The sequence below is a fragment of the Anabrus simplex genome, chromosome 8 (assembly GCF_040414725.1).
Source record: "Anabrus simplex isolate iqAnaSimp1 chromosome 8, ASM4041472v1, whole genome shotgun sequence".
Classification (NCBI taxonomy): Eukaryota; Metazoa; Arthropoda; class Insecta; order Orthoptera; family Tettigoniidae; genus Anabrus; species Anabrus simplex.
In genome coordinates, this window is record NC_090272.1 from 157869172 (window position 1) to 157941260 (window position 72089).

The following is a 72089-nucleotide window of genomic DNA, read 5'->3' on the forward strand; positions in this document are numbered from 1 at the left end:
CCTAAACAGGTGCGATGTGTACTGGATGTGGATTTTTGCCTCTCTTGTCTTTAAAAAAAACATTAGTCTCTTACTACTTGGCAGAGTCGCAGAGTCATCAAAAGTTAACGAGACTTTGAGAAGACTGCAAATTGAAAAGAGGCGGAAAAAGAAATGGTGTGTGAAGTTCTATAGTCTATTTCATTTTAAGGATAATGTGCTGTATAGTTTACAGTTTTCGTTTAAAATTAGCTCTATCGGTTTGAGGTGGGGGTGCCGGTGACGCCTTCACATCAGCCAAGTTGGAGGCAGACTGCTGCAGTGTACTCTCTCCAGCCCTTGAGTCCACCCAATAGTGCCATCAGTGACCACCGGACCTCCAACTCTAACACACAGTCATGGTAAGTACCATATAAACAAGAATATGCTTCCATTACAGGGATTAGCTGAATAGCCGCTCGAAATTATCTTGGATCATTTATAAGGCCTCTTTTCCAGTCTTGCTGGAGTCGTGTGTACAATGAATAATGACCTGTTATTAATTTGTATAATTACAGTATACTGATATATTTTTATATACAACTAAGCTATTAGTCTAATTGTATTATTATAATTTTACAACACATTTAACCGTTTCCTCTTCCCATTTTGTGTTGGTTAATAATAGTACTGGAATAGGAGGACTCCTAAGTCGAAGGTATAATACTAGAAATGAACAATATTTAATTGAAGGTTGGAATTATGTAAAGAAATAATTTATTTTGTTGAAACAGAGACATCTTCCCTTATAACATGGAGAAATTCAGTTTTAGGTACAATACTATATTTAGTTTCGGACAACAGCGGCAGATGTCCTTTCACTCTATGATATGATTCAGGGGATTAAAATCCACAACAACAACAACAACAACAACAACAATAATAATAATAAATGTTTAGTGTTTTGTTTTTGAAATGCTGTAGCTTTTAAGAGAAACGGGAGTCTCAGAAATTTTCTGCCAGGAGCTTTTTAACTTAACTGAAGTCAACACGCAATTGTCACACTTAAACAAGGTTAAATGTCACCAAACTCTGTCGGGGTCGAACCCCCGCTATCTTGGGAATGAATGGAAAACGACTAACCGACTATGCCACTGGAGTATGCTTAAATTTGCAAAGTCTGAAATGAATTCCAATCTGTGATAAGTATATTTTGAAATATAATTGAGTAAGGCGTTTACTCCACCTTGGCGAGACTTGAGTAAATGCACCAAGCGAGTTGGCTGTTGGCTTGCTACGGGAGATGGTAGGTTCGAACTCGACTATCGTCAGCCCTGAATACGGTTTTCCGTTGTTACCCATTTTCCCTCCAGGGAAATACTGGGGCTGTACCTCAATCGAGATTACGGTTCGCATCCCTTCCCGTCCCAGCCTTTATTCCTATCCCATCATCACCTACGCACCATTAAACCTTTAAGCCAAACAAAATAAAAAATGAAGTGAAAGTCTCCATCTTTGACCTCCGACATCAGCCTGAATGTTACGTGGATCTTCGTCTTCAACTTTCTAGGGCCGACAAATGTAGACAAAAATAGATTCTATGGGAGCGTCACAATCACTTACTAGACTACGGGATATAGTAGGGAGTTTCCCACCTATGTAAAAGTTTACGAGATCGAATATCGGGGCAGTCAGTGGTTCGTTAAGAGCGCGTCAATACATTTAAGGGTTTCTTTAAAGGGCAAAATTCCAACACTCTGGTGCCTCTTGAAGAAACTTATATATAGTGGTTGAGCGGATGTTGAAAACATATCACCCCTCTGGATAAAAATAGACTTCACCTGATTGTAGTCAAGTGGTATGGAGGTGACGCAATGGCAAGCAAATGGAACTGGGTATTTCGAGCTCTTTGCAGTACCCAATAAAATTTTACGTAAAGTCATGGAACTTCACACCGAGCGAGTTGGCCACATAGCTATGAGCTTGTATTCGGTAGATGGTGGATTCGAAACCCGCTATCGGTGGCTCTAAAGATGGGTATTTCGAAGTTTCCCATTTCCGCACCAGGCGAATGCTAGGGCTGTTTCTTAATTATGGCTTCCTAACCCATCCTTGCCTTAAATCTATCCGAGTTTGTGTGGCGTTAAAGTGCGCCTGCAAAATAAATAAATAAATAAATAAATAAATAAATAAATAAATAAATAAATAAATAAATAAATAAATAAATAAATAAATAAATAAATATTTTGAAAGTATCAAACTTTATGCCGCATGAATACTTCGACGTGTAACCTACAGTTGGAGGAGTTAAACTATGCGTTTCTTCTTCTTGTTGTTCTTCTACCGCTTTTCCCACATATGTGGAGTCGCGGGTGCGAACCGTGTCGCTCATGTGGCTTTGGCCCTGTTTTACGGCCGGATGACGGATACTTACTTGAAAACACCGATAAGAAAAAACATTTAAAAATGACAAAAATAATGACACAAACATCGAAAAATTAACCTAAAAATAAAATATTTACAAATGAAGGAAAAATTAATAAATATACATTTTTTTGTAATTTGGGGGTCATGAGCAGGATAAGGTAGCATTGTCTATGATGCACCACTTAAAAGCCGACATGTCATCAAATCATCTCGTGGAATATTTTTCAGAAAACCATCCGTTGTCGTTAAAAGGCACAGGAGAGAAGCACGTTGTGTAAATGTTATTTTGGTGGACTTTATATCCGACTGGAAGGTTCAGAAGCGGATATGTGAGTAGAGGCGCCTCAAGACATTGGTGTTGGCATGTCTAGTGAGTGGAAGTGGCATACGATGCTCTTATTTTACTTAACGTGCTCGTTTATTTACATCACCACGGACAACAGCAGGTTCTAAACTGACATTTCTGGAGGGGCAAAGAGAGACTATGAACCAGCACTGAAGGAACTTTCAATATTTTGAACTTATCTTGGAGACCTTGTGGAATGTGGACTTCGCTTTTAAATATACAGTCGAACTTCTATAACTGGAATTTATTATATCTCGAAGGGATACTCGTTTCCTGACGGAATTTTATATATTTTTTTTATATATTTTACTCTAATTTTTCGATTTCTGAAGCCCAGATGTAAAAGTATGTTTCTGTAACTCGAAATTATGTGGAATATTACAGGTTTGCGTATACATTTTCCTCACGAAAAAAATAGAGGTAACCTGTAGGCCACCTCAGTGGTGTTGTGATTAGTGTGATTAGTTGCCATCCCCGGAGGTCCGGGTTTGATTCCCGGCTCTGCCACGAAATTTAAAAAGTGGTACGAGGGCTGGAACGGAGTCCACTCAGCCTCTGGAGGTCAACTGAGTAGAGGTGGGTTCGATTCCCACCTCAGCCATCTTGGAAGTGGTTTTCCGTGGTTTCCCCCTTCTCCTCCAGGCAAATGCCGGGATGGTACCTAACTTCAGGCAACGGCCGCTTCCTTCCCTCTTCCTTGTCTCTCCTTTCCAATCTTCCCATCCCCCTTCAAGTCCCCTGTTCAGCATATCAGGTGAGGCCGCCTGGGCAAGGTACTGGTCATCCTCCCCAGTTGTATCCCGACGCAGAGTCTTAAGCTCCAGGACACTGCCCTTGAGGCGGTAGAGGTGGGATCACTCGCTGAGTCCGAGGGAAAAACCGTCCCTGGAGGGTAAACAGAAGAAGAAGAAGAAGAAACCTGTAGCCACCTCCTTGTATAACTGTAAGCAATTTCTAAATTTTAATCAGAGTATATTGTTCGACTAGCCGCATGCCATAACATCTTAACGGTACTGCACATCGCAACTTTGAGTAGCTGCCTACCAAAGCAGTTTAAAATCCTACTTTAGGCTACTTCGCAACACTCGGTAAGCAGCTGTTGGCAATACTTGGTAGTGTGTAAGTTGGGAGTTCCTGTTCTGCTGGGTTGGTCAAGCCGTGGCCAGATTTCGCAGCTTTATTCATGGGCATTGAGCCTACGTGGCTCAGGCGACAGCACGTCGGCCTCTTACCACTGGGTTCCGTGGTTCAAATTCCAGTCACTCCATGTGAGATTTGTGCTGGACAAAGCGGAGGCGGGACAAGTTTTCCTCCGGGTACTCCGGCTTTCCCTGTCATCTTTCATTCCAGCAACACTGCAATATCATTTCAATTCATTAATCATTCATTAATCCAGAGGAGTGCGGCAGGCTTCGGCAGCCGGCAGAATACCCATCCTCGCCGCTAGAAGGGGCCTTCATTCATTCAATTCGTGACCCGGTCAAGTGACTGGAAACAGGCTGTGAATTTTCATTCAAGGACAGTCATCAGCTGGTGAAGATGTGTTTGGTGCTGTCAATATGCTAGAGACATTTGTAGAGAGAAGTGTTACTAGGAAAACGGCAAAGGAAATTTGCGTGCTTCTCTTCAATACGAATTTGTAATTATCCAAAATGAGAATGTTCCCTATGAAGGTATAATAACGCTGGTTTTAAAATACCAACTTTTAGATGTAAACAAAATGTAATGGCATTTGTGGAGTCGAAGTAGTATGCACGTATTTCTATATTGAATATTCGATAAATCAAAGTGTTTTCAGCCTTCAAAACCACTTCAAGATATCGAAGTTCGACTGTATATGTACATAGACCTAATACACCTACTTACTTCTTCATTATAGGCTGTTAAACCTTTCAGCGTTCAGTTTACAAGCCTCTGTGACTTAACTAAATGCCTTCAGAGTCCTCTGTTTACAACTAGCTCCGTGGTTTTGTTAAGTTTCATATCTATTATCATTAAATCATTGCGTGCTTCTCTTCAATACGAATTTGTAATTATCCAAAATGAGAATGTTCCTATCATCATTTCGTGTGGCTATTTCTAGCCGAGTGCAGCCCTTGTAAGGCAGACCCTCCGATGAGGGTGGGCGGCATCTGCCATGTAGGTAACTGCGTGTTAGTGTGGTGGAGGACAGTGTTATGTGTGGTGTGTGAGTTGCAGGGATGTTGGGGACAGCACAAACACCCAGCCCCCAGGCCATTGGAATTAACCAATGAAGGTTAAAATCCCCGACCCGGCCGGGAATCGAACCCGGTACCCTCTGAACCGAAGGCCAGTACGCTGACCATTCAGCCAACGAGTCGGACAATGTTCCCATAAAGGTATAATAACGCTGGTTTTAAAATATCAACTTTTAGATGTAAAGAAAATGTAATGGCATTCTAATTTTGATCATCCTGTGCTTCCCTTACCCTCCATGGCCGAACTCTTTATGCTTCTTGATAATCCATCCTCCTCCATTTGCCTCACATGACCTCACTATCGAAATTGGTGTATACGCAGACCTACAGCTTCACCATGGGGTTCATTTCTAATTTTACCTTTATCTTCTCATTCCCAGTAGTTTTTACCAGCAATCATTCTTGCTACCCTCAAGCCGCATGCCATACCGTCTTATCGGTACTCGAATAAGATATCCTGAGTCCACTCAGATTTTACTCCCGCACAGAGAAGTCGGTGTAAAAACCGATATAAAGGCACTTTCGTCCGATAGCTGACTTCTTTCTTACGGAGTACTCTTGACTGCAACTATGAACTCACTGAATTAGCTTTGGCCATCTTGTATTTCTTATTTTATATATTATCAGTACCCGCTACTGATAACTAAATAGAAGATATAACTAAGATTTGGTGCCAATAGCGGTCATTCATTTTATTTATTTATTTATTTATTTATTTATTTATTTATTTATTTATTTATTTATTTATTTATTTATTTATTTATTTATTTATTTACCTTACCTTATATATATGGATTTGCCGACTGACACGGAATAGCACACTATCATTTTTTCTTAAAGAATATACAAAAAGTTAAAAGGAACAATTGCACTGAATAAGTCTACAAGCATATGCAGGCTGTAGAAGGAACAGGGCACCAATTTCGTGCTATGTACGCCAAACAGATGATGTCGCACTATGGAGACAGTATGTTTAATGATGCACGTCACGATTTCACCATGGAGTTTGTGTCCCATTATATTACATTATTACTGTGAACATTTACATGACTACATTATTATTATTATTATTATTATTATTATTATTATTATTATTATTATTATTATTATTATTATTATTATTATTATTATTATCATTAATATTATTGCTATTTGCTTTACGTCGCACCGACACAGACAGGTCTTATGGCCGTGGCCTTAAATAAGGTACACCCCAGCATTTGGCTGGTGTGAAAATGTGAAACTACGGAAAACCACCTTCAGGGCTACCGACAGTAGAATTCGAACCCGTCATCTCCCGGATGCGAGCTCACAGCTGCACGCCCCTAACCGCACGGCCAACTCGCCCGGTATTTATTATTATTTTTATAATTGGTTTTAGAACAAATGTATTGAAACCATCGGACAAAGCCCCGGCGTGATCATCTAGCCTCACGGAGACCTTCAATGTGGCATTGCTCAGGCAGATTAATTGAACGAATGATGTACCGGTACGGCAGCATCATTCTGGTTGCTCAGTGCAACTTCGGGTCGTAATATGGTGCTCCAAATGAAGCAATCAATCGAGAAGCTAATGATCATGGTCGAAATTGCCTTATGTTGAATCAATAAAATAACAACAAAAGCTCCGAAAAAGGATAGAAAGGAAAATAAGTAAGGAAACTATAAAAACCCTCAATCCTAAAAAAATAATAAAAAATTAAGTGATAAAGGTAAAGGGAGAATTTAAGGGATCCACATCTTAGTCCTTGGAAATAAAACGTGTGGACCAAGTACAGGGGTCCTCAGTTCCGTTAAGTTCCCAGATTGCACTATACGTAGGTGGGCAATAGAACCTTCCCATTTCAGTCTCATTTCATGACTGGTAGAATTTTTTGTTGTTGTTGGATTTGGTCATCGGTCAACTGACTGGTTAAACCAGAGCTCCCTGTCTCCCTATCCTAAGATAGCCTCATAATTTCTACCTCAGTATTGCGTCTCACATCTACTCTAGTCTTCCTCTTCTATTCTTACCCCACTACACTTCACTAGAAAACAGCTAAAATCTCCTGGGTATCTCAAGCTGTGTTTTATCAACCTTTCCCGTCTCCTCGACAAATTTCTCCGAATAGTTCTCACATCACCAAGTTGACTCAGTATCTCTTCAATTGTGATTAGATCTACCAATTTTATCTTCGAAATCCTTATGTAACGCCGTCCTTAAACGGTTTATATTAATTTTTTTCTGTAATATCTATTCTTCATATTCCACTTCCGTACATGCCACATCTCACAAAGACGTTTTCAGAAACGTCTTCCGGATATTGGTAAACCCATATCTTTTCTGAAAAGTCTTCCTTGTTTACAATATGTCTTCCTTACCTTTGTCGTCATGGATTATACTTTCTTCTAAATACGATTTCATATACTTGCTTTAAGATTTATTTTTTTAAAGCTAGTATTTCCTACGTCAACTGACTTCATTCTACTACCTTCAATTACTTTAATTTTAGCTTTATTTCATTTCATACTATTTCAATAAAACTGCGTTCATTCGATTCAGAAATTTCATAGCAACCTCTGAAGAGGCCGATAAAATTAGAATATAATCTCGGAGTCTTGATATCCTCTCCTCGAACTGTGATTTCATTTCCAAATTTCTCTTTGCTATATTTTATTGCCTGTTTTATGTTAGCAGTAAAGGAGGAGGAAAACAAACTCCTCTCGCGATTGTTAATTCTCTTTCAAAATGGTAATATTTCTATTCCACTTCCTCAAAGAGGCAAAACAATATAAGTCTGGACCTTCAAAAGAATAGCGAATGTCAGGTTAGAAAGAATGACTATAAGGGACAGAAACCTTTCTAAACCTTGGATACCATAGTCACGTCGGGATGGAAGGGCGAAAAGTAATATGCGAGGGTTTGGGGCAGAAAGGATAAAAGGGGAGGTGGTGGTGGTGATTATTTTTTAAAGAGGAAGTACGACTAGGCAATGATCCTCCATATAACACTATTCAGAGAGAAAAAGTGGAAAGGATCTGACACTTCGGAAAATGAAGGTATCGGCCAAATAAAGACAAGGGCGCGAAAATGAAAGACTCCCTAGGCCTCGGAAACCTAATATTGTCGTGGTCGGAAAATAACAAGAGTTGACCAAGCGAGGTCGGATAGGATAGATGAAAGTAAGGAGCATGCCACAAGTAAGTGTAAGCAATCCCAGGACTCAGCTAAGAGCCCCGTGGTCGCCAACCCACGCTCCCAAGTTGAGAGCCCCTAGGGCCGCTTTTAGTCGCCTCTTACAACAGGCAGAGGATACCGTGGATGTTATTCTACCGCCCCCACCCACAGGGGCTAAAAAGGGGAGGCTCGAAACTAGGTAGGGGAGTAGGAATTGTCTTCGCTTTAACACAAAGTATATAGAAAGTTGCAGATCCACATCAGATTCATTTTTGTTATTAAGTGTTCGTCATACCCTTTAGTTTCATTTAGCACAAATCTCCAGGTGAATTAGGCAGGTTCTGGCAAGTGGGGTTCGTATGCGCATCCTTAGGTCTCGTTAGAATTCGCGTGAACATTCACGCCCGTGTATGAACGTGACAGACTAAAATTGAGCTTTACATTTTATAAGTAATGTCTACCACATGGTTATAATTAAGAAATATACAACTCTTCACGGAGATATGAGGTCTTTGCTCCCAGAAGATTGGGATCTAATTTTGTCATGTCACTGCCATGACTCAGTTGGAAACGTCGCCGGCTTTATTGAGGCGCTGTCAGTAAGGACACACCCAGCTCGTAGTGCAAGCAGATGGGCTGTATAAATAGAAGACTCCCAAATAACACGTCGTAACTGTTCTCCTCCACAATATTAATTTCACGCTATATTTACTGGTTGTGATCGGCTATTTCTATCGCCTCAGTCTCTCCTTGGGAAATGACTTATTGCACCACTCTTTGAGAATTAGGAAGAAAAATGTCTAAAATATTGACACATCTACATTTTCTACATTTGTACAGAAAAAGCAATAATATACATTCATTTTCAACACTTTCCTTTTAGAATCGGGGACTTCAACCTCTAGAACAGGGTTTCCCAAACTTTTTGTATATGAGGGCCCCTTAGCATATCGCATCCATGTTCAAGGACCCCCTTAGCCACACAGCATAATACTGAATTCAGTGAACAAAAAACAGAATTTTTTAATGTTATTATATTTTCGAAACAGACTTTCAACGTATTAGGTCGTGTTACGTACATGTAGTACGTGTTGAAGAGATGTTAAGTACAGAACAAAAATGGCCAGGCGGACACCAGTGGGATCCGAACCCACAACCTCCCGATTTCGCGTCGGTTGCTCTACCAATTGAGCTACGGTGGCCTGCACTTAAAATACCTTCAACACGTACTACATGTACGTAACACGACCTAATACGTTGAAAGTCTGTTTCGATTACAATGCGGTCGTGAAAATTCAATATTCATTATTCTGTTTGTTTGTATTCGTATAATTTACAACTAATATTTATTTTCCTTTAAATTTAAATGCAACTTCATTTAAATAAATATACTTTATATATCTGACAGAAGAATATATACTTTACAGTGTTCAGTTTCAATAGATATTACGAGTCCCATAATTTAGCGTTTTAACTACCATTATAGGCAAGATGCATATAACTATATCTGTTGGACCATAATTAAATGACTAAGTTTTGAGTTTTTACAATCTTACCTTGTTACTTAGTTGATAATGAAACGGTGACCTTTCAACCTGTTCTCAACTACTGCGACAGGTGACAGGCATGACATATATTGATCTTGAGTGTTCCCGACTAGTTGAAAAGGCGGTATGCACGGAGCAGGGCTTTGGTTTAGAGATTTGACTCTCAAAGCGAGACACGTTAAAACACAGGAAGTGAATTCATCATTCTCCCAGTCCATGAACTGAGCATAGAATTTTTCACACATCTTCCTTGAGTTTTGCGACAATGAATTGTTAGTGACATTGAACGCTTCATCATCATCATCATCATCATCATCATCATCTGTTTACCCTCCAGGGTCGGATTTTCCCTCGGACACAGCGAGGGATCCCACCTCTACCGCCTCTAGGGCAGTGTCCTGGAGCTTCAGACTCTTGGGCGGGGATACAACTGGGGAGAATGACCAGTACCTCGCCCAGGCGGCCTCTCCTGCTATGCTGAACAGGGGCCTTGTGGAGGGATGGGAAGATTGGAAGGGATAGGCAAGGAAGACGGAAGGAAGCGGCCGTGGCCTTAAGTTAGGTACCATCCCGGCATTCGCCTGGAGGAGAAGTGGGAAATCACGGAAAACCACTTCCAGGATAGCTGAGGTGGGAATCGAACCCACCTCTACTCAGTTGACCTCCCGAGGCTGAGTGTACCCCGTTCCAGCCCTCATACCACTTTTCAAATTTCGTGGCAGAGCCGGGATTGAACGCTTCTGCCGCAATTTTCGGCGGAGTTAGTGATTCGAAAATAGTGTCATATTCAAAACTCGTGTTAGCCATTTTTGATTGCTTTGATTGTTGCTTTCAAGGCATGAGGATCTTTCCGTGAACGATATTAATCGATATCAAATATGGTTAGTTGGTAGTCAGTAGTTGAAATTACAACAGTACTTTAATCTATGTTATACCGTGACATCTCATTTAACTAGCTTATTAAAACAGAGTCGAGCAAAGCCCGCCTGGTGGCCATAGTCGTTAAGGCGTCCAGTCTATATGGTCTGAACATCGTGGTTTGCCAATTCGAGTCCCGCTGGTCGAAAACATTTTCACCATCCGAATGTTGGCCGGTAGGATTGGAGAGGTGGTGGTACACAATTTATAATCACTAGATTGCGCACCAAAAGACTGAATTGAATTCCAAACCTCTCCTCAGTGCTCATATGGAGTGAGGGCATATGCCGCTGCTGATGGTGATTCATTCATCGGTTGGAAACATTAAGCCTTGAGCAGACCCCTTGGTGCTATTCGAAAGGAGTAGGCTATGTGCCGGCACTGGATTTTACACTCTCCCTTCCTCCAATCATATATCACGTCATTCATTTAATCTCATTTACTCCTCTGATGAGGTTAACGTCGGGAAGGATATCCGGTTATAAGAACTCGCTCGCTACGAAGATTCATCTGACTTCATACATATTATTATTATTATTATTATTATTATTATTATTATTATTATTATTATTATTAAATTTGTCTTTGTTTGTAGTGGCGAAGTTAGGACTCGTGGTCCTCTCTTACACTTAATCACACTTAATTAACAGTGTACATCTGAGAATAATATTCATAATCTTATCTTAAAACTACCATTACAAACTAGAAACAAAATATGAAACAAAATAACATAAGCACTATAAATATTCTTACTCATATCCTAAAACAATCGTTACAAATTAAAAGTTGAATGACGCAAAATAAACACAGTAAACGTAGATTCACACACACGTTCACTCTACCAGATTCATTCAGCCTGGTGGCACACATCGAGGTGATGCTCACGGTAAGACGACTTAAAGGAATTTAAGGATTTTATGGCTCTAATGTTGTGGGGGACAGAATTCCATATCCTACCTCCATCTGCAACAAAGGAACGGCTACCTGCTGAGAGGGATAGTAAGTGTACTGCCGGAGCATGTGTTATGCTGGTGGAAAGAGGATAGGAAATTGAGTTGTGAAGATAAGTAGTATGGAATATTCTCGTTTAATACTCGAAAGGTTAATACCGCCACGATGAGGTTTCCACATTGTTCAAATTTTAGAAGGGAAAGTTGGCGATAATAAGGGGTAACATGAACACCATAGCGTAAGAAGAAGATAAATGCGATGAGTTCATGAGTTCATAGCACATAATCGGTGTAGTTGTTCTATCGTGGCATCAATTAGTACTACGTCACAGTAGGACAATATAGGGTGGATAAAAGTATTTATAAGCCTAATTCTCATGTTTAATGGCAGCATATTTTGATGATATTTTAGTGGGTGAAAGGAGGTGTATACTTTTCTACAGATATTTGTAATGTGCTCTCCCCAGTTAAAATTCTCGTTTATAATTACACCAAGATTTCTTACCGACTTTTCGTACGGAATAATTTTACCAGATAAAGTTAGTGGAGAAATGTTTTTGTTTCTTGCCGCACTGATTGTTTCATCTGCCCAACAATAATATTTTTAGATTTTGATGGATTGATTAAAATATAGTTTTCATGAGCGTATGCACCGATGTTATTTAAGTCGGAGTTCATGTAAGCTATTGCTTGATTGATGTCTGAAATTTTGGAATGATAATGGATTTTTAGATCGTCAGCATACAAGTGGTATTTACAGTGTCTTAGCCGTGTCGATATATCGTTAATATAAATAAAAAAGAGAAGTGGTCCAAGTACTGAGCCTTGCGGTACTCCTGAAAATTTCATTACCCATTCATATGACCCATTCTGAAGAATTACGCGTTGTTTCCATTCGGTAAGTTATGAGAGAAAGAATTATAGAGTTGTCTGTCCAAGGTGAAGTGATTTCAGTTTAGCAACCAGTACTTCTATATTTACTGTGTCAAAGGCGCTGCTAAAATCAGGAAGTGTAAGTAACGTCATCTGACTTTCGTCCATAGCACGTCTCATGTCATCTGTAATTTTCAGCAGGGTAGTGGCCGTACTGTGTCCCTTTTTGAAACCCGACTGTAAAGTGTCAAATAGTTTGTATTTATTTAAATAGTCGGTTGATAACATGTGTACTGTGCATTGAAGAGGCTTGGAGAGAGACGAAAGAATGCAAACAGGTCGATAATCTGTTATAAGTACAGGTGAGGAAGTTTTGGGAACAGGTTTTATAATGGCATTTTTCCACATTTTTGGAAAGAGGCCACTTGTGAGGCACGTGTTGTATATATGAGTAATAGCGTAAAGAATAATGTCAATGATGTGTTGTATTATGATTATGGGTATTTCATCAGGTCCTACAACAGATGATGTGATTGATAATACCTCGCGTTTCATGTCAGTTTCTGTGACTTCGCAAAATTCAAAGAATGGCCTATTTGGTGGTGGCTGGTTCAAAAGGGAATTTATAGTCTGGGATATTGTCTGCATTTCCGGTTTAATTTTTTATTTCAGAAAAATGAGCATTTAATCTCTCCAGAGAGATGTCTGGATTCCATGGCTGGGGCAAAGCTTTCCCAATTCCAATGGAACGAAGTTGTTTCCAAGTGTTTGACAAATTTAAATTTCCAGCCAGGCGATTGTAAAAAAAAAATCCTTATTTCGAATTATTACTTTTATTCTATTCCGAAGTGTCCGATACTGTTCAAGCACACTGGGAGAGTGTGTGCGTCTGTAGACCCGGTGTAACGCGTCACGGTAAGACATCATTTATTTAATGTCATCGGTCAGCTGTAGGGAAGGAGGTCGGAAGACTTTGGCCGTACGCTTAGGTGCATGTTTATCAAGGAGACGAAGTATAAGTGAACTAAAAGTTTCAACTTTCATATCGATATAGTTTATATTTTTTACACCATCCCATTGAATATTCAAGGCATCAACTCTCAGATGATCTATGTTTATATGTTTAATGTCCCTGAATGTGATGTATTTCGACTTGGGTACTTTGAGCTAGTCAGACAAATATATTAAGTCATGTGTCGATGTACTAGGGGTAGGGATCTGTCCATGTGATACAATTTTCTGTGGGTTGTTAGTGATCATTAAGTCAATTAGTGTATGTGAAGATGAGGTATGATTTGTCGGTTTTAGTGGAAGTACTGTCATGTCACATGTGTGGAAAATACTTAACAATTGTTTTGTATTTCCAGTCTGTTCCAGTAAATTAGTATTGAAGTCTCCTAGTATTAAAATATGTTCATAAGCAAGTGATCGTCTGTGTAGAATGTCTTCAATGTCTGAGAGGTGACCTACCTGTGGTGGTCAATAAACAACTCCTATTAGAACTTTAACTGTTGTCACAGTGATCTCAGCAAAAATGAGCTCAGTTCTCGGGTCAGCACAGAGGGCAGATATGCATACGATTTTACATTTAATATCATCTCTACAGCACAAGGCTACTCCTCCACCTCTTTTTATCTATTCGGTCATGCCTGTATATATTATAGCCCGTTATGCGCACCATACTACTAGGGATAACTGGGCGTAACCAGCTCTCACTAACACAAGCTGCGTGTACATAGCTGTTTTCAAGGAGGGCTGTTAGGTCCTCGTGGTGAGCAGGTAGGGACTGAGAATTTAAATGAATGCAGTTCAATGATCGTGAGTTGGCCGGAAATACTTTCAATAATGAGTTCTGGTAGCGGGTGTCTCCGTTCTCGGATAGGAGAGGTTAGGGGTAGGTCGATCAAAGAACATAATTCGGTAAGGCTAAGAACTGTTTTATTTTCGTTTTGTTTGCTTCATCAGTTAATCATTTTAATCATTATTTCAATTTTACAAGTAAAATATAAATAATTACCTCTTACAACAACAGTAAATGTCGACATTTTAATGCGCGTTGTCTAGTGATAAGTGTTGATAATTGTTGTTACCGTATTGTATTAGACGTTATGAGTGTGAAATACTGAAGTTTAGTATCATGTTCTCCAATTTTCTTTATGTCGCATCGACACAGATATGTGTTATGGTGACGATGGGACAGGAAAGGGCTAGAAGTGGGAAGGAAGCGACCTTGGTCTTAATTAAGGTGTGAAAACAGGAAACCACGGAATAGCTTCTTCAGGGCTGCCGATAGTGGTGTTCGAACCCACTGTCTCCCGAATGCAAGCTGATAACTAAGTGACTCAAACCGCGCATCCACTCGCTCGTTACTTCAATATCACTAATGCATTAATCATAAATAATTAAAATCAAGCATTATTTTCTTATTATCAGCAAAGTGCTCCACAAGTTCCAGTGTATATGTAAAAGGGGAGAAAGTGAATCCGTCTTCTACAAGCACAGGGTCTCTTTTATAAACGCAGACCGAGTGCACGGTGTTTTGTACTCTGCGCCACAGCAGCTGCCTCAGCCCAACTTACGTCGCGCGCGGCCGCCCTGCTTTAAGCGTGTATACAATCTTATATGAAATCCTACCATTATAAAAGATGCTGGAAGTTTCATCCTTCATAATGAAGGACTTCATAAACACCATTAGGATTTTCTGCACACCAATAGCAAGAGTTATGAGTGTTCAGACGACCATAAAGACGAACCCGGTCTCATCCGTAAAGAACACAAGCTGTGGGTCGAATAAACGATCAGTCAGCGATGCAAGATGCCACTCACAATATCTTACTCTTGTGGCTGGATCGGCAGGTTTTAAACAAGAGGCCCGTGTAATCCTGTACAGTTTGAAGTGTAACAGCTTTGTAGCTCTGTGTGCAGAAGAAACCGAAACCTCTACTTGTTGGGCTGAAGAAGGTATTCCGTGGTTTCCTGTTTTCTCACCAGGCACAAGCACAGATTCACGTAATTGTAAATACATTTGAATTGCTGGACAAATGCACCGCTTACCCGTCGAGTTCATCGTACTTAAGATAACAAATATGAAAATACGGTGTTGCAATTATAACTGTCTCACCATGTTAACAGCTGCGATTCACGACTGGCTGTACGATCCTTTCAAGGTCAACAAATATGCGCGCGTCTGCCGCACAGCTGCTTAGGTCTCCGAGAGTAGAAACGCCGCTGGACGGTCTGGGTATATAAGAGAGACTATGTGTAGCTGTGCAAGTGGTTCATTCTGTAAGTTGTAGGAATTTACCGAAGATCGTCTTGAAATCATATGAATGTCACTTGGTTCTCTGTGGCACAAGGCCATTCATATAATATGGACACATTGTGTAGGTTTAACATAGGTGCGGTAAAATGATAGTGACAAAATGAAAACTGTAACATTGTGTTGATAAGCAACTGTTACCGTTTGAAATTCCTGATATTCTTAAACCAGAATGTTCCCTGATTCATGAGATAAATAGTCAAGCCTAGGTGGCTATTGACATTGCGGAATGAATCTCTCTTGTACGTTTTAAGGAAAGAGATGTTAAGTTACGGCTTGAACGTGTTTAATTCTAGGTTGTTATTTGGATGGAAATCAAGCAGTGTGGCTGAGGATGTCATAACGATGACCACGTGGCATCCCAGTTTCTGTAGGCCAGGGAAGCAGTCGCCTTGGCAGGTCAAATTCCTTAATGGAATGTTGCTCCACGGAGTTTTAAATGATTCAGGTATCTGAGTAAATTCCCGTTAAAAATTCGACAACAGAAATTCTAAACTGGAAAGAGATTGTTGGACTTGGGAAATAAAGCAATTTTATATTTGTACTTGAGGGGGGGGGGGGGAAGGGCAGGTATTCAAATATCGAATATAATCAATGTCCTTTAAATATAAAGGGGTAAATATATTTTATCGCCCGACAATGTTTGCCTTACCGGTGAAACAAAATAATGTACTACGTCTTAAAATACAAACAGAAAGTGCCTTGCAGGTTGCAGTGCAATATGAGTTTTACGACTCTTGCATGCGCAGTCGTAATTTCGACCCCGGACCATCAAAGAGTCATGTCTCGTATATTTCACTGAGTAAGCTCTGAGCTGCCAGGAAACATGACAATGTTTACGCCCAGTTATTTTCAACCGTACAATCCAGGACTCGGTTGTGCAAGAAGCACATTTATTGTGTCATCTTTCAACATTACAGCACAATGGTAACAGCGTTTCGAACTCACATTCCTATTAGTTCAGATGCTGGAGTGCTTCCACTTAATGGACACTCGATATTGTTCTTGCTAATTTATATCAGAGATTTAACACATTCGGACAAGTGTTACGCCTCAATCCGTCCATGACTTCTACGAAGAATATTTCTACCATCTCTTCATGTACTGTAGAACCAAAACGATCTCTTCCTATTTGGTCTATATGATTCATCTGATGATTTTCGTTCACTTCATTTTTGATATGTTCATGGAATGAATCAAAATTGATCTTCTTGAGAGAGCAATTTTATTTCGTCTGCCTGAAATTGCGGGCGACTAAAAGGATCTAGAACACCAAATAACTGTTCATTTCTACTTTTTCTTTCTTAGTCAGTTTACCGTGCAGGGTTGGTTTTTCCTTCGGACTCAGCGACCGATCCCACCTCTACCGACTCAAGGGCGGTGTCCTGAAGCGTGGAGCATTTGGTAGGGGATACAACTGATGAGCAGAACCAGTACCTCGCCCAGGCGGCCTCACCTCCTATGGTGAACAGGGGCCTTGTGGAGGATGGGAGGATTGGAACGGATAGACAAGGAAAAGGGAAGGAAGCGGTCGTGGCTTTAAGTTAGGTACCATCCCGGCATTTGCCTGGAGACGAAGTGGGAAACCACGGAAAACCACTTCGAGGATGGTTGAGGTGGGAGTCGAACGGCACTCTACTCAGTTGACCTCCCGAGGGTGAGTGGACCCCCTTCCAGTCCTCAGTGGCAAGAGCCGGGAGTACAACCCGGGCCTCCGGGGGTGGCAGCTAATTACACCAACCACTGCACTACAGAGGCGGACGTTCGTTTCTTCTCCGATTCAAAATAGTGTAGCTTGTAGTTCGACACAAATATCTCATTTCCCGTCATATTAGTCTGACTTCTTCACTTCTTCTTAGATTCTATCCTTCGCTTTCAGATAATTCTTCTTCTTGTTCTTCTCCTTATTGTCTAAACATATGGACAAAAACATTACATCAGTATGAGAAGAATGTGCATACCGTATATACACAATAAACACTCACTACTTAGGAATAATGTGTGTGAGAGAGTGGTTGTTTGTGTGGGTGGGGTGGGGTACGAGATCTGGTTCGATTCAGAGGAAGTCCGAAATATAGAAATGATTCCTGAAATAGTTCTCTGAATCTCTAATAAGGATACAATTATTGTATTACACTATTGCACCCATAATGCGAGGGCACAGTATGTATGCAATGCTTGTGATGGTTAAATAAAAAAGTATATAATATTATTATCTGGCATAAATGTATACAGCCAGCCCCGTGGTGTAGGGGTAGCGTGCCTGCCTCTTACCCGGAGGCCCCGGGTTCGATTTCCGGCCAGGTCAAGGATTTTTACCTGGACCTGAGGGTTGTTTCGAGGTCAACTCAGCCTGCGTGATTAGAGTTGCGGAGCTATCTGACAGTGAGATGGCGGCCCCGGTCTAGAAAGCCAAGAATAACGGCCGAGAGGATTCGTCGTGCTGACCACACGACACCTCGTACTCTGCAGGTCTTCGGGCTGAGCAGCGGTCGCTTGGTAAGCCAAGGCCCTTCAAGGGCTGTAGTGCCATGGGGTTTGGTTTGGTTTATAAATGTATACAAACTTATATTTTCTATAGTAATATGAGGGCGTGGTACAACTTACAAGGACGTTTGATAAACGTTTGTGGTTCTATCATTGTGAAACACATGCGAAGTGTCAAGTGTAAAGCAAGAATACAGCAAAGAAGAAAAAGTAGTGAATAGGGGACCTATTGATGATTTTCTCTAGAAGACAATGGCAAAATAACATGGGCTGAATGGCCAGCGTTGAGGCCTTCGGTTCTGAGGGCACCGGCTTCGATTTCCGGCCGGGTCGGGGGATTTCAATCGCGTGTGATTAATTCTTCTGGCTCGGGGACTGGTTGTTTGTGTTTGTCCCAACTCTCTCCTCTTCATATTCAGACAAAACACTACACTACACACCACCACAGGAACACGAAATATTGATTATATCTCTCTACAAAGGGTTGGCCTCAGGAAGGGCAGCGCCCTGTGGGTAGGAGCGGTAGAATAACACCCACGGTATCCCCTGCCTGTCGTAAGAGGTGACTAAATGGGGCCCTAGGTGCTCTTAACTTTAGAGCGTAGGTTGGCGACCGCGGTGCCCTTAGGTGATTCCTGGCATTGCCACCACTTACTTGTGCTAGGCTCCTCACTTTCATCTATCCTATCCGACCTCCCTTGGTCAACTCTTGTTCCTTTCCGACTCTGACGCTATTAGGTTTGCGATGGCTAGGGAGTCTTTCATTTTCACGCACCTTCGTTGCTCTTGACTTTCTTTGGCAGATACCTTAATTTTTTGAAGTGTCGGATCCGTTCCATTTTATCTCTCTGATTAGTGTTATATAGAGAATGGTTGCCTAGTTGTACTTCCTCGTAAAACAATAATCACCACCACCACCTCAGGAAGGGCACCCGGCAGTAAACCATGACCAAATTGACATGCACCCGTGACCCCACAGCTCTGGGGAATGTGGAACAAGGAGAAGAATAAGATGAAGGAGAAGAAGAAGAAGACAATAGCAACATGTCATGATAACATACTGTCATAGTCACATGGCTTTGGTTGGGTACATGTTGCGTATCGTCTGCAGGCAATGTTAATAGAACCCCGGTGGTATCGAAACTGGTAACTATCCTATATCGCAAAGCAGACAGTAGACTTCGTCACCTATGTTCCACGTACTTCCACACCCAACTTATTCCTGTACAATATCACCTCACTGATATTCAAGTGCCCATTCCTCTTAGTTGAGCTACACTAACAGGTCCCCCGTAGTCTGATCCTTTACACAGACTACTATTCTGACTGCAATCGCTTTTCTTGTAACAAAGTCAAGAATATTCCATAGTGTTTTTAGATATGTATTTTTTTGTTCGACAGACAATTGCTCTCAGAGGGAACCGAACCGCAATCACTCGACTGATAAGCCGGTTACTGTGCCAGTTTGCGTTTTACGTATATACAACGTTTGTAACCGGCTATACGTGAGCTCAAAACTTATAGTACGGAGAGAGTTGGCTACGCAGCTGTGAAGTTTCATTCGGGAGACAGTGGGTTCGAATCCCACTTTCGGCAGCCCTGAAGATAGTTTTCCGTTGTTTTCCAGTCTCACACGAGGCAAATGATGGGGCTGTACATTAATAAATTAAGGCCACTGCCGCTTCCTTCCCATTCCTAGTCTTTTTCTATCCTATCGCTTCCATAAGACCTATCTGTGTCGGTGCGACGTAGAGTAGATGGTGAAGAAACACTTATAGCCGTTCACATTTACGTGTTCATCCAGGTACATGATTTTGAGCAACGGATACTCTCCGGATACAAGGATTACGCTAGTTGTTTTACGTCGCACCGACACAGATAGGTCTTGTGGCGACGATGGGACAGGAAAGGGCTAGGAGTGGGAAGGAAGCGGCCGTGGCCTTAATTAAGGTACAGCCCCAGCATTTGCCTGGTGTGAAAATGGGAAACCACGGAAAACCATTTTCAGGGCTGCCGACAGTGGGGTTCGAACCTACTATCTCCCGAACAAGGATTACGCGTGCTAGACCCTGAACTTTAGCACAGATACGTCTTGCGACCACCACCTCGTACCGTTCAATAGTCAGTCTATCGTCTTAAAGTTGATGATGGAAACAACGACGATTTTTCTTCTTCTTCTTTTTTCACAATTTGCTTTACGTCCCACCGGCATAGATAGATAGGGCTTATGGTGACGATGGGACAGGGAAGGGCTAGGAGTGGGAAATAATCGACCGTTGCCTTAATTAAGATACAGCCCCAGCATTTGTTTGGTGTGAAAATGGCAAACCACGGGAAAAACATTTTTAGGTCTGCTGACCGTAGGCATCGAATCCACTATCTCCGTAATGCATCCTAACAGCTACATGACTCAAACCGAGCAGCCACTCTCTCAGTGACAACGTGGGAAACTCAAGACGAGGGTAAACACCCTAAATAAATGACAAAGTAAAATGTATAAACCTGAATCCGCATGGTGCGAAAGAGTACACAAAGCAACTTACAATGTATCAGAATGTAGACAACGAGGGAGACATAAGTGAAGGTAGCTAGACTCGATAAAGGACGACCTGAAAATATTAAATCCTGAATCTATGTAGAAAACCTCAAAAATGAGCTTGCATAATTACTGAAAGAGTACTCTATCCCATCGGAAACCCACGAAGAGAAAGGTGGGTGGTACATGTTGTGTTGCTTCTGTCGCAAGATATAAGATATTGTTTCTGTAACAGGACACAGGTAATAAATACTTCAGTGAGAAGGACAGTTAATTTGGTTTGAGATTGATGTGTGGGGGTGTGAGTCCGTGGGAGTTTTGTTGACACTGAGGTATGCAGTGATTGTTTCTGTGTGTTAGCTAAGAATAAACAAGAGCGCCGCTATTTGGCACAGTGTGTCGCGTTAATAGTTAACTGGGGAACTACCAAATTAACTCTCGTTCAATTACTTGTTTGCGACTTGGCTGAATATTAAAGCACACTCGGTAAATTTTGGCAGATTTCAATCTCCTTTGTTTTGTTCTCCGAGTGTCCTTCGACATACTTTCCCACTTAATGCGCCTTGGTGTGCAAGGTAGGACGTGCGCACTGATGTGTTGGATGCAACGAAGAGGGCAAATTGAATTCGTCCTGCTTCACAATATCGGGTATAACATTAATATTGTATCTTGACCAGGGGAGAAATACGTCTGCCAATACATGGCGATATCGCTGATGTCCATCTGAATAGTCTAAGATCTCGAAATCCACTAATAAGTACCAAGAATACAAACTTCAGTATAACTAAGGAATGGCAGGGAAGACAGGATACTAGGCCTGAGTCAACTCTGCCACAAATTGGTTCGTCATTGCCACCTGGATTTGAGATTCCTCGTAAAACCTGGTCTTCTCTTAACAGGATACGATCAGGCCATGATAACTACGCAGATTTCCACTACAAATGGAAAAGAACTGGTAAACCTAACTGCGATTTTGGTGCCTCTAAGCAGACCATGAAACATATAACCAAGTGTCCAAAAAGAAAGTACAGTGACGACATCAGTGATTCTGCTTGTGCTGTGAGCTTGCATCCGGGAGATAGTAGGTTCGAATCCCACTACCGGCAGCCCTGAAGATGGTTTACCGTGGTTTCCCATTTTTACACCAGGCAAATGCTGGGGCTGTACCTTAATTAAGACCACGGCCACTTCCTTCCAACTCCTAGGCCTTTCCTATCCCATCGTCGCCATAAGACCTATCTGTGTCGGTGCGACGTAAAGCCCCTAGCCAAAAAAAAAAGATTCTGCTTGTACGTTTCCAGAGACAATTAGTTGCATAAATAACCTGGACATAAAGATATAGTTTGATTTTCAAATTTATGTAAGTATTGTATCTGTAAAGCCATACGCTAAATAAATCGCTTATAAAAATACAATACTCGAAGTTCTAGGGATGATAAAAGAGAGAAAAACAAATACGTTTATTCAGTAATAATAGGTCACGAGTGGGAAGAACAACTTCCCAAGAAAGGTTATTAAACCAAGTACACATGGAGGATCGAAGAGTGGTGTCAATTCAATTGCCTAGCATTTGCTGATGATCTAGCAATCTTGTCCAGAAACATAGACTCAGCTATAGAACGGATAAATCTACTCAAGGAACAGGCAATAAAGGCAGGGCTCCAGATTTCCTTTGAGAAAACAAAAGTTCATGACAAACACTAAAACTGCACCCTATCACATGGGATTGAGAGAGCTGAGAGCTTCAGATACCTCGGTGAAACTGTCCAAATGAAAACATGTGAAAGGAAAGCCAACACCAGCAGGCGAGGAAAGATGGTCATTGCTTTTCGTAGAACTCATAACCTTTATAAAAAGAAAGCAATCTCAGATCAGAAACTACAACACTGTGATCAAAACAGAATGTCTGTATGCCGGTGAGTGCCTCCGAATGATTGGGAAGGCTGGTCTAAGGTGGAGAGAAAAATTCTTCGCAAGATAATGGGTCCAAAAATTGTAAATGGACAATATAGGTTAAGGGGACATGAAGAACTGTATCGGGAAAAATGAACGACTGATGAAGACTCTTCAGAATGGATGGTAGACCTGAAGTTTCTGACAAGTGGTTCCAGGTGGTGAGGAAGGACTTCAGACTGGACTATGGCGAGGGGATATCTCAAATCAAACACAGTACCGGTTACAAATGAACAATTTCAAGGGCTTCCGTTAATAATAAAACAGAACAGTGGTTGGAGGATGGAAAGGGAGGAATGCATTGATTCTGAAAAAAAAATAACAGTTCTTTAACGTGGTCTTTATTGGCTCTAAACGGAAAATAATTGGTCGAAAATTGACAGTATATTAATAAATGTACGTCCAACCCTTGTCCCATTTCTTTACGGGGTCGGGTATGAAGTGAGATGAATTTCCGTAGCGAGATTTTGCGATCGGATACCCTTCTTGGAGTCACAGGAGTTAACGGGATGAGGTGAATGAATGATATGTTTATCAGATAATAAGAGAGATATCTGTCCGGAACTGAGGAAGAAAATCATGTTTCAGAAATACAGGATTAAATTGCATACATAAACCTGCCTTACTTTTAACTAGTTTTTGACTATAGTTTTCCGCGTGGCCGTAGTCATCCCAATCGATAACTTCGATATCGTGTTTAATAATAATAATAATAATAATAATAATAATAATAATAATAATAATAATAATAATAATAATAATAATACATCGTAAGACATGGAGTGCCATATGAACTTTATTCTAATCTTTAAGGATCTAACTACTGTACCTCCCCAGGTTCGAACTAGCAGTCTTGGGATACGGAGCTCGAGACTCTACATTACTTTTCAGACACGTGACAACTTCTAAAAGAATATTTGAATGATCATAGTTTGTGAATGCTCTAAGAAACTACACATTAATAGAAGTGAATGTTATTTTACTCTGGGTAAGAATTTCAAATTCCTAATATGCTGTTAGTCCGATAGTACTATGTTTTGACTATAGTCACACCAGTTGATATTATTATTATTATTAATATTATTCGTCCTTAGACTATATACACCATTACTATGCTGTCAATATAAACGAGGCGTTATAGGACGAAGTACCGTTTAAACAAATAATGTGTTTAACAGTCACTTTCGTTAGTTAACTATTTCTTAGGATAGACAATACAGTCGTCCGTCTCTGTGGTGTAGTGGTTAGTGTGATTAGCTGCCATCCCCGGAGACCCGGGTTCGATTCTCGGCTCTGCCACGAAATTTGAAAAGTGGTACGAGGGCTGGAACGGGGTCCACTCAGCCTCGGGAGGTCAGCTGAGTAGAGGTGGGTTCGAATCCCACCTCAGCCATCCTGGAAGTGGTTTTCCGTTGTGTCCCACTTCTCCTCCAGGCAAATGCCGGGATGGGACCTAATTTAAGGCCATGGCCGCTTCCTTCCCTCATCCATGTCTATCCCTTCCAGTCTCCCCATACTCCCCCCGCAAGGCCACTGTTCAGCATAGCAGGTGAGGCCATCTGGGCGAGGTACTGGTCATCCTCAGTTGTATCCCCCGGCCCAGAGTCTGAAGCTCCAGGACACTGCACTTGAGGCGGTAGAGATGGGATCCCTCGCTGAGTCCGAGGGAAAACCGACCCTGGAGTGTAAACAGATAAAGAAGAAGAAGACAAAACAGTCAGTTTTTAAACACTTTTCCATAATCTATAAAGAGTATTTATCGCTGACAATCGCACATTAATATTTAAATCGTAGTTTACAACATATATCTTTCAAATACTGAACATCATTTAGGTCTATAGCCTCCGTGGCTCAGGTGGCAGCGCGACGGCCTTTCACCGCTGGGTTCCTTGGTTCAAATCCCGGTCACTACATGTGAGATTTGTGCTAGACAAAGCGGAGGCAGGACAGGTTTTCCTCCGGGTACTCCGGTTTTCTCTGTCATCTTTCATTCCAGCAACACTCTCCATTATCGTTTCATTTCATTTGCCAGTCATTTATCATTGCCCCGAAGGAGTGCGACAAGCCTCGGCAGCCGGCACATTTCCTAACCTTGCTCCTCATTCATTCCATTTCTGACCCGGTCGAATGACTGGAAACAGGCTGTGGATTTTCATTTTTCATTTTGGGTGAAATGATGTGCTTCTTACGTTGTTAGAAATAATTACATCAAACTAATTTCATGTCGACTACTTTATTGTACATCACTTTTAATTTCAAGAATTCAAATATGTGAGCAGACTTCACTAAAATTATAGGCTAAAGACTATAGCAATGAGCAACGTAACTCTCGTGTTCCGATTCCTCATTGATATTTAAGGAAAATGTTATTGCAAAAACGTTATATTATTTGCAAAATGCCACTTCTGAACGACGAAAATTTTCTTGTACACCAGATTCAGCTGATCGAAGGTCCCTGCTATAACCTACCTTACCTGACTTCCTCGATGAATTATTCTTTTCTTTTTCGAATCACAAAAGTAGTAGGTTTGCATTGTCTCAAATTATATTTTATTTTTCTCCTTTAAGCTCCATATTTCGTTCCTTCACAGATCTAATTAATTTTCTTGCCTCCGTTATAAAGTTGATGACTTTGGAGTTCGTGTTCCTTCAAATGAATGAATGAATGAATGAATGAATGAATGAATGAATGAATGAATGAATCAATCAATCAATCAATCAATCAATCAATCAATCAATCAATCAATCAATCAATCAATCAATCAATCAATCAATCAATCAATCAATCAATCAATCAATCAATCAATCAATCAATCAATCAATCAATCAATCAATCAATCAATCAATCAATCAATCAATCAATCAATCAATCAATCAATCAATCAATCAATCAATCAATCAATCAATCAATCAATCAATCAATCAATCAATCAATCAATCAATCAATCAATCAATCAATCAATCAATCAATCTTCTAGCATTATACTTTTGGCTCCTTCAGCTGCTTATAATATCGTCTGGTATCATACCTGTTTTCATGACTGAAGGAGACGATATATTTCCAGAGCTTGTTTGAGAAAGAAATTGAGTGCTTCAGTAAATGTCCGTGACAAATGTGTGTGGGTACGGTTTACTCCAGAAAATAGGATTCTATTCTTGATTAATAGCCAGTTTCTGTACTACCGTAGAATGTAGACTAAACATTCGAATTTCGAATTACAGATGACGTAATGTGTAAAACAAGTTAGTATAATCTCGGTAACGAAACAAAAATAATCGACAGCCCACGTCAGAGTTTTAGGTTACTGCTCTTCTTTTTCCGTGCGAACTGTGTAGCATACGTGTATTGGCCCTGTTTTTACGGCCGGATGACATTTCTGAATCCAACCCTATATGGAGGGATGTATTCACTATTGCTTGTTTCAGGGGTGATTGGTAGTGTAGTGTGGTGTGTTGTCTGAATATGAAGAGACGAGTGTTCGGAAAAATACAAACACCCAAGTATCAAGGCCAGAAGAATTAAACGGATGCGATTGAAATCCCCGACCAGGTCGTGAATCGAACCCGGGACCATCTCAACCGAAGGCCTGAACGCAGATCATTCAACCAAGGAATCAGACAGTTTGAGAATACTGCTATATCTTCATAATGATAGATAGAGATGCTGATTCTCAAGCACAACCAACAGACGACACATCGACCAGGCGGACCTAATAGTGCCGTGATCTGAATTATTAGCAAACTCTCTTTCTTTCATGCTAATCCGTTTACCCTTCAGGGTTGAATTTTCCCTCGGACTCAGTGAGGGATCCCACCTCTATCGCCTCAAGGGCAGTGTCCTGAATGTGAGATGTTGTGGGGGAGAGGGTGATCCACCTGGACAGGAGGAACAAAATCTAGCCCAGGCGGCCTCACCTGCTCCGCTGAACAGGGGCCTTGTGGGGGTTGGGAAGATCGGACGGCATAGACAAAGAAACGGAAAGGAAGCGGCCGTGGCCTTAAGTTAGGTACCATCCCGGCATTTGCCTGGACGAGAAGTGGGAAACCACGGAAAACCACTTCGATGATGGCTGACGTGGGAATCGAACCCCTCCTCTACTTAGTTGATCTCCCGAGGTTGAGTGGACCCCGTTCCAGTCCCTGTACCACTTTCCAAATTTCACTACACTACAGAGACGAACTACTTGTTCTTAATCACCATTAAATGGGAACCCACTGGTTTTATTAGAATTCGATCCCGCTCAAGAGGCGGGAGCCTAACCAGCCGGCGGAACCAACAACAATCACAACAAATATAGACGTGCCTACTTGTCTAACCGAGGATGAGATGTGGGAGACAGAGGAAGTTGAAGCACACCGAGAAGCCAAGAATAACGAGAGTAGCTCTGTTATCACAGATGTTCGCCACACGGTCTCTTTCTTAGAACACATATTGTGAGAGAGGTGTCATACTATTTATAGGACCAGTATTCAGTGTCAGCCACTGCTTCTCTGCCAAACGGTTCCACTTGGAAACAAACATCATTCTTTTAAACGTAGGCTACTTCTTTCATGAAAGACTGAATTAATAATAGGTCAGGGGTCAATACACTGGCTTAAGATATTTTTCAGTTTTGTAATCAGTATTAGCTCTTCTTTCGAAATCTACGAGCAATGGGTTTGTTTTCTTCTGCAGCATACCTAAATGTTGAGGTGGTAATTCTTCCTCTGTGGGTAAGTGATAGTGTCGTCCTTCGGATACCAAGATCGCGGATTCAAATCAGGCAGAGGTAGTCGATGTTTAAAAAAAAAATAAGCCCGTTTGACACTCCATGTCGTACGATGCCGGCATGTAAAAGATCTCTGGCGACACATTTGGTGTTTATCCGACACAGTGAATTTACAACTCATCTTTTTCCTTCCATGTAGAAGAGTAAAGTAGAATGGTGAAATTGACTCGCAGACAACTTAAATGACGTCATACAAAAATGTTTTGACAGGGTGGCTGAGGTCATACGTATTATCATTATTATTAGCTGAGGTCATACGTATTATCATTATTATTAGCTGAGGCCATACGTATTATTATCATTATTATTAGCTGAGGCCATACGTATTATTATAATTAATATTAGCTGAGGCCATACGTATTATTATCATTATTATTAGCTGAGGTCATACGTATTATTATAATTATTATTAGCTGAGGTCATACGTAATATTATCATTATTAATAGCTGAGGCCATACGTATTATTATCATTATTATTAGCCGAGGCCATACGTATTATTATTATTATTATTATTAGCTGAGACCATACGTATTATTATCATTATTATTAGCTGAGGCCATACGTATTATTATTATTATTATTATTATTATTATTATTATTATTATTATTATTATTATTATTATTATTATTAGACAGAATGTTGTTATACTTATTCCAAAGAAAGCAGGTGTTGACAAGTGTGAAAACTACCGCACCATTAGTTTAGTGTCTTAAGCTTGCAAAATTTTAACTCGTATTATTTACAGAAGGAAGGAAAGTCAAGATGAATCTGAGTTGGGAGAAAATCAGTTTGGCTTCAGGAGCAATGTAGGAACACGTGAAGCAATCCTGAGTTTATGCCTGATCTTGGAGGCTCGAATTGAGAAAAACAAAACCACGTACATGGCATTCGTAAATCTCGTAACTTTAGAGCCTGCTTAAGGGGGCCCAGACAGTCTTCCCCCGCAAAAATAAATGATTAAATACATTTTTACCTGAATGTCATTCTGCAATATAAAGGTGATATCGCGATATTTTTGTGAGAAATATCAATTTTACAATTCGTAAGTAGAGGAATTATCGTGTGGTAGAATTTAAGCTGCAATTATTATTGTATTGAATTCAGCACATACATCTCTCATAACACGAGCTGTAAAGAAAGTCGCCTGCAGTTGATTACAAATATATTAGTAGTAGAAAACTCAATCATAGTCTCAAGACTTATGCATGACATTTTATTTGTTTATAGCTCTTTACTTTTATTGTTTCTTCCGTGCGACGTTCATTTTAGAAAATAGAACGTGTAAAGAACTATGTACGAAATATATAACCTTATGCAGACTTTGTGAATTCAGCTTTGGAACATCAAATATATCAGTGAAACCATTAATACCCTTGCATCCCAGGAAGCACATCACATTGTCTAGTTTCATTAGAATCTGATGTGAATACAGTTGAAGCTCTACAAATATATATTGCAATTTGCTTTACGTCGCACTGACACAGATAGGTCTTATGGCGACGATGGGATAAGAAAGGCCTAGGAATGGGAAGGAAGCGGCCGTGGCCTTAATTAAGGTACAGCCCCAGCATTTTCCTAGTGTGAAAATGGAAAACCACGGAAAACCATATTCAGGGCTGCCGACAGTGGGATTCGAACCCACCATCTGCCGATTACTGGATACCGGCCGCACTTAAGCGACTGCAGCTATCGAGCTCGGTGCTCTACACATATAAAAGCAAAACATAGAAGCATATAATTATCTACACTGTACTTCAATCCTATAAAATATTTAAATTAAAAACATAATCCATTTATTAGATTTGTAATTTCACAATATTTCTCTTTACATATATAAAGTCAACTCATGTCCTCATCCCGAGGTAGTGCAGCTCTTTGCAGGCACACCCCAAATAAAGGCGAGATGCATGTACCATTTTAACCACATACCAGCCCTCCTGCCATTCTTAAATTTCTAGTAGTACCGGGAATCGAACCCGGGCCCCCGAAGACGTCAGCCAATAACACTAACCGTTACGCGACGGAGGTGGACTCTATCCATATATAAAAGATACACTAAAGATTTGCTTGTATCTTTTGCAGTAAAATTGATGTGTGTTTATTGATTGGTTTTACACATTTTCTTTGACGAGGCCCGATTTTGTTTCTTGCAGGCGGGCCCGTATAATATTTGTTACGCCCCTGGATTTAGAAAGGACATTCTTATTCTTCTCTTTACATTCCAGGGTCGGTTTTTTCCTCGGACTCAGCGAGGGATCTCACCTCTACCGTCTCAAGGGCAGTGTCCTGGAGTTTCAGACTCTGGGTCGGGGATACAACTGGGGAGGATGACCAGTACCTCGCCCAGGCGGCCTCACCTGCTATGCTGAACAGGGGCCTTGTGGGGGGGATGGGAAGATTGGAAGGTATAGACAAGGAAGAGGGAAGGAAGCGGCCGTGGCCTTAAGTTAGGTACCATCCAGGCATTTGCCTGGAGGAGAATTGGGAAACCACGGAAAATCACTTCGAGGATGGCTGAGGTGGGAATCGAACCCACCTCTACTCAGTCGACCTCCAGAGGCTGAGCGGACCCCGTTCCAGCCCTCGTACCACTTTTCAAATTTCGTGACAGAGCCGGGAATAGAACTGGGCCCCCGAGGACGGCAGCTAATCACGCTAACCACTACACCACAGAGGTGGACAGAAAAGACATTCGATAATGTTAACTGGACCAAGCTAATTGAGATTGTGAAGGTGATCGGTGATCGGGTTCATATACCGAGGAAAAATGATTATCTACAATCTGTACAAAACTCATTCTACCGTGATAAGAACCGAAGGTTATGAAAATGAAGCAGCAATCCAGAATAGAGTGAGGCATGGCAGCTGTTTGTTCCAACTCCTTTTCAAGGCGGTAAAGGAAATCAAGGAGGAATTTGGAAAAGGAATCACTATACAAGGAGAGGAAATCAACTGATGTATGGTATGGACACAGTCTTGGAGAAGAAGTACAAGATGCAGTCGAACGAAGTCAGGTGATGCAGATGAATATTGTTACTTGTGTAGTAGAATAACCAATGATGGCAAAGGTAAGGAGGACATAAAATGCAGACTAGTACAAGCAAGAAAGGTCTTTCGTGAGAAAAGAAATTTGCTCACTTCGAACATTGGGATAGGATTTAGAGAGATATTTTTAAGACTTTCGTCTGGAACGTGGCATTACATGGTGAAACATGGATGATAACTAGCTCAGAAAGAAAGAATGATGATGATGATGATGCTTGTTGTTTAAAGGGGCCTAACATCGAAGGTCATCGGGCCCCCCACCCAGAAAGAAAGAAAATGGAAGATTTTGAAATGTGTTATTACGGAATAATGCAGGAGGTGCGATGGATAGATTGAATTACGAATGAAAAGGTACTAAATCGAATCTGTGAGAGAAGAACTACAGTATTTGGTGATTAATGACCAGAAGAACAGATAGAATGATAGTTCATATCTCAAGACACCCAGGACTTGTTCAGTTGGTTTTTGAGGGAAGTGTATGTGGTAAAAACAGTAGGGGTAGACCAAGGCATGATGACAGGCAGACTCATTGGCTGAATGGTAAGCGTCGAGGCCTTCGGTTCAGAGGCCCGCGGGTTCGATTCCCCGTCGGGTCGGGCATTTTAATCGTGTTTGATTAATTCTCTGACTTGGGGACTGGGGACTGGGTGTTTGTGTTCGTTCCAACACTTTCCTCTTCATATTTAGACAACACACTACACTACCAACCACCACAGAAATACGCAATAGTGATTACATCCTTCCATATAAGGTTGGCGTCAGGAAGGGCACGCGGGCGTAAAACAGGACCAAATCCAAATGTGCGACGCAGTTCGCACCCGCGACCCCACAGGTGTGGGAAAAGCGGTAGAAGAAGCAGAAGAAGAATATTAGAGTAGATGTAGGATGTAGTAGTTATGTTGAAATGAAATGGTTAACACAGATTGGATGGGGATGAGAGCTGCATCAAACCAGTCTGTGGACTGATGACCCAAATAACAACAGCCCTATTTATTATTATTATTATTATTATTATTATTATTATTATTATCATCATCATCTATAGATCATGAACATTTAACTATGCAAAGGCCTATTCTTATGAACAATGCAAGAGTAAACATGGTCAGAGAAGTTTCTGAATTGGAACTTGTTCCAGATTTTCTCAGTCTTCGAGTGAAGTTCCACAGATCCTGTTTACGGCAGATTATGGCATCAATTATTTCTGGGTTCTGCGTCATCAACTGTCTATAAGCCTCAAAATATTTATCTTGATATAATCAAACTGTCCACACTTTACAACAAAATTACGTTAGTGGTGAGTCAATAAATGCATGGTGTTGTGCCAAGTGACACATAGATAATGCGCCTACTCAAGAATTCAGAATCCCAAACAAAATACGTCATCGAAAATAAAACTGGCTCTCGTCTGTATTTCAAAGCGTCATTTCATATAGCCTATGTAAAGCTTGACGGTTTTACGTTGAAATTTTGTTCTGTCATGTGACAGATAGACGATCTATAACTTATTTTAATTGACACGTGTCACGCTTTCATGCAATAGGAATGTATCATCACAACATAGCCAATACATGCCATCAGAATAATTTATTAGACATATATATACTGTATATATATGAATAAATATTTCTTGTGACTTTGTGGTGTGTTCAAATTAGGAATGCTATATCAAGAACAAGGCAGAAAGACTGAGTAAACAGTGAAACTACAGTTAAGGAAAACTAAAGAGGTGGATGAGAATGGGAATTCTGAGCGAGTAATATATTTTCTGTAAGTTGTGAATAATTTCTTTCCTTTTGTGTAAACTAGATGTTTTCTTCTTCTGGTGCCTTCTCCTTACGGACCGTTGGTGACTATCGTTGTGTAATTACACTGAATGGCCAAAAGTCATGGAAAGACACTGAATATGATATTAATAACGAGTTGCTCCTCCACCAGTCCTCAAAACGGCAGCAGTACGGCGAGGCATCGACTGTATAAGGTGCTGGAATCCTTCTGGAGGGATCTAGAACCACGCATCTTGGACTGCTACCCACAATAGGTCTTGCGTAACTGGTGAGGGGTTCATGGAGCGCACACCGGCATCGATAGCATCCAATAAATGCTCGATTGGAGTAAGATCAGGGGATCTGGAGGGCCAATCCATGGTCGTAACTTCAGTGGAGTGCTCCTCCAACCACCTGAATGCCACCACAGAGCGGTATCAAGGCGCTTTGTCCTATTGAAACATGGCATCTCCATCAGGGTACTCTAGGGCCAGAAAGGGTTGCAGATGGTCTGAAAGAATGCTCACATAACGTGCACTTGCCAGTGCTCCCTGCAGCCGGACAATGGGGCCTAATTGCGACCACGAGAACGTTGCCCAGGGCAGAACTGAGCTACCTCCCGCCTGGACACAACCTTGTTGACACGCAGGATCCATAGCTTCAAGGGGCATACGCCGCACTCTCACACGCCTATCAGTTCTTTACAATTGGAACCGGGAGATTTTGGAGATGTCGGTAGCCTCGAATATAGTTTACTGTTGTTTCCCATTTCCTCATCTGACAAATGGAGGGGTTGCACTTTAATTAAGGGCACGGCCGCCAGTCCTAGAACTTCCTACCCCTGGAGTAATTTAAACCTTTAGATCCTGGTGCGAGGTTAAAAAAATGAGCTACCAAAAAATAAACTATGTGGGCTGAGTGTGTCGGACATTCTGAAGCCGTGTTGGTGGATTCGATCCCTACTAATCTAGTTCAGTAGTTGCTCACCAGCTGAATGACAGGAAAAGCTTTTTTAGAAGCAGGTATTCTCTGCAAACCCCCACCCAAATTGAATGCATGTAAATAAAGGCCAGCCTTAAAGTAGTTTCAGTGTTGATTGAAATTATTCTTTATACAGTGTGGAAGTCAAATGCAACGTCACAGTAATGTCTGTAATACACTACGTATCATATCATTTTGCGGATTCATTCCGCGTCTTTGCTGTCATATTAATATTAGGCCTACTTGTCAAGAAGGAGCCCTTTCTGTTTCAGTGTCAACTCACTTAATACAACTTATAGTTTTTCAGTCTGTGGAAAACACGAAATGTAACTTTCTGACACACCTGTAAAAATGTACAGTTTAATTATATAGAATATAATTTTAGGCCCATATAGTTATAATTGCCCGTATATAATTCAGTGATGTTATATAGTGTTAGATTTCGTGTTTTCGAGAGATTGAAAAAACTGTGTTTCATATTAATGTTAGACTGGCTCTTTTAATGAGAACTAAATAAATTATTTTTTTCTTTTAAACTTCACTACACAGTAAACTTAAACTAACCGCTCTGCTCGAAAGAAAATCTCGGGATGAAATTACTGAGGGTTGAATGTGATATTTGCAATGAGTAAGGGACAAGGGAAGGCTTAAAATATATCATTCCTTCACTTTTGACTAAGACTGGTAAAGAAGAGCATTCAGAATCTCTCACGATGATCTGGAAAAGAAATGCACTGCGACTTAAAACTCGTCTTAGCCAGACATAAACTCTACTTGGTTTTCATGTCAACCAACCAGCCAACCAACCAACCAAGCGTAAACATGCAGCTATCCGTTGCAGTTTAGAAAGGAGTTTCAGCTTTCAGGCCAAGGCAAACAGAATCCAACAATACAACTGTGGACTCTTTTAAACCCTCTTCGTATTAGTACCCCCGCCAGCCTTATTGGCAGAAAGAAGATTACTAAGTTGCAATTGGGGATGTGGAATAAAAAGTTAACAACGTGCGCAAAAAATTTGTATTGAATTATTTATACATTTATTTATAAATTTATAAATAAGTGAAGTGATATATCATTAACTTCAATCCAGCGGCTGCCACTGGTCCAGTGCTGATAAAAAGACACTCACATTCTCCAATCTCGTGTAGGTAGATTTTTCTGTACGGCTGTAAAACCTGGATGTTGAAGATGAGACAAATAGATAGAATTGAAACATTCGAGAGGTGGGTTTGGAAGAGAATGGAGAAAATAAAATGGGAGGATAGACTGAAGAACAGTACAGTACTGGAAAAATCAAGGAACAAAGAACTCTCCCAAACCTTATTAGAAAGAGGACAGCGAACTGGATGGAACATAATTATATTGAAAGGGAAAGGACTTCTAACAGCATTATTTGAACATAGAGTGGAAGGGGGAAAACAAACTAGGTGAAAAGGGGAAGATACAAGATTACCAAACAGTTGGCCTGGGACAAGAGCAGATGGAGATAGGTATGGTGTCAAGAGCCTACTAATAGGGAGAACAATTGATGATGATGATGATGATGACGATGAAAGTTACTGGCACGTTGATGAACTTTAATGGGACAAAACCAGCTCTGCGGGGATCTCCGAAAAACGTAAAAGTAGTTCCTCTCTTCAATAATTCCTGTGATGATGAGTTTCTCTGGGTTATCCTATCCACGTCAGGCTACACGGCAAAAAATAAAAAATAAAAAATAAAATAAAAGGAGGATACATTTGTATGTGTATATATATTATCGACTGCTGATTTTTAAGTTAAGCTCCCCCAGAATAAAAGTATTTGCGCAGAATGCTGTCCGAGGTATACGATTTTCTCCAACAATCTGAAGAGTCCATGTTTCTTCCGCGTAAATTAATACCGAAAAAATATAGATCTAACTATCTTCATTTTCATTTTTATAGTGATAGAAAATCCTTTCATAAATTAGATAATTGCGTCATAGTGTGCTTAGCTATAGCAGTAGTTAGTACGCTATAAAGTCTGAAATGTTATTTTGTTAAACAAAATCATTTTGGGCCTAACTGTTCGGTGCATTATAGTTTACATTTTAACTAGGTAAGATTATCTTAATAAAGGCTGAAATGGGAAGTAATAAATCCACAACGATACTATTATTAACAAATGGCGCAATCTATCAAAATAACTTCATAAATTACCTCCGGGTTCTTTCAAGAAAATGTGAATTATTCCTATAGATAAAGCTCAACAATTTTGTTATTGCAAAAGATTACAGAGTTGGATGGATAAGGTAGATAGATAGACAGATAGACAGATATATAAATATATAGATTGAGAGAGATGACGTGCGAGTCGACTGCTGAAACGTTGTTCGGATCAGCACTTCAACATTTCTCCTCACTAGATGTGTTCTTCTGTACTCTGGAGTAGGCCAAATGGCTCTTGGTACTCAGCATGTAAACTATAACTTCTTGGATTATAACTATGGTCCTTTCTGACAGCGGATCCTTCATCACAGATTTAGGTGCAGATTTATTACAATTCACTAAATTTGGTCTTGACTGTGTAAGTGAGAGGGACATAACTAATACCTTGAAGGCTCTCAATGAGATTATCTTTGCAGTCTAACTAAAATACCTAACGTCTCATTTACAGGGCGAGTTACTAGGCGAGACTCCATCTTACGAAACGTATTTCTGAAGGCATTATATCATGCCATTTGAAAGCGAATCCCATACTCAATATTTTCAAAGTTACATCTGTTTGATGAATTGAGATTTCCACTTCCGGAGGTGCATATGGTCCTGAGGTTCACTCAGCCTACACCAAAAATGAGTACCAGGTTAATTTATGGGGGCAAAGGCGGCCGGCCTTTACTCTTTACTCTTTACTCTTTGTTTTGCTTTATATCAATTTGAAATTTGTTTGTACTTCCCCAGTTTGAGTTGTAAGAAAAAATAATGAGGGTTCCGCATGAACATACACTATCCAACAGAATTCACATAGCTAAACGACACGGTGTTGATGACCACAATAACTGCGGCCCATACTATTAAAAGCACAACAAGGGTGATACCATTAACGTAGATATATTACACGTAGTATCACTTTACGCTAATTATAGACGAAATCTGGTGGGAAATTAACAAAGGGAAACTAAAATGTTTATTGTAGCAATAACTCACTTTTGAAGTGAGGTGATACTGACGAAATAATCGTTTTGAGGCTCTTGTCTAAAATATGTTTCTAACACTCCAAAAAGCAAGTAACACTTTGGATCTTGATGTTATTTTTCATTTCTAAAAAAAATACAGTAGTTTGTCGTAATGGAACTAACCAAATGTTCTGATGCATTTTATGTGATTTAATTTCATTGTCTTGACTTTCCTATCTTTTCCTTTCCGACCTCCAGGTCTATACATTTTATACTTAATAGTGATGCTCATTATTACAGTGTTTTGTTTTTATATTATGATCTCTAAGTTCTATTTTTCTTTCCTTTTCAGGAAGATCTTCACCCAGAACAGGTTGCCGGTAAGTTTTCCCTTTTTAAGTTACATTTAAACTTGTAAAATTGTTCTTAATCCGTAAAAAGAATGAACGTTTCAATTTAGAGGGCAGAATTCTCTATATTTGGCATTTATATAGATCAGGCTATCATGTTTTCCTTCTTCTAGAAATTGCGAGATCTTACTAGTGGGCCAACCTAGTAATGTGAATACCCTAGCTGTTTGAGAGGGCAAAAATAAAATTAGGTTAACAATTGCATTGTATACAGGCTATCCTTGCCTGCTGCCATTTTTTGATGGATGCAGTACTTTTGTATCCATCTCTTGGCACAGGCCAGAGTAAAGTGTAGCTTTCACCGAAGTCCCAGTCTCATCCATGGCTGTGACAATATGGAAGCTGCTGGGGTATGGGTGGTGCTGAGTAATGACATTCAGAGCATGACTAGTGCATCTGAGTGTTATGAAAGGTGTTGCTCATAGGGTCAGTCGTGCTGCAATAGTACTTTCTGATCCAGTGAGGAAAGCAATGGCAAACTACCTCACTCCTTGTCTTGCCTAGTACGCCTCATTTTGGTGCTGCTATTGGTTTTTGCGGTTTTCTTATAACCGCATAACCTTTGGTGGTGCTATTTGAGGATCCAACCAGCCTCTGGGCTGATGACCGAACAGACAGACAGACAGACAGACAGACAGACAGACAGACAGACAGACAGACAGACAGACAGACAGACAGACAGACAGACAGACAGACAGACAGACAGACAGACAGACAGACAGAGGCTATCCTTGAAAAAGATTCCAATATTTACAGAGGAAACTGCTCGCAACAAACCAAGCAAAAATGGACCTATGAAAACTGGTCGCTTTGGCGTTATGGTTCTCTACCACTATTATTGATAATCACTACGTTGCAAAAATTTACGGAGGGTCGTATGCAACGAAAGACGGAAATACGTTCCAGCCTAAACTAGGGCGTTTTGTTGTGGTCTTATTATGTAGGTGGGACATAATCTTGCACTCTGAGCACTTTGTCATGAGACAAATATGAAACCATTGTGCGTAGGAAACTGATACAGTAAATCGTGTGTGTGCATGTGTACTGTATCAAGTAAGAACGAAACACTGTAGTCAACGTACAGCTCTCGCAGTCAGATAGGTTAGTTTGCTCAAATGGCGCATGTTTGGTTATGACACTGCGCTACTGTAAGGTGGAAGGCTGCATTGCAATGGGTGGCGGTCACATGTTGTGAAGAGTAGATCAAAGACATGGCGATCATTTGGACCGTAACTCCGCAGATATTGGGTTTGCGACCAATGTTTATAGCAACTTTCTTCCTTCATTTGTTGCGTGCTGCCTCCTCCGTAAATATTGGAAATATTTTCAACAACACTCTGTATACAGTACCGTGTATAATGTGCAAAATAAAACAATACTACTGATGAGTACTAGAAAAGGAATCACAATATATTCACTTTCCCACCGAAAACGTTGTATGAATAGTAGTGGGTGGTGACAAATTTAAATTTATTGCTATTTTTTTTAGCAAATTTAAGGTCTTTAAAACAACACTAAAATAATAATAATTTTTAATTATTATTAATGAATCGTTAGCTATAGTCCGACTCCTTAGCTGAATGGTCAACGTTGAGACCTTCAGTTCAGAGGGTACCGGGTTCTATTCCCGGCCAGGTCGAGGATTTTAATCGCGCCTGATTAATTCTTCTGGCTCGGGGACTGGGTGTTAATGTTTGTCCCAACTCTTTCCTATTCATATTCATACAACACGCTACACTACCAACCACCACAGAAACACGCAATAGTGGTTACATCCTTCCATATAGGGTTGGTGTCAAGAAGGGCATCTGGCTGTACAACAAGGCCAAATCCACATGTGTGACACAGTTCGCACCCGCGGCCCCACAGATGTGGGAAGAGCAGTAAAAAAAAAGAAAAAGAATGAATCGTTAGCTATGATGGTGCATTGTATCAACCTTCAAGGGGATCTGTAATAGGATTTTTAATAGGCCTAGACTCTTACCCGTATCCGCAGCAGGTCTCCAAGGTGAAGAGCCTCTAGTCGATAGACTAATGTGGGTAATGGAAGTCGGCAAATTGGATCCGCAACTTCGGGATAAGGGACAGGTTCTCAGGATCGACGCGAGTCAAAATTGGTAGGGAAGAAAGTCTCCTGATACGGGTCATTACTAGTCAGATTCTCGTAAAATATATTGCGATGGAAATCTGTTCTCCTGTACGCTAAAATGTCCGTATTAATTTTATTAATATAAAATTTAGAATTACGGTATTTATTCATCACAATATCATATTAATTTATTTTCTTTACTATGTGAGGAGTCCTTAATGACCACAAAATATTATTCAAAAGACAACCATACACATTTTATTCGATTTGAGCTTTTAAAATTCGGTTTCTTGTGTAAAAATGGTCATTTTATAGAAATTACTTTGAAACAAGATCAGATTATTTTAATTAGTACAAGAATTTGAATATGTTCTGAATTTTATAATTTAAACGTGAAGTTTTAATATAAAGTACTTTATGGTAAGACTGAATGTTAAGAAGTTTATGGAGAGTGACCAATTTTCGTATCCCGGTATATTCTCAATTTTTCTGTTTGATTTAATCAAAAAGGCAGAGTACTTTTCAGTACTGATTTTTTATAAATAAAAAGTGTTCATAATAACTTCCCAATCAACACTACTTTATAGAAATAAATAATTATTAAATTTTATGCTGGAGTATGTTTAACCATACCATATGAAAACCTGGTTATGCTATGGCCAAAACTCTTGTTGCCAAATTCATTTATGCTCTTGCTAACATATCATGATTTTGATCCTTAAGCTTAAGCAGAAGAAAAGACGCTGTTGTTACTATAAATATCCGCCCATCCGCATTATAGATATTTATGTGCATTAATCTAATGTAAGACGGGCAATATTAACCAAGAAATACATTAACGCAAATTCACCCCCTCCTCCGGACTCAGAACCATTACTGTTTCCTCTCCATGACAAAAGTTAAAAAATGAATTTACTTAATCATCATAAAATGAAGAGAAGTTTGAATTCAAGAGGACAAATTGGGGGAGACACTCGTTTTTAAGAAGACGAATAGGGACCGGAATAATTTACCAGGGAGATGTTTGATAAATTTCCAACTTCTTTGATATCATTTAAGAAAATGCTAGATAAACAAACGATAGGGTATCTGTCACGTGGACAACAACCCAAAATGCAGATCAGTGGTGATTGATGTTACGACTTTTAAAATGAAATAGACAACTTTAAAATTAAGAATACAAGGCACGATTGATGATTCCTCCTGATGTTGAAGGGGCTGATCGTCTTTATGTTTCTTTAAGGTTAATCACTTACTCCTCTTACGATTAAACAAATATTGAGGTTAATACTCAGTCTGATTAATTTTAACAACTGGAATAAGATTTACTGTTTATACACCTTGCTAAACAAAACGATCAAGTAACAATACTAGTTATTACTCACTTAGGGCGAAGTGAAATTAACCATGATCAAAATTGGAAACAATCGACTGATGATCTAGATGTCAGCAGTGACATTTAGACCATCATCTTAAAATCCACCACCACCACATCAAACACTGCCAAAGAAACCCAATTTTATTTGTATAGAATTCGTACAGAAAGTGGGGAACATTGGAAGAGCGTCAGTACATATTCAAAAATTCATTGCTGATTTAAAAAACCCAAAATAATAGACTATGTGTACCCTTATTCCATAGTTAAAATATTAAAATTAATAAAGATTTATAATCTAGCAGTAAACAAGATATTTCATATTTGTATTTAACTGTATATTTACAGGTCTGAAGAAGGCTTTCGATGCCTTCGACCGTGAGAAGAAGGGCTGCATCAGCACAGAAATGGTTGGCACCATTCTGAGGATGCTGGATCATCCCGTTGATGATGCCTTGCTTAAGGAAATCATCAAGGAAGTCGATGCCGACGGTAAATATCAGTTAATTTTAAGGTACTCAATTATGTGAAAATGCATGATCTTCTAGTCGTAGTATAAAACTGGGACATTAGCCTGCATTTGTATATGACTGTATTTTTCCTGGTTGTCACAGCAAAGTTACTCTGCGATGGAGATCATTAGTGTTTTTTATTTATGAGGTAGGAAAGAGATACCTGTTTTGAAACTTGAAAATGGTACTTTACTACACTGTATTGGGTTTTATTTTCATAAATCGCGTGTATAGCAGGAACGATTCTACTTCTAATTGTATTCTTGACTGATTAATACAGCTTAAATTTCATTAACATTCATGTTCATTCCCTTACGTTTATTTATTCATTTACTGTATTTATTGGGTTTAACGACCCTTAAATTCCCTCAGTGAACAAACAGTATAGTGTCGGCCTCTGGATCTCGGGTTCAGGCCCTACAGAGAAAGACGAATTTCTGAAGGGCAAAGAAAAAAAGAAAAAAAATTCGGCACTCCGTGTCTTAAGATGTAGACATGAAAAGGATATCTGGTGACATATTTGGTGTTTACCTGACAAAATGAATTAACACTCAGCCGCGGATAGTTCAGAAGAGACCAGTTTCACTGCCATCTGACAGAGTAAAATGGAATTTCAAAGTTGACGATTGCACTGGGTAGCTGAGCCCATATTATTATTATTATTATTATTATTATTATTATTATTATTATTATTATTATTATTATTATTAGTTGTTGTAGTGACAGAGTTCTCACCATATATACAGGATTCAGCTTCCCATTCTACCAAAAAATTGTAGTCTTCATGAGGTTTTAAAGCGAACAAATTTCATTATTTTAGGAAATAAATAATGATACGTTAAATATTGCGTATTTAAAGCTGGAGTGCTGAAAAGTTAAACAGTATTGAAACTATCTGTGTACTTTCCCTAGGTATGTCCATATATATATTTGATCATTATCAGTCAATTCAATTATTAAATGATGTGTTTTCTTAATGTCATGAATCAAGAGAAATATTCAATGGTCTTCTCTCGGTGGAAGGATCTTAGGTTGTTCTGTGCCTGTTAACTCCAGTGAACTTCTATATCTCTTTATCCCATCGGTACGGTGGTTTACCTCTAGGTCTCTGTAGGGCTCTTGGATTCCACTCTCGAAAGAGATTTGTTCATCTGGCAACCTACCTTCGAGCAACATGACTGACTGACTGCCATTTCAAGGGAGCTGTCATCAACAGGATAGCATGAACCCTCGTAACTGATCGGATGCCCCCTCCCTTCTTCCCCCCTAAGTTTATAAGCTTTCTGATTGCAAATTCATTCTTGTTCTTTGTCCAGGTCTCACAGCCGTATCAGGCGAATGCACTGATTATATATATCTTTATCTACTAGCACAACAAAGATCAGATGTTTTCTGAACTGTTTCGTGTTCTAAAAGTAGACGTTTTTGGAGACACCGCACATGTGCGGTAAAGTAAATTTACCGCACACTTCGTGGCTTACTTTATTATATCACTGCCTTCACAATGAACGTACATCACGAAGTTGGTGATTATTTCCTGTTCAAATAAAAAAGAAGATAACACATTATATTGTAATCATTTTGTTATTGCTATAGATAAGGAAGATATGACGTACTAAGCATCATAGCCTTCTCCATGTGCTTCAAAGCCACGCAATTATGCTACATAATATTAAAAAGTACATACTTACTATAGCAATATAAACGAAGAAATCTCATCAATTCTAACATGTTATACACAACCTTACTTCTTTTATATGTTCTGTACATATATTTTATTTCCATTGAAATTACCATCTATTCCTCATGGTAATAGATAAAATTATGTATGCAACTGGTGCGGCGTGAACATTTTTCCTTTCGAGTAATTAAATCTTTACACTAATGCAAGGGAGGTCTACTTTATGCACGAGTTGAATAAATAACTATTCTTCAGATATACTGGCATATTTTATTTGAAGACTGTGGTTTTCTTCCCATTTCCTTGCCATCCTAGCCAAAAGTATCGAAAGAAATTCCTTCTCCTCCTTGTAATCTCTTCATTGAATGTTGGCAATAATCACGACAATCTTTGTCTTCGTCTTTGCTACGTGGAAAATGGAAACCATACTCATGCCGTACCAATCCCTGAGGTTCATCATCCAGGAATTTCTTCTTCGTCCAGTTCTGAGTCGGTCCCCTATCTTACTCTGAATTACTAGTTGTAGGATCCTTTACTGTTTTGTTCCGTCTAGTTCTCTTTCCTACTCCATCCATCACATCGTAATTTTTCACTCTTTTCGTCCACGAGATTTACATTCTCCAGTCTACCCACGGTTTGAGGACTTTCAGTCTATTGCATAGGGTACGCATCAGAGACCATACTTCCAAACTGAACATCAGTATGAGAAACATATTGTCTCCAAGGTCTTTGGTAGTGTCTAACCATTCGATATTTCAGATCCAAGTTTAGAGGGCATTTACTTAGGAGTTTTCTTATTTAATGGCTTCTTTCCTGCTCGATTCTTATCTTGATTCTTTGAAATCTATTATTTTCTAGAGTTATTACAATCTTTTATTTTGGAACCTAAATCCAAAATATATTATTTATTTTGAATTATGAAATTTTTATACGATTTTATTTTAATGAATCGAGTAAGAATATCGAGTACGGAATATGGAAGTCAACACATTATATGTAGGTTACGATTGTTGGGGATACCAATTTTGACTGCATAGAGTCCTCTGGTTTATAACTACAATGACAGCATCTTCTTGTACTTCAAAGAAAAACTAGGTAGTGACGATAAAATAACGGAAGCAATAGATGTAATAATGAAATACTGAAGTACAATGTTATTCTCTGAGGAGACTAGAAAGATTTTGGTTTAACTTATTGTATCACACTTGACATATGTTAATAGTCTATCAATGTATTGTAAATGATATGCATACGATTTTTACATATGGTCATACTTATAAAACAATTCTGCTGCTTACAGGTTCTGGAGAACTTGAGTTCGAGGAATTCATCTCTCTGGCCAGTAGGTTCTTGGTTGAGGAGGACGCTGAGGCGCTGGAGAAGGAACTCAAGGAGGCCTTCCGTATGTACGACAAAGAAGGTAGGTAATGCAAATTAGACTATAAGAAGACAACTCTAAACTCTGTAATATTACAGGTTATGTCTTACTCCCTCAATTACATAGCAAGAATAATGCTCACAAGAGAAGAACGTGAAACAAGGGAAATTTCAACTGTGATATAACACCATACAATCCGTCATACACCTAAGGTGAAGCATTGTAAGAGGTTTGATATTGTCGCTTAACAATGGAAACCTTGGATCTCAAAACTTTTCGAAATAATGCTTTATTATTTCTTTGTGGTTAAACGAAGTTTAAAGATGATTCTGTGAAGACCACATAGCAAAATATCCAATAGAATAGATCGAAATTAACCAATACCACCATCCTGTACCTCGTTATTGTGGCAATTGTACACAGGTACCTCCAAACCAAACCAAACCAAACCAAACCAAACCAAACCAAACCAAACCAAACCAAACCAAACCAAACCAAACCAAACCAAACCAAACCAAACCAAACCAAACCAAACCAAACCAAACCAAACCAAACCAAACCCCATGGCACAACAGCTCCGAAGGGTCATGGCCTACAAAGGACCACTGTTCAGCCTGAAGACCTGCAGATTACGAGGTGTCGTATGGTCAGCACGACGGATCCTCTCGGCCGTTATTCTTGGTTTTCTAGACCGGGGCCGCTATCTCACCGTCAGCTAGTTCCTCAATTGTAATCACGTAGGCTGAGTGGACCTCGAACCAGCCCTCAGATGCAGGTAAAATCCCTGACCTGGCCGGGAATTGCACCCGGGGTCTCCGAGTAAGAGGCAGGGCCGGTTATACAGGTACCTCGGACGTGAAAAATCAAACTGGTATCAAATTTCCCTTAGAAAAAATCAAATGACTACTAATTGATCTATCAATAAATGAAACTGAAACTGATAAGGATTTATTTATTTATTTATTTGCATGCAACGAATCGTTTCCGAGAGATGTATGTATGGAATTTGGAGTCGACAAGAGTAGTATTCAAAACTGGGAGACTGACTCAGGTCCTATGAAACTACCACGAATGAAATAATCAATTTTCTAGAGTATGGTGAGATGAGGCCTGTTTGATGAAGGTAAGGTAAGGTAAGGGTGTATTCTGCCCTAAGGCAGGTCCGAACCTCCACAGAGGTGTGCCTGAGCCGGAGTTTACGTACGGTAGGGTGGCCAGTTCCTTTCCGCTCCTCCATTACCTTACCCCCTACCAACAGCGCGTGGCAACCCATCCACTTCTTGACCACACCCAATGTTGCTTAACTTCGGAGATCTTACGGGATCCGGTATTTCAGCACGGCTACGGCCGTTGGCTGTTTGATAAAAGAGCCTTCTATAGGTCTCTCAGTCATGACAATCCATCAGTAGCCTGCACGGTTGCTAGGTAACATCGCATCACACATTTTGTATCGCTAATTTCATGACGCAAATTCTCGGATGACCCCAAACCATAAGACATACTTATGTAAAAAAATTAAACAACAAAATATATTTTTTGTACTAATAACTATGATTGTTGTTCAGATTCTTGTCTGAATGGTCAGCGTAATGGCCTTCTGTTCATAAGATCCCGTATTCGATTCTCGGGTGAGACTGTGATTTTAACTAAGTTTGATTTGTTCCTCTAGCTCGGGGATGGATATTTAGTGATAATCTTAATATATTTGCTCACTAACTCACAACAATTCACAGTAGTAACCAAGAGAGAGACACGAAATAGTGAATACACCTCTCCACATACGATTGGCGTCAGACATCCGGCCATAAAATAAGACTGAATCCACATTAGTACTGACCCCAAATGACTGGTGAAAAGGCTAGGAATGAAGAATCAATATAATCGTTATCTAATTTAATTCGTATTTGTTAATTAGCTTAATTGCCGGGCTGAGTGGCTTAGACGATTGAGGCGCTGGCCTTCTGACCCCAGCTTGGCAGGTTCGATCCTGGCTCTGTCCGGTGGTATTTGAAGGTGCTCAGATACGTCAGCTTCGTGTCGGCAGATTTACTGGCACGTAAAAGAACTCCTGAGGGACACAATTCCTGCACCTCGACGTCTCCAGAAATTGTAAAAGTAGTTACTGGGACGTAAAGCAGAATAACTTTTTTATTATTATTAATTAGCACAATTTGCTTTACGTTTCCAATCATCAGGTTAGTTCTTTCCCTCTCGTGAAAAATCAGGCATATGACACTCATAAAGAGATAACTGAGAGAGCTGTACAAGTAAGTAGAAGACGAAGATATACAAAGAAGTACGAAACCACCTTCAGCCAGTCATATTACATGGATCAGGAGATCAGGAGAAAATGATCATGTACAAACTAACAGCCCATTTTTAAAACGAAAAGTATGGGAGGGAGAAAATGAAGTTAATAGGAGTGATGAACTGTATACGTAGTAATTTACAGTAACATCAAGCTACGCCAAGGTCTGCCGTCGTTATTTTGGGATGCTCTGTACTGTGACAAAAAATATATCCATGGCTGTCCTTAAACGCTCAATAACCAGTTTGCTTAGAATGAATTATGGGACGTTCCTTTCTAAATTTTCTTATAAATCGATCTATGTACCTCCGATCTATGTACCAATTTGATATTCTTTCTCTTGCTAGGCAACTTTGTAAGCAAGAAAGCTTCGAAATAATGGAATAAAGTGATTTAATTCGATATTTTACCCAGTCGGAAACTACCAACGTATTTAGTATACCTGGATTTGAATGGATATTTGCTGTGAGTAAGATAGAAGATTAGAAAGAGTGTCATAGTCACCAAGGGTAATTTCAGGAACTATAACGTAATGTCTATTAAAACGATTCCATAGTAAAATGCTAAGTTATATCATAATTATGTGTTCCTCTTAAATTGGAATGCGAATTTCATCTGTAATAACCTCACCACCTCATACATAAAACCATCAACAATCTCATGACCGGTTATATAACCCCTCTGTTCTTCTTGGAAAGTACACTTTTTGTAAAGGTTAATTTTGGAAGTTTTGTTTGGATTCCAAAACATTTTTTTAAAGAATGCAGACCACCAGGCTTTAAAGATGGTTACTTCCTGATTTGATATAGGCTTCACTTTAAAGATATTCCAGGACTGTTTTCATTCTTCAACTCAGTGAAAACTTCCGGCAGTCGGTAAATGCTTCACCTGACTGGGAAATTGATCTTCTGCACTTCAGAATTGAACCTTTCCGTTTTTAATCTCGTCCACTAATTTACTTGATATAATTAGGTGATATAATTACCGGTAATTGAGATCTTGATATTAAAATAGGATTGAGGTGCCGTATTGAAACTTCGATAATGGGCCTTATTAGATTAACAATATGGTACTAATGACAATGAAAGATTATTAATAAGATTAAATAGCTTCTTTAATTTGTTGACCTTATTGCTTGGTTGATATCTAATTGAGCGATGTGGTTGTTTTTAGAACAGCTATTTGAAACGGAATTTTTATGATCAATGAATGAAGACATTTTTCTAGGAGCGAATTTAACATTTAATGACTTATTTGCAGGTAACGGTTACATCACCACAAGTGTACTCAGAGAAATCTTGAAGGAACTGGACGACAAACTTAGCAATGTTGAGTTGGACGGCATCATTGAGGAAATCGATTCTGACGGATCCGGCACCGTAGACTTCGATGGTAAGTTCCTAGTTCTAAGGAATGAGTAATGTGATGTTAGATTCTAAATATCGTTAGGAGGGCTTCTAGATAGACCTGGATGTTTGGCTTCTTAACACAGCAATAATAATAATAATAATAATAATAATAATAATAATAATAATAATAATAATAATAATAATAATAATAATAATAATAATACTGACAGAAACATTTATCGTCAGAAGGTTAAATAGATGGGTAGTAAAGCCAGAGAATGAAGTCCCCATAAGATCGGGGACTAAGTGGTCAGAAGAAAGATAACAGGCATACAGTGAAAGAATGAAAGCAATATGGTCTGTTAGAAAGGCGAATCATAAATGTAATGCGTGATCCAACAGGGTCCATACGCTAATAATAATAATAATAATAATAATAATAATAATAATAATAATAATAATAATAATAATAATAATCTCTTCTTTTCCTCGCTGTACTATTCCCAGTATATTGGACTCGGGACTAAAGCGGATTTGTCTCAGATTTACTTCCGGATGCCATTCCTGACACCAACTCTATGTAGGAAGATGTACTCACCATTGAGTGTTTCTATGTTGGTTCGCAGTGTGGTATTTTCTATGTAGATGAAGGGAAGTGTATTAAAAAGAACAGAAATACCCAGTCCATGAGCCAGTGGAATTAACCAGAATCAGTTAAAACTTTCACCCAGCCGGGAATCGAACCTGGGAACCGAAGGCTAACCATGTAACTGGGAACTGGACAGTGATAATAATCATCTTCAGGTAAAGTAATACCAAACAAAGTAACAGATCTCTTTTTTCAAACAAGGAAGTCCCCTTTTCCGGAAACAAGTTCACATATACAATTCGTTCATCAAGAGACTAGCTCTATCAAAATACTGGCTCCATGGCTCAACGGTCAGTGTGGTGACTTCGAGTTCGATTTCCTGCCAGGCCGGAGATTTTAGGGACATGTGTCGGTGTTTGTGTTTGTCTTAACACAACCATCTTCAAATATTACACTGACTGACAGTGACAATGCAACACCAAGGAGGAGTGGTTCGAAAGGGATGAAAGTTGGGGAAAAAACAGAGACGGCACGGACGAATAATTGATGTTTATTTCAAACCGATATGCAGGTTACACAATGCGCACGGCATCGACTCAGTAGGATGTAGGACCACCGCGAGCGGCGATGCACGCAGAAACACGTCGAGGTATAGAGTCAATAAGAGTGCGGATGGTGTCCTGAGGGATGGTTCTCCATTCTCTGTCAACCATTTGCCACAGTTGGTCTTCCGTACGAGGCTGGGGCAGAGTTTGCAAACGGCGTCCAATGAGATCCCACACGTGTTCGATTGGTGAGAGATCCGGAGAGTACGGTGGCCACGGAAGCATCTGTACACCTCGTAGAGCCTGTTGGGAGATGCGAGCAGTGTGTGGGCGGGCATTATCCTGCTGAAACAGAGCATTGGGCAGCCCCTGAAGGTACGGGAGTGCCACCGGCCGCAGCACATGCTGCACGTAGCGGTGGGCATTTAACGTGCCTTGAATACGCACTAGAGGTGACGTGGAATCATACGCAATAGCTCCCCAAACCATGATGCCGCGTTGTCTAGCGGTAGGGCGCTCCACACTTACTGCCGGATTTGACCTTTCTCCACGCCGACGCCACACTTGTCTGCGGTGACTATCACTGACAGAACAGAAGCGTGACTCATCGGAGAACACGACGTTCCGCCATTCCCTCATCCAAGTCGCTCTAGCCCGGCACCATGCCAGGCGTGCACGTCTATGCTGTGGAGTCAATGGTAGTCTTCTGAGCGGCCGCCGGGAGTGCAGGCCTCCTTCAACCAATCGACGGGAAATTGTTCTGGTCGATATTGGAACAGCCAGGGTGTCTTGCACATGCTGAAGAATGGCGGTTGACGTGGCGTGCGGAGCTGCCACCGCTTGGCGGCGGATGCGCCGATCCTCGCGTGCTGACGTCACTCGGGCTGCGCCTGGACCCCTCGCACGTGCCACATGTCCCTGCGCCAACCATCTTCGCCACAGGCGCTGCACCGTGGACACATCCCTATGGGTATCGGCTGCGATTTGACGAAGCGACCAACCTGCCCTTCTCAGCCCGATCACCATACCCCTCGTAAAGTCGTCTGTCTGCTGGAAATGCCTCCGTTGACGGCGGCCTGGCATTCTTAGCTATACACGTGTCCTGTGGCACACGACAACACGTTCTACAATGACTGTCGGCTGAGAAATCACGCTATGAAGTGGGCCATTCGCCAACGCCGTGTCCCATTTATCGTTCGCTACGTGCGCAGCACAGCGGCGCATTTCACATCATGAGCATACCTCAGTGACGTCAGTCTACCCTGCAATTGGCATACAGTTCTGACCACTCCTTCTTGGTGTTGCATTTGCTCTGTCAGTCAGTGTATATAGAACTCTTCATACTAGCAACCTGTTGTATACAAGGAACTTGGTATACAAGGCACAACATAAAAGTTTATTGCTTCTATACATTTATACAATATGTACATGAAATAGAACGAAACTTTTCTTGAAGCTTGTTGAGTTACACACGTTTAATGTTAATATAAGGTAATAGGCCTAGGGCCTGAATGATATTTACATAGGTACAAATCGAGATTCCTATATACATTCAATATTGTCTTGATGAGACAGCCTGTTCAAACGAAAGAATGTTCTTGATAGTCGGAAACTATCGGTCATGTATAATAACAAGTGGAACTTGTAGTGAGAGTTCGTATTAGCAGAATGCTAACCGGAGGCGTATAACTTGCAAGGAACTTGCGTCTAATGTTCATATACAGCAGAATGTTATGATTGGAGTCGGAGCACTGTAGAGGACTTGAGTGAGTAGTCGAATGATTGGATGGGTGTTCGACGTGGCTACGGGATGCAGGATGAATGAGGCAATGTCCAGAGGTGAAACCTCACGGCCAGGAATCAGTCCACCTGTTCAGAACACATTTTCAAGAAGGTACCTCCGTGTCTGACTTGCGGTGTAGTCTGGTCGTTGGACACTGTAGGAGTCCTGGAGAGGCGATCTATCTATCTATGTCTTGTTTTCATTCCCCGCCCGAAGGGCGGGGCGGGCCTCTCAGAGGGTGACACCCTCGCTCAGTCCGGGAGAAGTGAAGAGAACTGGGAGGTGTGAGAAATGAGGAAGGTGGGTAATGCGGTATGAAGAAGTTAAGGAGATGAGAATAACGGATGTGTAGGTTATTTAGTGCTTTGTGGACAGATTTACAAGTACTTGTGTAGGAGAAAAGCTAAGAAGGGAAGGTTTAACCAAGGCTGCAAGGGATAAGATGAGGTGCAAGGATGTGATAGAAGGAAGAGAAGTTAACAAGAGAAGTGAGTAGAAGGCTAAGGAGGTGAGAGGTTGGCGATGGTGGCGAAAAGTAACGGGGTGGGGGTGGATAAGGTCGGAGATGTGGACTAGGTGGTTGAGGAGAAGGGGCAGGCCGGGGACGGCGACGAGATGTGGTATGTCGGGGCGAGATTTGGGGAGGCGAGCGGGATGGTTCAACTCGATGGTGGCGGCCATAGAGGTTTATCCCGTTGTCGATGAGGCGTTGAGCGTCTTCGGAAGTTGGAAGATGGAGTCTGACTAAGAAGGTCGGGCCGTCGACGTTGTGGATGCGAAATGCTCTTCGCACGGGCAGTCCTGACTGGCGGAGTTCCTGGGCGATGACGTCAGCTGGTATACTTGGTTCCACACCGCGAACGACGCAGCTATACAGGATATTACGGTCCGAAGGCGGTGGCGTCGATGGTGGACGTGACATAGTTCCAGGAGTATCAGGAGTAATAGTTCCCTCGGCAGATGGCTGAAGAGATGTGCTCTGGGGACGTGATAGATCAGGGGTGGGAGGGATGGGGAGAGAAGACATCATAAGGGGGAAAAGATGGGACATCGTTGTGGTGGTAATAGGAGTGTTGAGTGAGGTGAGCGCAGAGGTGGTAGTGGTGGTGGTAGTAGTAATGGTAGTAACGGTGGTGGTGGAGCTAGAGGACGCGTGTGCTGATGGTAACGGGGATGGAGGGGTTGTGATGGGCAAAGCGGCTGTAGCAGGTGCGTTGTCCATGAGCTGCGCGAAGACGTTGGAAGGAGTAGATTCCACAGTGAAGGCGATGTTGGATGAACACACCATTGTCGTGAAGGTTGAAGTAGGCATCTGCAGAGTTGACATACAGAAGTACATCCGGTGATGGTGTGGGGCCGTCGTAGAGTCGTGCGGCACTATGAACGCCGAGGATGCGCAGATCGGTCTGGATGGCTTCGTCGGAGATTGCAAGGTCAACATCACGGACTAGACAGGTATAATACATGGCGGGAAGGCCGACTTCCAACTTGGTGTCTGGCCGATATGCTTTGTTGGGTCGGCTGGGTGCGATGTTAGAGGTGCTGCGTCACCCGGCCGAATCAAAAATAGTTTGGGATGAGGTAATGAAGAAGACAGTCCACTGCAGAGACAGACGACGAAGGCGTGTTGTCGAAAAGTGAGCTGTGATGTGTATCCCCTGGAGAGGCGAGAACCGTTGCTCCTTTTATAGCGCTGGCTGACGTCACCGACGTCTGCAGTCTGCCTCGTGGTCTCTGGAAACATCCATGTTCGGCGGGCTGCGGAGCTTGTAGGCGCGGAGGACACATACAACACAACCACCATCAAAACACGCTATAGTGAATACATCCCGCCATAGAGGGTTGGTGTTAGGAAGAGCACCCGGTCGTAAAACTGCCGATCTCAAGGCGAGGAAAAAGAATATGTATATCGTCGTTGCGCCTCGGTAACATGTGACAATGTTGAGGAGAAAAATACTGACCGCAGCACACGTATTATTTAGAATGAAATTTCGTTGACATAGTTCATACAATATTGAACTTTCTGGTCAGAGTTCTAAGCTGAAATATTATCACATAGCAGTTTTTCTAGGCGCAACGATGAAATGAAGTTCATTAAAATACATAATTATCTCTTTTTAGCGAAGCTGCTTTAGCACAGTAATATTTTTTTTTGCTAGAGGCTTTACGTCGCTCCGACACAGATAGGTCTTATGGCGACGATGGGATAGGAAAGGCCTAGGAGTTGGAAGGAAGCGGCCGTGGCCTTAATTAAGGTACAGCCCCAGCATTTGCCTGGTGTGAAAATGGGAAACCACGGAAAACCATCTTCAGGGCTGCCGATAGTGGGATTCGAACCTACTATCTCCCGGATGCAAGCTCACAGCCGCGCGCCTCAACGCGCACGGCCAACTCGCCCGGTAGCACAGTATTTAACACTAAGACGTACAATATAATCCACCAATGTATCCTGCCTATGTTTTGAACTCCTATCATAATGCTGCATTAAATATTTTCGAATCGTGGTTTTCTTTTTGTAGAACATATAGAATGAACTTCTAAGACGTACCTCCAATCAAGGCTTCTTTAGTATGATATGACAGAACCCTATCGAAGTATAATTTTATCCTTTCTTCAGTTTTGCTACAGCTATAACTTAATGTCCAATTCTTGGTATTCAGCGTTTTTCTTTACCAGCTTTTAAAAATGTCGAAAAGTGTAAAACAGATGTAGTGAATCGTCAAGGTAAAGATTGTGAAATAAAACCCTTTCCAATCTGTAATAACACTTAGGGTCGTTCAAATTACACTGACTGACAGAGGAAATGCAACACCAAGAAGGAGTGGTCAGAACTTTATGCCAATTGCAGGGTAGACTGACGTCACTGAGGTATGCTCATGATGTGAAATGCGCCGCTGTGCTGCGCACGTAGCGAACGATAAATGGGACACGGCGTTGGCGAATGGCGCACTTCGTACCGTGATTTCTCAGCCGACAGTCGTTGTAGAACGTGTTGTCGTGTGCTACAGGACACGTGTATAGCTAAGAATGCCAGGCCGCCGTCAACGGAGGCATTTCCAGCAGACAGACGACTTTACGAGGGGTATGGTGATCGGGCTGAGAAGGGCAGGTTGGTCGCTTCGTCAAATCGCAGCCGATACCCATAGGGATGTGTCCACGGTGCAGCGCCTGTGGCGAAGATGGTTGGCGCAGGGACATGTGGCACGTGCGAGGGGTCCAGGCGCAGCCCGAGTGACGTCAGCACGCGAGGATCGGCGCATCCGCCGCCAAGCGGTGGCAGCCCCGCACGCCACGTCAACCGCCATTCTTCAGCATATGCAAGACACCCTGGCTGTTCCAATATCGACCAGAACAATTTCCCGTCGATTGGTTGAAGGAGGCCTGCAGTCCCGGCGTCCGCTCAGAAGACTACCATTGACTCCACAGCATAGACGTGCACGCCTGGCATGGTGCCGGGCTAGAGCGACTTGGATGAGGGAATGGCGGAACGTCGTGTTCTCCGATGAGTCACGCTTCTGTTCTGTCAGTGATAGTCACCTCAGACGAGTGTGGCGTCGGCGTGGAGAAAGGTCAAATCCGGCAGTAAGTGTGGAGCGCCCTACCGCTAGACAACGCGGCATCATGGTTTGGGGCGCTATTGCGTATGATTCCACGTCACCTCTAGTGCGTATTCAAGGCACGTTAAATGCCCACCGCTACGTGCAGCATGTGCTGCGGCCGGTGGCACTCCCGTACCTTCAGGGGCTGCCCAATGCTCTGTTTCAGCAGGATAATGCCCGCCCACACACTGCTCGCATCTCCCAACAGGCTCTACGAGGTGTACAGATGCTTCCGTGGCCACCGTACTCTCCGGATCTCTCACCAATCGAACACGTGTGGGATCTCATTGGACGCCGTTTGCAAACTCTGCCCCAGCCTCGTACGGAAGACCAACTGTGGCAAATGGTTGACAGAGAATGGAGAACCATCCCTCAGGACACCATCCGCACTCTTATTGACTCTGTACCTCGACGTGTTTCTGCGTGCATCGCCGCTCGCGGTGGTCCTACATCCTACTGAGTCGATGCCGTGCGCATTGTGTAACCTGCATATCGGTTTGAAATAAACATCAATTATTCGTCCGTGCCGTCTCTGTTTTTTCCCCAACTTTCATCCCTTTCGAACCACTCCTTCTTGGTGTTGCATTTGCTCTGTCAGTCAGTGTATATGGCAATATTGTTCTTCATGAATTCTGATGCTCATATTTCATTTACCCTTTGAGACAGAAAAATTAATTTTTCTGTTTTCACCCGCGGAAAAGGGTACTAGGAGGGAGACCTCAAGGGCAAGAATCTACGAGATCGGTCGATCGAATAAGGACACTTGTTGGGAAGGCCTTATTCGAAACTTCGCAGTTGGATAAAGACCGTTCAGCCTGGCGAAAAATCTCTAATTATTAAGACAGTTATTATTGTTTCTGTGTAGCATTATCTTAATACATTTTCAAGAAATGAAGATCCTATCTTAAGTGGTTCATGTAAAATTCTGGCTGTCAGAAAATTACACTACTGTATATTCAACATTTAATTTATTGAAACGGTTGACCGGGCGAGTTGGCCGTGCGCGTAGAGGCGCGCGGCTGTGAGCTTGCATCCGGGTGATAAGTAGGTTCGAATCCCACTATCGGCAGCCCTGAAGATGGTTTTCCGTGGTTTCCCATTTTCACACCAGGCAAATGCTGGGGCTGTACCTTAATTAAGGCCACGGCCGCTTCCTTCCAACTCCTAGGCCTTTCCTATCCCATCGTCGCCATAAGACCTATCTGTGTCGGTGCGACGTAAAGCCCCTAGCCAGAAGACGGTTGAACTGTGGAAGTCGATATTGTGTGGAAATAAATATGGCCAAACACTTTCATGTTTGAAATATTGCTTCAAAATTAGAGAAAAACTCTAATTGCGGTGCAGTCGGTTGGCGCAGGGTTGGAGGTAGGCCTACATTTTTCGCTCGCTAAAATTTAGTAAAAATTAAATGATTACACTTCAGCGACTATAAATGATACTTAAACAAAATTTTACATAATTAACACATATTCGTTACATTTGTAAAAAGATATTAAGATTTTAAAATGTTATTGGTTTTACGTCCCACTAACTAATTTTACGGTATTCGGAGATGCCGAGGTGCCAGAATGTTTTCCCGCGGGAATTCTTTTACGTACCAATAAATCTACCGACATGAGACTGACATATTTGAGCACCTTCAAACATCTAACTCAGCCAGGATAGAACCTGCCAACTTGGGCCCAGAAAGCTAGCACCTTAACCGTCTGAGCTACTCGGACCGGCGATTTTTCAGAATTAATGTAATTAATATTAATAATACTTCGTGTGGCTATTACAACTATTCAGAGATATTTTCAGGATTGCAGGTGGTGGGGTTTGAAAGCACTTTCCTCCGAGTACAGGCGTACAGCTACACGATAGAGTATAAATAACCTGAGCTTAGTAAACTACACCTTTCCCTTAATGATAAAATGATTATATACTTATGATTGAACATTGTAATACATATATTTGTTTTAAATCATTACTATTCTTTATGTTTCAGAATTCATGGAAGTCATGACTGGAGAATGATTTCTTTCCATCACATTCACTACATCATCGAAAAATCCAGTTCAAATGGAAGTGAATTTGCATATAAGACTTTTAACTTGCATAATATCGCTTATCATCTTCTACCGTGGTTACTAAATCGTCCGTCACCCAACTTTGACTGTGATGTTGCAGAAGGAGGAAGATCATCTAGAAGACCTGCCGTTTTGTTGTTCGCGTGGTGAAAAGGGACGCGTCGTTATCATTAAATCATTTAATAATAACTTGTAAACATTGTTTTATTTCTTACCTTTATTCTCATTTCATAGAAAATAAGAAATCCGGGAATTATTATAATGATATATTCAATGCTTAAATTTTGATATATTTTCGTCATCAAGCAGGAAGCAACCAGATATTAGTGTGCATGGAATACTGAAACAACGAAGACCAAGTGGATTTCAAATTGGTGACCAACAGAGGCTCTGGAGAGAAGCAGCTCATCATTCTAAGCTTCCTGAAAATTAAACTGAGTTAGAAAAGGCACAGAGTCAAGGTCGTTTCTTACTCTAAATGTCTGCAATTATTGAAAAGAGAATCACATAGTTCTGAAATGTATGTAAGATATTTGCTATTTTATTGCCATTATCTTTTATGGGAAGCGAATTTTGGCGTTGAATAAATCATATTTCTTCTTGTCATTGTATGTTTATATTTCCATTATACTGTTTCTTAGTATTTCATGTATGGTAGGAATGCATTACAGTCTGCCCCGTTTCGTTTCAAGTCGATAGTTCCTTACTTCCGCTAACTAACCCGTTAAGAGGCCAAACAACTAGCGAGAAACCTATTCCTCTTTGACGTCGCAAGGTTGATGTGTTCTTGAGACCACCTGAAAACACCATAAAAAGGCAAAGCAATAGTTGTTAATGTCTAACATTGCCCCGATAGGAACTTTGAATAATTGTTAGTGAATTAAGAACAGGTCGTCTCATTATTCACTGATCTTACACACATCAAAGACGACTATAATTGAGGTAGTAGAGTATTGAAGATCACTCTTGAAGTATGGGTAAAGATCATTTTAAAATAGTGTGGTGGTAAGAAGTGATTGAAGGTGATAACCAAATACACTGTAGACAATACTGGACAGTTCCATATTCTCCTGTACTGAACTGAGGGACATGTTTACAGTGACGCACCTGGCAGCCCGACCTTGTAAATCAAACGGTAAATTTGAAACTACAAAGTTGCATGTTAAAATAAATCTATATAAAACGCTAACGTGTATGTTTCACCAAACTCAAGCTCTTAAACCAGAGGGAGTTTAAAGGTGCGGTTTATACCCAAATCGTCCAAATCGTGTCAACAGTACAGGAAAAATCTTGCATTTATTGAAGTTATCGGAAATGTATTTATTTTACGTTAATTCATATAATTACAACCCCCCTCCCAAGATTTGCATCGACCTTGGTGGATATCGTATTGCCATTAGGCGACAGCGACTTAGTCTTTATCATGATAGTCCTATAAGAAATGCTGTATATAGGAATATGGGAGCATGCCGCCATGTTTTATGAAGTAAGTTACCTTTCTTGTTAGGAGGTTCATGTAACTAGCCAACTCATTAGCTGTTGTTTGGAAATAGCAATCCAACATGCCGTGTCAGAGATGTACTTTCATGTAAACAGGCAACTCATGAACGAGAATCTGTTCATTTTCGCACCAGATGGAAAATCAAAGAATGTCATATATCCACTGAACATCATGCATCATGCGGTAAATCGCCATTTATGTAAGGAAATAGAAATAGTTTGATTAAATTATAGACATAGGAATCTAAAAACAGAACATAATTAGAGTAATTATTTCTTTGTTTTGTAAGTGAAATTACAAGTAACTGTAATAAGAAAATATAAGTCGCAAAACAACAATAATTAACGAAGAATTTTTTTAGTTAAAATGGCATAAAGTAGAATTAATTAAAAATGCTTTTTATTTATTGAGGCGTAGCAGTGCAGGCCGGGTATCAACTAGTTGATTAATAATGAAACTAAATAATAATTTTTGCTTTGTTTGACTATGAAAGTTGAATATTAATACTGATAGAAATAATTAAACTAAATAATGATTTTTGTTTTGTCCGAATCCTTGGCTGAATGGTTAGCGATGAGGCCTTCTGTTCAGAGCGTACCAGATCGGGAATTTTAATCGCGTCTAATTAATTCTTCTAACTCGGGGACTGGATGTGTTTGTTCTAACATTTTTTCTTTTCATATTCAGACAACACAATCCACTACCAACCACCATAGATACATGCAATAGTAATTACTAGTCCTCGGATTTTTAGGCTCTAAAATGTAGGGAGGTCCTTCGTTCTTATAAATGTCATCTAAATCATTTCTCTTACATTTAATAACCCATTGATCACACCTACAAGGAAAGAAAACAACAAATTAAAATCTAACCTATGAGTGCAACTTGTAGGCCATTGTGTACTTTCGATTTATATAATTAATCTAAGATAATAATACTTGTTGACAACTAAACGTTACACCTAATGTCATATGTACACTAATATTTTACAATATTGGAATTGGCGCACACTCTTTTGTCTCGAGGAAAGCGGAAGATACTGCAGCCAAAAACTGCACAAACTTAACAGACATGGTTCAATGCTTGTCTAATTTAATTCCAAAAACTTTTTGTCCTCGGATAAATTAAGTTTTCACGAAAATCTTCTTAAACCGCATGGTCAACACAATCATCAATCAATACTGATCTGCATTTAGGGAAGTCGCCCAGGTGGCAGATTCCCTATCTGTTGCTTTCCTAGCCATTTCCTAAATGATTTCAATGAAATTGGACATTTATTGAACATCTCCCTTGATAAGTTATTCCAATCCCTAATTCCCCTTCCTATAAATGAATATTTGCCCCAGTTTGTCCTCTTGAATTCCAACTTTATCTTCATTTTGTGATCTTTTCTACTTTTATAAACGCCATTCAAACTTATTCGCCTACTAATATCATTCCACGCCATCTCTCCGCTGACAGCTCGGAACATACCACTTAGTCGAGCAGCTCTTCTTCTTTCTCTCAATTCCTCCCAACCCAAACTTTGCAACATTTTTGTAACGCTACTCTTTTGTCGGAAATCACTCAGAACAAATCGAGCTGCTTTTCTTTGGATTTTTTCCAGTTCTTGAATCAGGTAATCCTGAGCAGTGAATAATAAAACTATATTTTATTTTTCATTGCAGTTGGTTCGAATGTATGCCATGCACTTATGGAAAAAGTTATATATCTACGAAGCTATTATACTATGTCTTTCTACCCCATGTGAATGGTCCAAATGGGGATCATTGAATGTCTCTAGCTCTTTCCCTTTGCGGGAACAAACTGGCTGTTGTATGGTGCTTTCATCCATGTCAACAACTTTATGCTAATCCAACATCGAGTTGTAACAGGTTATTCGAAGGAAGAAATCTGTATGAATATGACATCACCATCTCAGGATAACAAGCTTAGTAGTATCAAGACTTGTCATATTATTTTTTGTAGACGAAGAATAAGATCCTCATCATTAAATTGATAGCAGCGGTAGGTTCTTGCCTTTAGACTAGGAGGAGTCTAAGATAAATGTTTGTCACAATTGCGTGAATTGAAGCCAAATGCATTTTCTTAATTCTTCACCTAACAGCCTACGATTTGAATCTTACCTATACATATAATAACACTTAGCCTACCTGGTATAATAAAACTGCAAGTTGCAGCGCTATTAGTATGTGAATTTTTTCCACCGTAACCTGAAAACGCCTGAGGGTATTTAAATGAAATTAATGTGTGATTACTTGCATTTTAACTTAAATATTAGGTTTATGCTGTAGATATAATACAACCGAGGTGCAAGTAGCAAAAGAAAATATAGAGCAAGTCGATAAAAAAAGACGCTTGTCCTTGACTATTCTGGCATTTCAGAAATATTGCAAATAGAATAAAATGGTAAAAAATTACTATTATACCTTAATCAGATGTAAAAGCTGCATAACCCGAAGTATATTTTTATCTACAGTTCATAGGCCACAATAAACGGTTTTATAATTTCCATTTTGTACTATTTTCAACACAGTAATTCTAGATTAATACAAAACTCTGAGACCCTTAATGAAGGTAACCTGCTCCATAGGCGAGTAAATTTAATGGTGAAGAGGATTTTTACGAGATGTATTTTGAACGAATAGTTTTCGAGATATCGCCTCCGTAAATAAATGACCGGGTAAGTTGGCCATGCGGTTAGGACCGCACAGCTGTGAGCTTGCATCCGGGAGATAATGGGTTCGAACCCCGATGACGGCAGCCCTGGAGATGGTTTTCCGTGGTTTCCCATTTTCACATTAGGCAAATACTGGGGCTGTACCTTAATTAAAGCCACGGACGCTTCCTTCCCACTCCTTGGCCTTATCCCATCGTCGCCAAAGACCTATCTGTGTCGGTGGGACGTAAAGCAAATTGTAGAAAAAAAAAGTAAATAAATCGCCTGACAGTGAGCTGCGTACCGGAAGGTGCGTGTTGATTTGACAGGACATCTGGTCATGTTGAAGGTAACGCGCACAGCTGCAGCCCATTCAGAGACCTAGATTTATTGCGGTGACATTTTTATGACATAAAATACTGAATATAGTGAGCGAAGCAATGGGCAATCCTTTCTGTAGAAAAAAAGAAGAATTAACTGAAATTCGCTCGAAAGGAAATTGTCAACATGACAGTAAGTGATAAAGGATGCCGTGTGGAAAAATTCTAACTACTGACCAATCCACACCGACAATAAAATTGTGTTTATTATCAGGAGACCTGCAAGCAAGAGAAGTTCTACGCGTTGGAAATTTTATTGAAAAATGCTTCCCAAATCTATGATTATTAAACAAACACACTGGATCGTCATAGGCTGGTCGTTATTCGGATTTGTTATTAAAGGGTGAAACATATGAAGTAACCAGCACATATTCGAACACCGACAAAAGCACCGAAGAGAAGTTGAGACTAAATACCCGAGCTAGAAACATTGTATAACGTATTCTCATCTTGTGTTGATCACAGGGGCGTAACGAATGTTGTTCGAGCTCGCCTGCAAAAATTAAAATTCTGACCACCTCAACTAAAGTGTAAAACCTATGAATTAAACCAAATTCCATGGTGCCACAACCCCGAAGGGCCGTGGCCTACCAATTGGCCGCAAACCAATGATAAAACTAATATAAATTCAATCGCAGATGGAAGAAATAATGCAATATATTGTCAATTTATATACATAAGGGATTACTCATTATTGTAAGTTTTTAAATAAAAGTACCTAATGGGTCTTATAATTGCATGCGAGCTTAGAGTTCATGCCCTCCTGGTCAGAACATCCAAATGTTATCAACTCATCAATAACATCAGAGGGAAATTAAATTAAAATTGCCAGTCTCCATTTCCCAACAGGCTTACAGGACGTCTGTGTTTGGGACGATCGGTCTATGATAAGCCTTCCAAAAATAATATGAACTCATGTTCTGCATGTATAATAATAATAATAATAATAATAATAATCGTATGGCCTCAGCTACCGTGTGCAGACATTTCGATTTGACGCCATCTGGCTGTCTGCTCGTCAATTTCGACGTTCCGTTTTACTCTAGGCCCACTAGATGGCAGACCGAGTAAACCGGATCTCTCTTGGGCGTCTATGGCTGAGATTTAATTAATTTTGTCGGGTAAATACGAAATGTATCACCAGAGATCTTTTACATGCCGACATCGTACGACATGGAGTGTCGAATGGACTTTTTTCCGCCCTTCAAAAATCCGACCTCTGCCGGGTTTGCATCGATTAATACATTGCATCACGCGCCCACGCGATTACGCGAAGCGCAAGGCTAGTGTTTACTTTACTCACCTGATTTGTCAAGTCATAAATTAAAATCCACCAGAATTATATATTTTACGTAATATATACAGGGTCTCTCATATAAACTCAGACCGAACGCACGGTGATTGTACTCTGCGCCACGGCAGCTGCCTCAGCCGAACTTACAGTATGTCTCGCGCGGCCGCCCTTACCTTATAAAATATGCTGGAAGTGTCGTCCTTCCTGTGTTATATAGACATTGTACCTGGTAACAACATTCTGGCTGACGCGAGTGAGTTCTGCAACTGTAATATTTCTGATTTCATTATCATCATCATCATCATCATCATCATCTGTTTACCCTCCAGCTTCGGTTTTTCCCTCGGACTTAGCGAGGGATCCCACCTCCACCGCCTCAAGGGCAGTGTCCTGGAGCTTCAGACTCTTGGTCTGGGGATACAACTGGGGAGTATGACCAGTACCTCGCCCAGGCGGCCTCACCTGCTATGCTGAACAGGGGCCTTGTGGAGGGATGGGAAGATCGGATGGGATAGGCAAGGAAGAGGAAAGGAAGCGGCCGTGGCCTTAAGTTAGGTACCATCCCGGCATTCGCCTGGAGGAGAAGTGGGAAACCACGGAAAACCACTTCCAGGATGGCTGAGGTGGGAATCGAACGCACCTCTACTCAGTTGACCTCCCGAGGCTGAGTGGACCCCGTTCCAGCCCTCGTACCACTTTTCAAATTTCGTGGCAGAGCCGGGAATCGAACCCGGACCTCCGGGGGTGGCAGCTAATCACGCTAACCACTACACCACAGAGGCGGACTTTCTGATTTCATTCGTAATGTTTTCTTTCAGTTCCTCCAATGTGTAAGGATTTGTTCGATACACTTTTCTTACAGTTTACCCATCGCACACTGTTAGATCTGGAGAATGAGGGGGAAATAGACCAGCACTGATCACTCTGTCTGCAAACACTTCCGAAATTGTAAGAAGAGAATCTTTTGCTGTACGAGAAGGTGCTGGATCTTCTTTTATCCATCCACGCGATTTTTCTACTTCCATTAACTGATGGAAGAATGTCTCAAAATGCCACGCCAATAGCGAGAATTATGATTATTCACACGACCATTAAGATAAAACCAGAAGTTTTACATACGAATGATACATGTCTCACCATGTTAAAAGTCGAGATTCAGACTGCCGACTCATGCTTGCCAGGTCGAACACGTGCAGGCTGCTTGCATGGTCAAGAACTATGCGCGCGCCTCCCATAGTGCAACTTCAGTAGCGCAGAAACTGCCTCTGTGGATCAGTGGTAGAATGTCGTCCTCCGGATCCCAAGATAGCGGGTTCAAACCCGACAGAGGTAGTCGGATTTTTGAAGGGCGGAAAAATGTCCATTCGACACTCCATGTCGTACGATGTCGGCATGTAAAAGATCTCTGGTGACACATTTGGTGTTTACCCGACAAAATTCATTAAATCTCAGCCATAGACGCCCAAGAGAGTTTAGGTTTAGTCGGTGTGCCATCTAGTGGGCCTAGAGTAAAACGGAAAGTCCAAATTGACGAGCAGACAGCCAGATGGCGTCAAATTGAAATGTCTGCACACGGTAGCTGAGGCCATACGATTATTATTATTATTATTATTATTATTATTATTATTATTATTATTATTATTATTATTATTAGTAGTAGTAGTAGTGGTAGTAGTAGTAGTAGTAGTAGTAGTAGCGCAGAGTAAACACCATGTGTTCGGTCTGGGTTTATGTGAGAGACCTTGTATATTATTATTATTATTATTATTATTATTATTATTATTATTATTATATTATTTTTACAAGCGGGGACCCTTAAAGGCCCGGAACCACCTGCATTACAGGCCCTAACGTTAAGCCGCGAGTTGATCATGAAAAGTTCGGAAAAGAAATAGGAAATTTTAGTACATTCTCGTCCGATCCAATCGAACATCTGACTGGTCCGAAACATTCAACAACGAAATACTACCAATTAGGAAAAACATTTAGCAGCCAAACAAAATATTCCGTCCAAAATAAATGCAGTAATCCCGCTAGGGTATCTAAGGGAACGTGACAAATAAGCCGTGAAAAATACGCATAAAAAGAAGTACGGTATAATTTTTACAATCAGCGCCGTAAAGCAATTGGTACTGTGTTCCAAGATGGTACCTCCAGAACAATGTGCGGTCCTCAAGGATCAATTATATGAAAGGCTTTCCGCAGGATTTTCAAAGGAGAACAAGGCTGTAGGTACAGATTACTCGCGTAATATTACTAGCGAAGAAGCGAAAGAGGTAGATGGTAACTATAACCCCTGCATAAGCCAAGACGAGGTAGTCGAGGTCGATTAAGATACGAAAGATTCAGCTCTCGGGCCTGATGCAGTTATCATGAGGGCAGTAAAACACAATAAAATGTACCGAATTCTCTCCCTCATTAACACTTTCATATCTCTTAATTTGTATGTTCCTCCTCCCTTCAAAAAAGCCTGTACAATGTTACTTCACAAGTGAGGTGATGGGAATAACATTGGAAACTGGAGGAGTTTCGAGAGAATTCTAGATTTGAAACTTGGAAATTACGTAAATTAAAAAAATATCATTGTGGACTTTCTCCTATTCCTGGAATTTTCACTCTTGGATAGTGTTCTACATTCAGCTAAACAGTACGAGAGTAGCGCCACAGTACTTTTTATGGATATTTTCAAAGCATTTTATACAATTGGACTAACACACATAGAAAAAACGCTATAGTCTTAAAACTTACCTTCAAAACTAAGATAAATCATATTGCAATTACAGAAAGGAAATTCGGCAAATATCACAACTAACGGGCAGAGGACAATGCCAGTCAAAATTAACAACTCTCGCCCGCTTTAGACAACTTGGCAATGGATTTCGTCCTGGAAGAAGTATCTAAAGAAACGGTATCCTCAAAAGTACGGACATCAGCTCGTTCCTGAGCGCCCAAAATTGACGTGCATGGGTATTGAATGAAATAAGGCTCAACTCAACCCTTCAAAATCTGTAGCCATCAATATCGTGAAAGGGAATATCCATAGTTCACCCATGATTATTGTTACCGTGTTTTGGTGGATCAGCAGAGGTGAAAGAAGGTGCGGGCTGGAATGGGTCTAACTACAAGTCCGAAAGATGAATTTAAAATTTAAATAAAGGTTATATTTTCAACAGACAACAAAATTTAACAATTTTTTACATAGAATAGAAAACTTAACGAGTACAACAATTCATATTAGGTACAAGACCAAGAAAGCCGAGATTTAGATACATTTTAACAATCTGGGCCACAAGCCCTAATTTTTACAATTCCTGAGCTCTTAGCTCACAACCAACATATTACCAAAGGGCAGAAAACCCCTCATAACATGGAGCACTTGCTCCCGCCTAGTAATATCAAGCCTCCTAGAGGCACCTTTCAAAATACCAGAAAGAGCTGACCGCTCTCAATCTTTCAAATCTATCAAAGGCAACAACCAGCATTACTATCAACTGCCCTCAAGGCACACCTATCAAGAAACAGGGGTATCTAGTACTCAATCTACTGGACCTTCGTGGAAAAGGAACAGATTAATTAAATGCCCCCCCCAAAACAAGATGAATGGAGGCGTGTATTTGCACTCCTACATGAAAGCTTGTTAAAACCTAAGTGGCGTTAAGCCGACACACAGGGGCTATTCCCATACTATAGAGGTGACACGTATAAGAACATTTTAACACATTAATGAAGATAAGAAAATCGGTTATGAAAACGTAGTTACCTCAAATCCAAATTGAAGGGGAGCTCGAGAGGGTAAAGCACTCTCTATCCCCGATTTAAGTTAAAGTAATAAGAAAATGTTTACATAAGCCAGCACTAAGTTACATTTTTAAACAGGTAGGATACTTTGAAAAGGTTTCGAACCTTCCAAGGGGGTTAAACTGCTGTCCGAGAAAGAAATAAAGATGTTAAAAGGCCATTACCTTTGCTGAAGAGCTGCTGCTCGAAGGAAGAGGCGCGACCCGCCCCCTGCTATACTTCCATACACTAAGCTAGATGTTGTTGAAGTGGCGACAAGCCATGAAAATCAGCAGTTTTTAAACCCCCATGGAAGATTCGAGACGTTTCATGAATAATCAAGACACACCCACAGGCGTTTATTGGTTCCCCAAAAGTTACAGATCAAAAATCGAGGAAGAAGGACACTATTGGTCCAAAATTAATTAAAGAAATTCGGGATTGGCTAAGTTCAAAACTGGCGGAAAGAAATATTTATATTGCCAACCTACAAATGAAAGAACGAAATTTAGTTATAGGAAAACTTATGAGTATGAAATATCTTCAAGAAAAGTTCCATCACTTCGCACCAGGGTGCATGATCATAGTTTTTGGTAGAGACATCTGTGAGAGAATGTCCACACTTCTTGATAATTAGTAAACAAAAACAATTCGAAATTAACAGTGATATCTTCAGATAAACGGTTGAATTAATTCAGTTTTAAAGTTCAGAGTTTCAGCTGGAGAGGAGTACCTTAAGGCGGAAAATTCAAATGTGCGGCGTATAGGTGTACCAACCGGTACAATTATAAATGACAGTTTCGTAATTCGCTGCATGGATAAGAACGAGAGGATCCGTTACCTAAGCATCGGTTTTGCTGATATGTTCATTTTAGACAAACATAAGGTACAGAATGACTTAAAATTTTGTTACTATCATTCTTCTAAACATTAATCAGAGGTTCCTAGTTATTAATCAATCGGGCCCACACCCATATACTCGCTATACAAAGCTGGCTTGATAAAGATGCCACGAGCGAGACATCGGGAAGTGCGGACGTGTGAATGAGCTGAGGTGCGCAATATGGGAATAACGCTACAGCAATACAGGCTGAGAATTGGAAGATGGCATGGTGCAAGGCAGTGTTGGAAGGAAGGTGGAGTTGAGAGAGGAAGAGAAATTAGTGGTTATAAAGGACTGTTGGAGATTATGTTGTGTGCGACGGTTATTGTGACGCTGCTTGTGGTAGGAGGTATAGAAAAGAACCCGGGTCCAAACCAGGGACCGTTCGGCTGGGAGGAGCTTGAAGAGATCAAGAGAGTGGTGAAGGAAGCAAGCAAAGGAGAAGAAATTAAGGAAATGATGCAGGAACACCAGGCAACCCAAATGAAGGAGATGAAGGACTTAAAAAGTTTTATAAAAGAACAAATTGGAGGTGTAAATGACAAGTTAGCGGAGATAGAAGATGAGGTAGGGAGCTTGAAAAAGAAGGTGGTGGTACTGGAAGAGGAATTAACAGCAATGAAGAGAGAAGTGAGGTTAGCGGGGAACGAATCAGCAAGAAAAAATTTGTTTGTGTATGGTGTACCTGAGGAAGGAACAGAATCAAAAGTGGAATTAGTATTGAAAGTGGTGGACATAGTTTCGAACAAAATGAAGATAAACTTTTCTGAAGTTGATATAGATGATATATATAGAGTGGGAAGGAACAAGGGACATAGGACGGTGAAGTTAAGATTAATATCAACCCTGATGGCTGATATACTTCTGAGGAATGCTGGAAATTTGAAAGGGTCGAACATTTATTTGAAGGCTGAGATAGAGAAAGAAGACAGAATGCGGTTGTATGTCTATAAGCGGCATATGTGGCGTGCTAGAGCGCAGGGATTGCGAGTCAAGATAGTGGGGAGGTGTCTGGTAACTTCAGGCAGAAATTGGTCGCGATCGTGGACACAGGAGGAACTGCTGAGCATGGAAAAATGTGAGCAGGAAATGAGTTGCAGAAATCGAGAGCAGGGCGACATCAGTACGGAGAAGGAAGAGATAAGTTGGGACTGCGGTGTCAGCGGGCAGGTAGCGAAGACAGCAGAGTCCTTGGTGAGTCAGAACAGCCCAGGAAGGAGTGAATCTACAAGTAGGACACTAGACCGAAGTGAAGTGGATACAGGTAGTGAAGAGGTGACGGGAAGGGAAAGGAGTCAGGGTAGTGACTCAACCTCCCCGAATAGGAGTAATGCAGAAATAAACCTGGAGAGAAAGCAGGTGTTAAATAAGGCGAGATCCTTAAGTTTAAAAGATCTATGGGGTGGGAAAAAAGGCTCTGGCACGGAAAAGGGGTAGGATGGGGGGTGAGAAGAAAGAGAGGGATGGGGTGGAGCCAAAAGGAAGAGTCACGAGAAGTAAGGGGGGAAGTGGTGAAATGCAGAAGTATAGGGAGGGAGGGGGAGGAAATAAATAACTAGATATGGTGATAGGGATGCTGAATATTGAGGGGTTGATGGGGAAGTTAGGGAATAAGGAAATTGTGGATTTAGTGAAAGATTTTGAGACTATTGCTCTAGTAGAGACGTGGTTAGGGAAGGGGGTTGAAATTACATGGGACGGTTATAGAGTAGTTAACGTGTTAAGGAAAAAATAGGGAAGAGGGGCCGAAACCCAGGGGGCATAGTAGTTTTAATAAGAAATGAGATAGCTGAATGGGTGGAGACGTTACAGACTAGGGTAGAAGGGGTAGTGTGGTTGAGAGTAAAAATGGGGAAGGGGGCAGCGGAAGCAATTTGTCTGGCACTGATTTATAACCATCCGAGCGATTCAGTTTATGCAAATAAACATTTTTTGACGAACTGATTGAAGAAATAAACACAATTAAAGGAATGTATGTAGAAGATGGGATGATTTTATTGGGGGATTGGAATGCGAGAGTGAGCAATAGAGTACCGGTATACGGGAAAGAAGTAAAAGTAGACGGGGTACTGCAAAGGAAGAGTAAGGATAATGTTGTAAATAGTTATGGAGAAAGGTTATTAAAGTTATGTGCTATAGAACATTTATTTATTTTAAATGGGTGGATGAAGGGGGATAGTGTGGGAGATTTGACGTATATTACAACAAATGGAGGGAGTGTGGTGGATATAGGAATAAGCTCAGAGATAGCGTTAAGGAGAATAATAAGTTTTGAGGTGTTAGATTGTGGGTTGACAGAACATATGCCTATCAAAATAAAATTGAGAACTTTGGTTGCTGATGAGAAGGGAAAGATGGAGGAAAGTAAGGAGAGGTATAGGAATGGAGGATGGAAGTATGTATGGGATGATAATACTAAAGAGAAATTAAGACGGCATTTGAAAGAGGAGGGAGATATATTAAGGGTAGGAATTGAAAGGGCGGTAGAAGGGAATGATATGGATAACGTGCTAAATTAATTGAAATCCCTGTATGGAGGGTGGGGAAGAAAGTGAGGAGAAGGGTAGAGGGAAAAAAGAATAAAATGAATGGATGGTTTGATGAAGACTGTAGGAGAAAACGTGAGGTTGTAATGAGAGCCCTAGCGGAGTTTAGGAAGGAGGGTGTGCAAGAAAAAAGGAAGGAATATTGTAAATTGAGAAGGGAATATAAGGAGGTTTTGAATGAGAAGAAAAGAGGATGGAAGGAGGCGGAAGCTGAAAAAATAAATATATATTGTAGAGAGAAGAAATTTGAGAGGATTTGGGAGTCAATAAACAAGATCAGAAGAACGAAACCGGAGGGGAAGGGGGATAAAATAGGAGAAAACGAGTGGGTTAGGCATTTTAAAAGGCTTTTAGAAGGGGAGAGGAAATTGGGTAGAGAAATAGACAAGTCACAAATTGGAAGGGAACTGGAAGTAGGCATTACATTATTGGATGGGGAGATAACAAGACAGGAGGTAATTACAGTATTAAAAAATGCCAGACCCAAGGCTGAAGGAGGTGTGAATGGTATTTCCAATAGTGTATGGAAAGAGGTAGGGGCAAATGAACCGATGTTGAGAGGGATTGTGATATTCTTTACTAGGTTGCTGGAAACGGGGAAATTTCCTAGAGAATGGAGGAAGGGGGTATTATGCCCTATTTATAAAAATAAAGGAGCTAGTAGTGATCCAAACAACTATAGAGGAATTACATTCCTAGACTCGCTGTCAAAGGTGTACACAGGGGTTTTGGCGAATAGGATAACAAATTGGGCGGAACAGTACGGTAGGATATCTGAGTTCCAAAATGGATTTAGGAAAGGATGTAATACAGTTGATAATGTTTGGATTCTGGACACTTCGATTACAAAGTATGTGAGGATAGCAGGGCGTAAATGATTTATAGCAGCGATTGACTTAGAAAAAGCCTTTGATACGGTCAGTAGGGAGGCGCTATTTTTGAGATTAGGGGAGGTTGGAATGTCGAACAAAATGAGGGTGGCAATTGAAACTATTTATGAGGAAGTGTTTGTGATGATTAAATTGCAGGATGGAAGGTTGAGTAAGTGTTTTGAATCGAAAAGCGGGGTGAGACAGGGATGTAAGCTATCCCCGATATTATTTATATTATTTATAAATAAAATTTTAGAGGGTCATGGTGGAGACGCATGGCAATGCCCTTGGGTAGGTAAAATGGAGGTTCCGGGGTTGCTATTCGCGGATGAGCTATTGATTTTGGCTTTGACGGCAAATGGGTTGCAAAAAGGGTTGGACAAGGTAGTTGAATATACTAGGAAATGGTCTCTCAGAGTAAATGTAAGAAAGACTCAGATAATGGTGTGTAGGAAAAGGGGTGGGAGAAAGAATAAGGAAGTCTGGAGGCTGGAGCAGGAAGAAATTAAACCAGGGGGAAAAATTGAGTACCTAGGTGTAATAATTAGTAAGAATGCTTCTTGGAAAAATCAGTGTAAGAAGGCAAAACTTAAAGGAAGAGGAGCGCTTGCGGTAGTAGGGGTATTAGAAAAGAAATTTCCAGACGTTAAATACAAAATTCAGAAAACGGTGTTTAAATCACTGGTAATTGGAAAAATGCTACTTGGGGTTGAAGTATGTGGAATGGAGGAAAACAGGAGTGAGCTAAACCAGGTGGTGGCGAAATTTAGCAAGATCATGATGGACCTACCGAATTGTACAGCCAATGCCGGGGCCAGATTAGTCTGTAAAGAATCGATAGAGGTTGAAATAGCTAAGAGGGTGTTCAAGTACTGGATTAGATTGGAGGAAGGGAAGGGTGGGGCGTTAGTACGAGAAACGTTTAATTTTTAGAAAGGTATGACGAATGAAGGTTACTGGGTGAATAAGTGCAAAAAATGGTTACAAAAGATTGGATTAGGGGTATATGGAGAGGTCTGGGGGGATGGTAGGAATAAATGGGTATGGGAAAGGATAAAGGGAAGACTACTAGATATTGAAAGACAGAGCTTAATAGGGGAATGTAGAGAGAGAGTCTCTTTATCAGTATTAAATAAATTGGTGGAATAAACCCGAAAACGAAGTTTGAGGGTAGAAGGGATAAGAGAGGTTTGTATTGGTGGGTATTGGGTGTTCCGAGGAATAGGGGATGGGTAGGTAGTGAGAATAGGGATAGATGTGTGTTATGTGGAGAGAAGTGGGAGGACCTGCATATTTTTAATCAATGCCGACCTTTGGCGGAGATAAACATCAAACTACTAAGTAAGAAGGAGCTGCATATGGTAGGGGAAAGCTATAAGATAACATCTTGGTTATGTAGAGAGTGGGAGAAAGGAACGAATATAGCGAAATTATTAAATGTGGCCAGAGCTATATTTATAAAGAAATTGAGGGAGTAACAGGGGTTGTGCAGATAATGTGGTTCGTGCCGAGGGAGAAAGGGGGAAGGCATTTTGCTCAGAGGAATGGATATCCGCCCTGAGCAAATGCGGGAAGGGTATCATGGTAATCACGATATCAGAAGAGGGGGCTGTAGTGTTAGCGGAAAGGGGGAGAGCACCTTGCCCTGTGGAAAGGTGATCCGCCTGGGGCAAAGGGAAAGCCTGAGAAAATTAGGTAAGCGTTGAGAAAAGGGGAGGTTGAGTAGGTTTGAGGGTAGTGTAAAGCTTAGGTGGAAGTAAAAAAAAAGCGAGTTGACTGAGTGAACTAATGGACTTGGAATGGAGTACTGTCTGTTGGTGTGTAAATGAGGAGTGAAAAAAATGGATTGTTTAAGTGTATTTGTGTGAGGAGGGAGTATAAAGAAGGTATATGTGATAGAATTGAGATAGATTAAGTGGGAATGTAGTTAAGGAGAAAATGTTGGCAGTATGGAAATTATGAAAGTACTGTAGGTCATATGAAAACAAAGTTAAATGGTGTAGATGCCTTGATGAGGGGTGTAAAATTGAGGGATTCTTGATGTTTATGTATTAAGTTTAATAGGATGGAAGAAATGGGATAAGTCTAACAGTTTGATGT

At 40.7% G+C, this 72089-nt stretch overlaps 1 protein-coding gene across 1 annotated transcript; it reads left to right on the forward strand.

The window, feature by feature from the left end:
* Nucleotides 1-254: 254 nt before the first annotated feature.
* LOC136879234 (troponin C, isoallergen Bla g 6.0101) lies at nt 255-56274 on the forward strand. Its single transcript, XM_067153042.2, has 6 exons — nt 255-380; nt 36743-36770; nt 40613-40756; nt 43758-43877; nt 47404-47535; nt 55996-56274. The coding sequence occupies exons 1-6, from the start codon at nt 378-380 to the stop codon at nt 56022-56024; spliced, it is 456 nt and encodes a 151-aa protein (XP_067009143.1). The 5' UTR covers nt 255-377; the 3' UTR covers nt 56025-56274.
* The last annotated feature ends 15815 nt before the right edge of the window (nt 56275-72089 follow it).

Excerpts from the sequence above, each read along its gene's own strand:
- LOC136879234 (XM_067153042.2), top strand. Across the intron at positions 40,757-43,757 it reads CAAGGAAGTCGATGCCGACG|GTTCTGGAGAACTTGAGTTC; the intron begins GTAAATATCAGT and ends TGCTGCTTACAG. Across the intron at positions 43,878-47,403 it reads CCGTATGTACGACAAAGAAG|GTAACGGTTACATCACCACA; the intron begins GTAGGTAATGCA and ends ACTTATTTGCAG.